Below are 70,609 nucleotides of genomic sequence, written 5' to 3'. Positions count from 1 at the left end.
AGTTCCCTGACCATAGAGTCTCCTCCTAGTGTGGCATCCTTTTCCCTCTGTTAACCGGAAGTCCGGTTCCCCCACCATAGAGTCTCCTCCTAGTGTGGCATCCTTTTCCCTCTGTTAACCGGAAGTCCGGTTCCCCCCACCATAGAGTCTCCTCCTAGTGTGGCATCCTTTTCCCTCTGTTAACCGGAAGTCCGGTTCCCCCATCATAGAGTCTCCTCCTAGTGTGGCATCCTTTTCCCTCTGCTAACCGGAAGTCTGGTTCCCCCATCATAGAGTCTCCTCCTAGTGTGGCATCCTTTTCTCTCTGCTAACTGGAAGTCTGGTACCCCACCATAGAGTTTCCTCCTAGCATGGTGTCCTTTTTTCCTCTACCTGTCCTAACCGAAAGCCCTATCAATTGTGGAGCCAACCGGTGACAGGGAGGGAGCTGCAGCAGAGAAATGAAAGAGCCACATGCAGCTCCAGAGCCGCAGGTTGCCAACCTCTGTCCCGGACCAATCGGTGACACCTCACACACTCATTCTCCACTGAGCAGATTGCTTTCGACACATCCTAAGATCTGCCGCAGCCTACTCAAAGGTTACACCTCCTTCAAGTCAGGTTAAAGGCTCTTGATGGTTTCATGGACACGTCCCTCTGGTTTTCTTGGCAGTTGGTACACAAGTGGTTTGCCTCTGCCATCCTCTATTTTCTTCCTTTCTTCCAAATCTCTTCTATAGCTCCTGGAGATCTCCTACCTGGGTACTGTCCAAGCTCAACCCTGTTGTAGTACAAACAAGGTTGGCTAGAGTGCCAATTTTGTTTCATGGTCAAAATAACGCATGAAACATCCGTGTAGATCAGGGGTGTCAAACTCAAGGCCCACAGACCAGATCCAGCTCCCAGGGTGCTCAGATCTGGCCCACAGGGTGCTCTGACCTAGGGTTCCCAAGCAGCACGAAGCCGAGTCCGAGTCCCGATAAACCCCTTTTATTTAATTTACAGGGAATTCCTCTCCAACGACGTCTTCCCTCTCCCACAGTCTTTCAAGATAGCTCACAATTGCTGACATTTATCAGGCTTGGAGAGTGGCCAGGCGGAGATCTTTCAGATGCAATAATGCAGGAATGAACTAATTGTCTCCTGCAAACTCCACTCCCCTTTCGCTCCTCTTTTATTCTCTCTTGGAGGGGCCATTCACCATCCGCTTGTGCCATTACTCCCAAGTAGACCCTAGTTCCTTAGCTGCTTTCGTCTGGCTACTCTGCACATGCGCACACTGGGAACAGGCTCCAGCTGTTCCTCTGCCCCACTGATCTCCAACTCCAAAGGCAGCTGATAACTGGCATACAGCTCTGGCCCCCTCTCTGCCTCCGACATAGAGCCCTCATCAGAGCCTTCCCCAAACTCCAGGACTGGCCCAGGTTCCTCCCCAACCTCCCCACTGTCCGACTCTGCCAGGTGCCAGCTCCACTGGCCCCTGGTGTGGCACAACATTGTTATTTAGCAGCTTATCTCACCAGAAGGCCACAACACAGGGCCGGCAAAGGATTGGCTCGTAGTGCCTCTGCCAGCGAACATGGACCTCGGGGAGAGGGGAGGCAGCTGGCAAAGGGCTGCGGGAGTCTGTCGCAGCCCAAAACAGGGCCCCTGAGCTCCATGCGTTGCACAGTAACAACCAACAATCCATTTTGCTTGGCAATCCAGGCGGTTTCAACCACCTTACGAAATCTACTCCATTTCTGGGTACGGTTGAGGATTACTTTCCCCGCAAGGCCGCCGCCGAAAAATCAAAATTGTAGGTGGTATCTTGCATGCCCATTGTCCATACTTCTGCCACTGGCCCAGTTCACTTCTTCATGGAATGGGACAACTGGCCACAGCCAAATCGGTGCCGCCAACTCAGGCCGGCCAACTTTCTGCAGCACAACTCGCCTTGGGACAATTTGACAATTCTATTTAATTATTTCAAGTGAATTAAATCTATATATTTTAATTTTGGCCATTCCCATTTCGCTCTGTCCCTCCTTTGGCTTCGCTCCTTTCTTTAATGATTCTATTCCAAACTTTCTTTGACATTAGTGTTATTCTCGCCCCGCGCCACACTGTCCTACGATGAGTTGACTTTGGCAGGTTGGCCGTGGCCAGTTGGCCGTGGCGCGTTGTCCTAGAGCCACGGGTTTAATACCACCGCAGCTGACCTGCTGATTTCTTCGCAGAATTCATACGGATGCATTGCACCTCTAACCCGGATTGGTGGATGCCTTCCGAAGAACAGATCAACAAAGTTTTTAGCGATGCCGTGGGACACGCCCGCCAAGGACGGGCAGTGGGGACATTCCTGCACAACGGGAACTCATACTACGATGGGATTGACCAACATAGTTGCCACGAGGATCTCTTCGGCAGAGGTATCCATGACGGCTCCGGAGACTGACGGCGGGAAGGAAGGGCGATCCGCACGGGGGGACGCCAGCGAAAGACGAGAGTTTGGGTGTTCGGTGTTCTGTTTTGATGTGAATTAAGGACCCAAAGCATGTTGAAAATTGAGTTTTGTCCAAGGGCGGTGCGTAAACGTTGACCCCTGCAGCCAGATGTGCTGGTCTGCCGTTCCCATCAGTGTGGTTCGGAGATCGGCTCCTACAGGTTCGGACCGGTTCGGCTGAACCGGTTGTGATTTCCCGGCCTGAGTCGCCGGAACCAGCCTCGACCCAGGTCCGCCACGCCTCTGAACCAGTTCTCCGGTCGGCGTGTTTCCCCCCCCATTTTTAAGACCTATTTATGGGCAATTGCGCAGGCGCATGGAGCAAAAATTGTGCGCGCACCGAAGCGGCAGCAATACCCGCCGCAACCCACCCCTGGTGTGGTTGTATTGTCATTTGTGCCAGATTGTTAAAAGCCTTGTTGAAATGCTCGTCCTGCAAGCAAAGAAGGGAATACAGCTAATCTTCGATTTGCCATTCATTTAGTGACCGAAGTAACGACGACACTGGGGAAAAGCGGGCCGTAGGACCGTTTTTCATGCCACCAAACTTTGCACCATCCCCATGGTCACGTGATCAGATGCTCGTCTTTACGGCGATGGCAGGCCTCATATTTATGACTGCAAGCATCACAAATAGGAGGCCGTTGCCAATTTGGATGGCGGGAAGCTTTTGGGGGTGGGTACTGCAACGGTCGTAAGTGTGAAAAATGGCCCTAAAGACCCTTTTTTTCCCAGTGCCATTGTAACCTCGGAATGGTCACTAAGCGAATGGTTGTAAATGGAAGGCAACCTGTATGAATATTTCTCTGTAACTGAGAAATATCCAAAACAGCAGCATGGATCTCATTCGCTTTGTTTGGAGAGTTGCCCGTAATCCATATTTGTGTTTATGTTTTGTTTTTTTTGAGAAGGCGCTTAAATTATTCTCCCATTCTGATAGGCCAGCATTAGCCAATCAAAGCCAGGTTAAAAGAAAGCATTTTCTCTCATTTCATCAGATGCAATCATGATTTTACTTTTAACCAACCCTTTCTCACCTCTTTTTCTTTCTTCTGTCTTTCTTTCTTTTTCTTTCCCTCCTTCCTTCCTATTTTCTTTCTTTCTTTCTTTCCTTTCTTTCTTTATCTCTTTCATTTTCTGCCTTTCTTTTTTACTTCCTTTCTCTTTCATTTCTTTCTTCTTTCCTCCTTTTTTCTTTCCTTCCTTCCTTTCTATTTTTTTCCTTTTTTCTTTTCTTTACTTCCTTCCTTTCTCTTTCCTTCCTTTCTTCTTTCTTGCCTTTCTTTTTCTTTTCTTTCTTTCCTTCCTTTCTCTTTCCTTTTTTCTTTTTCTTTCCTTCTTTCCTTCCTTCCTTTCCTTTTTTCTTTTTATTTTCTCTTTTTCCTTCCTTCTTTTCTCTTTCTGTTTCCTTTCTTCTTTCCTTCTTTTCTTTCTTTCCTTTCTATCTCTTTCCTTTCTTTTTCTTTCTTTACTTCCTTCCTTTCTCTTTCCTTTCTTTCTTCTTTCTTTCCTTTCTTTTTTATGTTCTTTCCTTCCTTCCTTTCTATTTTTCCTTTTTTCTTTTTTTTCTTTCCTTCCTTCCTCTTTCCTTTTCTTTTTTCCTTCCTTCCTTTTCTCTTTCTGTTTCTTCTTTCCATCTTTTCTTTCTTCTTTCTTTCCTTTCTATCTCTTTCCTTTCTTCTTTTTTCTTTTCTTTCTTTTCCTTCCTTTCTCTTTCCTTCCTTTCTTTCTTTCCTTTTTTATTTTATTTCCTTCCTTTCTTTTTCCTTCCTTTCTTTTTTCTTTTGTTTCTTTTGTTTCTTTCCTTTCTTTCTCTTTCCTTTTTTCTTTCTTTCTTTCTTTCTTTCCACAATCATCCTATTTGGATTCTTAATTTCTTAAATCTGTGACATTGCAGTGATGGGTGCTAAATATGGATGAATAAGATGACGTTTAAACTACGTAAGACTGACGGTCTGAAAAACTTAGTCCTACCACAGATGCTTTGAAGGAGCACATTTGGAAATGCTTCTTAATCCAGTTCGAGCATTGCGTTTTAGTTAGAGCTAGCTCTATTCAGTTGCTCACCCACCCTTACGGGATTATGGGTTCATTAACTGATGATGATGACTTAAACATCATCTTTATGAATTAAAGTTAAAAAAAGGCAGTCAAAACATCCCCAAGGAAGGCCATTCTGAATTTAACATTTGAAACATTAAACTGCAAGTCCCAAGGGTGCTTTATTTCTTTTCAAAAGGCAATTGAACTTCGTTTTTCCTTGAAGTTATATCTTTTTTTTTTTTTTAAATCTGTTTCTTTTAAGACAGTTACTTTAAGATTTGGCGTTTTTGTTTTTTTTTGTTGTTCTTTTAAATTGGAAGAGCATGATCCCAAAAGGAAGATATTTTTTGCAGTGCAATCCTCCTGTTGAATAATATAATCTTACTCCTAAAGGAACGGAAATGGTATAAGGCGTCCTGCTTGAGCAGGGGGTTGGACTAGAGGACCTCCAAGGTCCCTTCCAGCTCTGTTCTGATTGAAAAGAGAGGTTAGGGTTAAGGTCGGGAGCCTGATTGATTGCAAGGCCATGCTCAACTCATTTTCATTTCAATTCAATTGGAATAGAAAGAGCTTAATTATTTTTTTTTTAATCCTCGGCGCCATCAAACATTATTTGGAACAAATGTCCATTTTTGGCATCTTCCTATAATTTGAGGATTTCACACACACCCCAACATCTGTTCCTATATCTAATCTGCTAATCTGATCAGTAGAATTTCAAAGCCACCGGAAACTCCCGTGTATATTTAATAATAATAATAATGTCTATTCTTCCCAAATTGTAGCAAGTCTGTTCTAGCTGTTTCGTGTTATGTGTATGTGTGACAAAATTACCTCAAAATGCCACATCCCTCTCTTACGGCGTGGCCTCTTTAGTGGTGTACCCTTCCTGTGATGAGGCTTGTCCATCCCTTTGGTGAATACGTTGTCTGATAGGACGCATGCGTCCGCATTGCTCCGCTGTATAATGTCATTGTATGAACCATTTTTGTGTAACCTGCGTGCGATTCCCGTGTTGGTGTGTAGTGTGAAGAAAGTACCCGCCGTTCGAATTCAGCACATCAAAGCTTCGTAGAGAAAGACCTCACTAAAAGCAATACCAAATGAGATTTCCTAACGCCATCGCTCAAACGCGGCTCTTTTCCTTCGATCCGTCTTCTCGGTTCCAACGATCTGAGGTAATATTCAGCCGGTTCGGGCTGGTTCGCCCTAACCGGTCGCAGCAAGTGGGCCTGGCCACCCGCCTTGGCTCCCAAACGTCCGATGTGGCCTTGTTTTGGACACCACATGCGTGTGTGCACTCTGCCTGCACGAGCCCGGGTGCGTGCGTGCACACATTTGCGAACCTGTGGCAAACTTATGTCAATGCCACCGCTGCCGACGATGCGTTCTAAAGTACAATGGGGATAGAGCACCTTGTATCTACAGCAAGATGTCCAACCTTGGCCACTTTAGGAGCTGTTGACTTCAACTCCCAGAATTCCCCAGCCAGAAATGGTTTGGAATTCTGGGAGTTGAAGTCCACAGCTCATAAAATAGCCAAGGTTAGATATTTTGGGTCTATAGATTCTAGACTTGCACCAACCATTACTGTGTTTCCCCGAAAATAAGACAGGGTCTTATTTTCTTTTTTTACACACACACACACCGAAATAAGCGCCTGGCCTTATTTTGGGGGAGCTCTTATTATTTTTGAGGTGCAGGAGGCGGCGAGCGTCATCACCTCACGGCTGCTGCTGTGTTGCAGTATTTTCGGGGAGGGCTTATTTTTAGGGGGAGGGCTTATTTTTAGCGCATGCACTCAACAGCCCGATTGGGCTTATTATCCGGGGAGGTCTTATTTTCAGGGAAACAGGGTATAAACAAGTTGAAGGGACTAAAGGTTATTTCTAGGCACCACAGATAAGGAAAGGTAAAACTGACCATTACGTCGGAGTTCTTATCTACTATCATGCCTCCATCTTGGTTTGAGCAAAGTGGCAGAAAAAATTAGGTCCTTTTTCGTCTCTTCCTGGAAATGGGAGATACTTTCCAGTATGGAAGATGGGTTTTCTAATATTGTCAAGTATGGCATTAGGGAGACAATACTAGAGTAAACTTTTACATCCTCATTGGAATTCTGGTATTATAGAAGCTATAAAGTTTGAACAAAATAGCCGCGTTATGTATTTTACATTGCATATAAAATTGCTAAATGATGGTGGTGGCCTAGAGGTGGCGCTCTCGTCTCACAATCAGGAGACGGTGAGTTCGATCCTAGGGAGAGGCAGATATTTCTCTCTCTGGGCGCAATGAGAATAGCTCTGCTGAACAAAACTCCGCATTGGCAACAGGTACAGCAGTCGGCCAGGAAAACACTCTGCTAGCTCCATTCAGTTGCCCAGACTCCACCCCTGCAAGGGATTATGGGGGTCTTTGAAAGAAGATGATAAAATTGCTAAATGCTGAAGAGCTACTATGAGAAAAAGAGAAAAAAACATGGAATCTCATGAAATAGAACAAAGCTTATCTGGGTTCCCAAATGTTTGACACTTTTGGCTTTGTTGCAGTAAAAATGAAATGCTTTTCAGTACAAACATTGTATATAGACAATATATTGTATACATTGTCTATATACAATACAATAAAATAAAATGAATACCGTTTCAAAACTTGGTAGTGAAAAGCCATTGGTGTTTGCATCTGGCAATCCGCTTATTTTAGCTCTCTACAAACACAGTACCAGAGACTGACCTAATGGTTAACGCTTAAAAATATGAATTGTTCTTTCGTAGTTTCCCCCAACATTCTTTGGGCTAGGTTGCCATACGGTTGGTTTGTCTGGTGTAAAGTCTCTGCTACACCAAGGTGTAAACTCCTGTTTGCTTCCCAAAGCTACAGGTTTTAGAGGGCATATGAATTGGAAGGGAGGGAGGGAAGGAAAGGGAAAGGAATGGAAGGAAAGGAAAGAAAAAATCGGGAAGGGAAGAAAAGAAAGGGAAGGGAAGGAAGAAAAGAGGAAGGAAGGAAAAGGAAGGGAGGGAAGGAAAGAAAAAATAGGGAAGGGAAGGAAGGAAAGGAAGAGGAAGGGGAGAGAAGGAAAAATGGGAAGGAAAGGAAGGAAAGAAAAGAGAAAGGAAAGAAAAAATAGGGAAGAGAAGGGATGAAAGGGAAGGAAGAAAAGAGGAAGGGAAGGAAGGAAAGGGAAAGAAAGAAAAAATAGGGAAGGGAAGGAAGGAAAGGAAGAAAAGAGGAAGGGAAGAGAAGAAAAAATAGGAAGGGAAGGGAAGGAAGGAAAGAAAAGAGAAAGGAAAGAAAAATAGGGAAGAAAAGGGATGAAAGGGAAGGAAGAATAGAGGAAGGGAAGAGAAAGAAAAATAGGAAGGGAAGGAAGGAAAGAAAAGAGAAAGGAAAGAAAAAATAGGGAAGAGAGGGAAAGAAAGGGAAGGAAGAAAAGAGGAAGGGAAGAGAAAGAAAAATAGGAAGGGAAGGGAAGGAAGGAAAGAAAAGAGAAAGGAAAGAAAAAATAGGGAAGAGAAGGGAAGGAAGGGGAGGAAGAAAAGAGGAATAGAAGGAAAAATAGGAAGGGAAGGGAAGATAGGAAAGGAAGGGAAGGGGAAAGAACCAAAGGAAGGGAGGGAGGAAAAGGAAAAGGAAAGGAAAAGGAAAAGGAAAGGAAGGGACAGAAAAGGAAGGGAAGTGAGAGAAAGGAAAAGGAAAAGAAAGGAAAAGAAGAGAAAGGAATGGAAGGAAAAGGAAAGGAAAAGAAAGGAAGGGACAGAAAAGGAAGGGAAGGGAAGTGAGAGAAAGGAAAAGGAAAAGAAAGGGAAAGGAAAAGAAAGGAAAGGAAGGGTAAGGGGGTGAATCTTGTCACTTTCAGGACTTGGGGCTGGCTGGGGGAAGTCTGGAAGTTAGAAAATCCTCCCAGTCCCAAGGCCTGGAGCCCCCGTGGCCGAGGGTCTCCTTCCCTCCTGGCCTTGGGAGAAGAGCTGGGCAGAGGCCTCGGCCGAAGGGGGTCCCCCTGGGGGAGCCCCTCGCTTCTCCTCGTGTCTTTCGGTGTCCCCGATAGTTCAAGTTTGAACCTTTTACCTCAAAGGGGCAAAGAGAGGCAGCCGATCTCTCTCTCTCTCTCTCCTTGGGTAACTCCCAAGGCATTTGCAATCAGTTCCCTAAAGCACAAAGTACAGGCAGTCCTCGATTTACGACACTTCGCTTAGTGACCATTTCAAAAGTTGCAACCGCACTGAAGTGACTGACGACCACTTCTCACACTTAACGACCATGGCAGCGTGTGTCCCCACCCTCCCCCCCAGGCTCATCGGGTGATTTACATTCGGATCCTTGACAGCTGACTCACAGTTACGACGGTTGCAGCGTCCCAGGATCACGGGATTCCCACTTTTCCGACGAGTAAAGTCGATGGAGGGAGGGGGGGTGGGAAGCCAGATTCACTTAACAATTGTCGTTTATCACCTGCAGAGATTCACTTAACAACAACGGCGAGAAAAGTCGTAAAACGGGGCAAAACTCAACTCAGCCCATTTCTCACTCGGCAACGGTAAATTTTGGGGCTCGGTTGTGGTTGTAAGTTGAGGACTGTCTGTCTAAATCCCAAAGAGGATTTAAATCCCCCGAGAACCCTGGTTTAATGGCAGGATCTCAATGGATCAGCGACCGACTGCAATGGAATCTAGTCTATGGTTTCAGTGTCCTTTTAGGAAGAAATCCACTGCCTTACTCACTCTTGATCACAAAATCTTCCTCACTTTTTTTGTAGCTGTAATCGTTGCGATGCACACACCAGTGCCAACGTGACTTCCTTCCATTTTTCTAGGGGGGAAAATATATATATTTGTGGCTAGCCTAGAATTCATCTCTTCCGATATTTTTCTATTGTTTACCAAGTGTACGTCGATTATATTAAGAATTTTGTCTGGTGTTAAATAAGGAACCGGTATATCACAAACTTAGGGATAGAAACACACACACACACAAAAAGAAACCACTTGATGCTGTACAAAGTGAGCAATGTAATAGAGCCTAGTTGTGTTTGGGTGAAAATCTCTATATAGCATATGTGAATTGTTTTTTTTTTAAATGACACCAAGCGAAATCTTTTTTTCCCCCCCCGGGAAGTAAACATTTTTTTAGAAAAACACAATGCTATTTTTTAATCCTAAAGAGATTTTTTTTGTTACTAGGATTTAATACTTTGGGTGGTGGTGGTGAAGTATATATGCTTTCAATCCATTTGTTCTGCTGCATAACGATGCACAATAAATAAATAAAAAGTTTAACACTTGCCGGTCTGGTATGCTTGCTTACGAATTGTGTGTCTTGTGAGTCCTTGTAAGGTGTTACACTGAACTTTGATTAAGCAAGGAATACCAGACCCCCATGCTTGGAAAATAACACAACTGGGGGACGAATGGGTGGGCTGGGAGAGGAGGCTAACCACACCGCATGTCCGAAAAAGATGGGTGCAACAACTTGCCTCTGGAAGTTGTGAATGCTCCAACACTGGAAGTTTTTTTGGATAACCATTTGTCTGAAACGGTTATCGGGTTTCCTGCCTAAGCAGGGGGTTGGACTAGAAGACCTCCAAGGTCCCTTCCAATTCTATTCTATTCCAGTAACGCCAGTAACGGAAATTCATTCTGTTCTATTCCTTCTATATTCCCTTCCCTTTATTCTGTTCTCTTCTTTCAATGTTCTATTCTATTCCTCCCTCCTCCTCCTCCTCCCTTTTCTATTCCATTCCTTATTCTATTATATTGTTCTACTCTTTCCACTCTATTCTATTCCTTATTCTGTTCTCTTCTTTCCATATTCTATTCTAACTCTACTGATCAAATCTGGCCTTGCACTTGCTTGTCCTTTAAAAAAATTTTTTTTTAATTTATTTATTTTCAAAACATATATTGTAGAAAGTATATCAGCTGGTTACAAAAAGCTTTTGTGCCTCTCTTCCACCGTCATCAAATATAGTTCATATTAATTCAAATATCTTAAATATTTACTATATTAACATCATCATACCTCTACTTTTATTTGACTAGAGTTATTTAAACATCCTTCATCTTTAAGTATACCAAGATTCAATACATAACCACATGCTGGCATTTCATTTACTTATTTGTAAAATCCTCCATTAAGTCCTCATATCCTGTTTTAGCTAAACATCCAAAAGGACTTGCTTGTCCTTATAATTTTGTGGATCCCTTGGCAAGTACATAGATCAGGGATTTATTTTATTTTCCTGGATATAATGCCTAACATTACTCTCAAAATCAAGCCTCGTGTCCTGCAGAAAATCCATGGAAGATTAAACTGCGAGGCAGAGATGATTGAGACAACAGACTTGGCTAAGTTGGAAGGGACCTTGGAGGTCTTCTAGTCCAACCCCCTGCCTAGGCAGGGAACCCTACACCATTTCAGACAAAGGGTTATCCAACATCTTAAAAACTTCCAGTGTTGGAGCATTCACAACTTCTGGAGGCAACTTCTCTTCCATTGATTCACTGTTCTCACTGTCAGGATGTTTCTCCTCAGTTCTAAGTTGCTTCTCTCCTTCCTGAATATCTCCATGGGCCGGCCACACGGGGGGAAAGTCTAAATTTCTGTGGCATCAACCAAAGTTTAAAAGAAGGACGCTTAAAGAGTTGTGTGGGAACCCGGCTTCAGCTGGAAATTTCCCGCACGAAGACCGAAAACAAGGAGAGACGCCTTTGGTTCTAAATGTACAGAACAAGGTTTATCGGTAGACGCTAATTACATTATGTACAGCCGTTTTCCTGAAACTTAAAAAAATAAAATGAAATAAAATAGCATCATTACACATTCCATCATGCATAGAAAGATCAAAACGCTACTAACGCAGGAAGTGATTATTATTATTTTTCTTTTTTCCATACTACAAACCGACCCGGCACATTTTTGGGTTCGCCACACATAATTTTGTGCCACGGGTTTTTAAACAGGGTTCAAAATTCATGTCTGCGTATTCAAACGTACTTGCCGTCAAACACCCCCCCCCACCCCTACTTTTCCGAATTATAGTTTTAAAGATCTTTGCTTCGGGCCAAAAACTTTTCCAAATGGGTGCTCCCAATACGTTGATAAAGTGCATACAGAGATTGAAGCGTCTTTTGCAAGCTTGCCATCGGGGCTTGGATGACAGGGAGGTGCCCCAGATGTTGTTATTGTGCATTTTTGTGTTATTGTGCACGGCTACGGCCCTCTGATTGCGGTTTCCTTCTGGGAGTTAAGTTTCGTGGCTCCGATGCTGCAGGCAAGATACCCACCTCGCCATGATAAGGTGGCTGGATCGTATCTCAAGTCTCACACTAGTGGGAATAGCAATAGCAATAGCAGTTAGACTTATATACCACTTCATAGGGCTTTCAGCCCTCTCTAAGCGGTTTACAGAGTCAGCATATCGCCCCCAACAACAATCCGGGTCCTCATTTCACCCACCTCGGAAGGATGGAAGGCTGAGTCAACCCTGAGCCGGTGAGATTTGAACAGCCGAACTGCAGAACTGCAGTCAGCTGAAGTAGCCTGCAGTGGTGCATTTAACCACTGCGCCACCTCGGCTCTTGGGAATGGATGTGTAAACTGCCATCTCTATGCGTTTCGCTTCAGAGCACATGTGCCAAAGGCGTTTTTCCTTTTTTTTTTTTTCCAAGAGGCAACTGGACTCTTTCTTGGAAGGCGTTTCGCTTCTCATTCCGAGGAGCTTCTTCAGCTCCGACTGGACGGTGGGGAATGGAAGGATTTCTACTCCTTGCAGACAACTGGTTGTTTGCATCCTTTGAGAGAGCCGCTGAGGCCACCTGGAGGTTTGTCTGCCTCCTCAGGGTCACCTGAGTGGTGCGAATGGGTGTGAAGGCTTCTTGGAACTGCCGAAAAGGACTTGTGTTGTGGACTCCACGCTTATTTGCACCGCTCAGGTGACCCTGAGGAGGCAGACAAACCTCCAGGAGGCCTCAATGACCCTTTCAAAGGATGCAAATGACCAGCTGTCTGCAAGGAGGATCAATCCTTCCATTCCCCACCATCCAGTCAGAGCTGAAGAAGCTTCTTGGATGAGAAGCAAAAGATAAAATCTGACACAGCCCATGACCTGCGGACACAGATAAACCTCCAAGTGGCCTCAACAACCCTCTAAAAGACCAATAAGATCGCACAGGATGGGCCTTCTCCGGGTGCCTTCAGTAGGACAATGCCGGCTGGCGGCGCCTAGGAGTAGGGCCTTCTCTGTTGCCGCTCCAGCCCTATGGAATGAGCTGCCCCCTGAGATCCGGGCCCTACCCACTCTTCATGGCCTTTCGCAAAGCCATTAAAACCTGGCTTTTCCAGCAGGCCTTCTGATCGGGTGTTTGTTGCGTTCTTTTTTTAACTTTGTGTGTCCTATTGTTTTTAAGTTCTTTTAATTTCTTTTTATTCTGTAAGCCGCCCGGAGTCCTTCGGGATTGGGCGGCATGGAAACCTAATAAATTCAATTCAAATGACCAGCTGTCTGCAAGGAATATAAATCCTTCCATTCCCCATTGTCCAGTCAGAGCTGAAGAAGCTTCTTGGAGGAGAAGCGAAAGGTTTTAAAGAAAAACCAGAAAGTCCAGTTGCCTCTTGGGGAAAAAAAAGGGTTTCCTGCCTAGACAGGGGGTTGGACTAGAAGACCTCCAAGGTCCCTTCCAACTCTGCTATCGTGTTGTATCGTATTGTAAAACTCCTTTGGGATAACCATGACCTGGATGGAGGACTGAGAATCTCCACATACATCCTGACTTTCTATTTATAGAGGGGGGGGGGGGGAAATCCTTTCAAAGCCAATTAGCGCATGATCTGCCCCAGCTTAAGCATTAGCGGTTTGGATCTCAACATTCTTCCAAGCTGCCCCAGCGCACCCACATGTAATGCCCAGGCATCCCTTCTCTCCTCCTTCTTCAGAGGGGGAACCTAAACAGCTGCTACATTGGTCAGTAACGTCCTGATTATTCCCCGGGGAAGAGAAATTTCCTGCCCTCGGCCTCCATCTGCCATTGATTGCAAACTCAACCAATTCTCAATACATTCAACGTTCTGGATGGGAGCCAAACCGTTCCTTAAGGTGCGGTTTGGGGTCATCTTAGTACGATTTTAATTTAAAAAAATCAAAATCAAACGTATTTTAAGTTATCAGGAATTACTTTTAAGATGCGACCGTGTTTCCCCGAAAATAAGACAGGGTCTTAATTTCTTTTGATTCTCGAAATAAGCGAAATTGGCCTTATTTTCAGGGAGGGCTTATTATTTTTGAGGTGCAGGAGGCGGTGAGCGTGGTCACCTCATGGCTGCTGCTGTGTTGAAATATTTTTGGGGAGGGCTTATTTTCGGGAGGAGAGCTTATTTTAGCACATGTGCTCAAAGGCCCAGTTGGGCTTATTATCGGGGAGGTCTTATTTTCGGGGAAACGGGGTACTCAAACAAATACATTGGTTTGAGAAGAGCAGTGAGGAGCTAGCATTCATGACCCACTTTCCAAGAGAAAAACTTCCCTCCAGATGTGCTCCATTACAATTCTCACACTTGTCTGGGAAAGCCTTGAAGTCCACCGTGCTTGGAGGACAAGGGACAAGCCTGAACATCTGGAAAGTTCCTCCCGATGTTCCTTCTGGCGTCTCCCGCCAAAACATTAATAACATCCATCGTTGCACAAAGGAAAACAACACAATGGAGATTTTTAGAACAAAGCCAAATGATAACAAGCGATTTTCCGGGTTTGGCCTTTTGATTGCGCAAAGTCAACAGCTGGAAGATGAGATTAAAAACCTTCCAAATCTTTAGCCCACCCGTTTAATTATCTCACGGGCTGGTATCTTAAGCACCGCTTGGGTACCACGATTCCAAAACCTGCTGCTTTTATGTACACGGTTAGGAGGGGGAAATCTCCCAAAATTTGTCCAACTCTTGTGGTTCAAAGCTAGAGAGTTTGCTAGGAGTAAGCTACAAGGTCGTAACACTGAGCCAGAGGTTGGAAGTGATCATCTCAAACCATCTACAGGGAGAACTAAAATGGGGAATCCTGCAGACACCAAAATTCAGAGAAGGAAAAACTAAAAGGAAAAGAAATAGCAGATAAAAGACTACAAAACTAGAATTCCTCAAATTGAGCCTAGGAGAAACGCAGTCTTCAAACGGGGATGATTCTGCAAAACCAGATTAAAAATACTTGAAAGAGGGCTGTAAAATATATAGGGTGCATTTCTCTCTCCCACCCCCTCCCCCACCCCGAAACAGACATGTAAAATAACTTATTTAAAGTGTCTAGTTGCAAATGTTCTACGGATCCACGTCAAAAGGCAGTAAAAGCAGCTCTAAGTAGCCGGTTTTAAAGAAAGCCGATCGCCGATGGAGGTTAAAATCGGCATGAAAATCAGGGAACTTGAAATGGTTGGAGATCTCCGAAGTTGTAGCGGGTGGCTCCGTCCTCCAAGAAGCTGATCCCCACCCCCACCCCCCCAAAAAAAGAGATCTGAAGAAATGGATTCCATACGAAGACTACAATATTTCCAAATCGACATGCCGTACTTCAGGATTCAGTTTCTGAAATGGAATTAATTGTGTTTACTTGGCTTAAAAAGAAGATGGCACATTATTAGTACTGAAGTTTTCAACACACACACACACACACACAACAGTTACACTTACAACAGTTCACTTAATGACCGAAAAAAGTGACTTATGACCGTTTTTCACAATTACGCCCTTCCCAGCATCCCCCTTTGTCAGGTGATTAAAATTCAGATGTTTGGCAACCGACTCACATATATGACGGGTTGCAAGTTCTCGGGATCACGTGATCCCCTTTTGCGACCTTCTCACAAGCAAAGTCAAGGGGGAAGCCAGATTCACTTAACAACCGGGTGACTTAGCCTATCAGCTGCAGGGATTCACTTAACAACTGAGGCAGAAAAGGTGTTTAAATTTGGGGCAAAAGTCACTTAACAAATGTCTCACTTAACAGAGAAATTTGGGCTCAATTGTAGTCATGTCGAGGACTACCTGTGTGTGTGTGTGTGTGTGTGTGTGTGTGTGTGTGTGTGTGTGTGTGTAGAGAGAAAGAGAGGGAGAGAGAGAGAATACACACATACACACACTTTTTATTATTCATCCCTTCATCTTCCTCCAAGGATTTCGCGGGAGCGCACATAATCCATGCCCAATTTATGCTATACAAGTCCTCAACTTACAACAACAACCAAGGCCAAAATTTCTGTTGCTAAGCGAGACAACTGTTAAGTGAGTTTAACCCCCCCCTTTTTTTGACCCCTTGCCACAGCTGCTAAGTGAATCCCTGCAGCTGTTGAAGTTCGTAATCCCAGTTGTTAAGTGAATCTGGCTGGGACAGAATAGCAATAGCAATAGCAGTTAGACTTATATACCGCTTCATGGGGCTTTCAGCCCTCTCTAAGCGGTTTACAGAGTCAGCATATTGCCCCCAACAACAATCCGGGTCCTCATTTCACCCACCTCGGAAGGATGGAAGGCTGAGTCAACCTTGAGCCGGTGAGATTTGAACAGCCGAACTGCAGAACTGCAGTCAGCTGAAGTAGCCTGCAGTGCTGCATTTAACCACTGCGCCACCTCGGCTCTTGCTAGTGAAGCCCCCACTGTAGCTCTGGGGATCAAAGGCAGGGGGTGGAGATGAACAGCTGTGGCAAGAGAACTATTTATCTCCCTGCCGGATGGACTTGTTAGCCTGTGGTGAGAGAGCCTCAGCCCTCAGATGGGAGAGTCAACAGCCCCAGGTCTGGAGGTGGCTGAGTCCAGTGCCTGACGCGCAGATGCACAGAAGGCAGAGGAGAGGAGAGCAGTGGAAATCTATGGGCCGGTCCTTGGGACAGAAGAGCCACCGCTGCTAGCGAAGCCCCACCCTAGCTCTGGGGATGAAAGGCAGGGGGCGGAGATGAACAGACGTGGCAGAGGAGAGGAGAGCAGTGGAAATCTATGGGCCGGTCCTTGGGACAGAAGAGCCACCGCTGCTAGTGAAGCCCCACCCTAGCTCTGGGGATCAAAGGCAGGGGGCGGAGATGAATAGATGTGGCAGAGGAGAGGAGAGCAGTGGAAATCTATGGGCCGGTCCTTGGGACAGAAGAACCACCACTGCTAGTGAAGCCCCACCCTAGCTCTGGGGATTAAAGGCAGGGGGCGGAGATGAATAGATGTGGCAGAGGAGAGGAGAGCAGTGGAAATCTATGGGCCGGTCCTTGGGACAGAAGAGCCACCGCTGCTAGTGAAGCCCCACCCTAGCTCTGGGGATCAAAGGCAGGGGGCGGAGATGAATAGATGTGGCAGAGGAGAGGAGAGCAGTGGAAATCTATGGGCCGGTCCTTGGGACAGAAAAACCACCACTGCTAGCGAAGCCCCACCCTAGCTCTGGGGATCAAAGGCAGGGGGCGGAGATGAATAGATGTAGCAGAGGAGAGCAGTGGAAATCTATGGGCCGGTCCTTGGGACAGAAGAACCACCACTGCTAGTGAAGCCCCACCCTAGCTCTGGGGATTAAAGGCAGGGGGCGGAGATGAATAGATGTGGCAGAGGAGAGGAGAGCAGTGGAAATCTATGGGCCGGTCCTTGGGACAGAAGAGCCACCACTGCTAGCGAAGCCCCACCCTAGCTCTGGGAATCAAAGGCAGGGGGCAGAGATGAATAGATGTGGCAGAGGAGAGGAGAGCAGTGGAAATCTATGGGCTGGTCCTTGGGACAGAAGAGCCACCACTGCTAGCGAAGCCCCACCCTAGCTCTGGGAATCAAAGGCAGGGGGCAGAGATGAATAGATGTGGCAGAGGAGAGGAGAGCAGTGGAAATCTATGGGCTGGTCCTTGGGACAGAAGAGCCACCACTGCTAGCGAAGCCCCACCCTAGCTCTGGGAATCAAAGGCAGGGGGCAGAGATGAATAGATGTGGCAGAGGAGAGGAGAGCAGTGGAAATCTATGGGCTGGTCCTTGGGACAGAAGAGCCACTGCTGCTAGCGAAGCCCCACCCTAGCTCTGGGGATGAAAGGCAGGGGGCGGAGATGAGTAGATGAGGCAAACAACTATTCATCTCCCTGCCAGTTAGCCACTGTTAAGTCTGCGGTGAGAGAGAAACTTTGCCGGGGCTGCCGGCGCTCCTAATAAAGGAATTTTTGAGTTCCCTTCAGAGGGTTTGCGGTGTTTGGGGAGCTGGGTCAGAAGAGCCATATCCTTTGTGCTGTGTTGCAGGAATTACGCAAGGCAATTGTCCTCTGGGGTCAAGGCAAAGCAAACTAGTTCAAAGCTGAACACCAGTTAAAGGAAATGGAACACAAATGTTTGCCTTCTTTCTTCTCCCAAAAGACGCTTGCTGTCTTCTTAGAGCCCCAGAGGCATGTTCCCCAGTCCAACGTGACTATCACATTTAACGTTTTATTCACTTGTACGACTCTTTGACCGGCTAGCTGCTTACCTTGAGGTCTTTTTCAAGCCGGTCCACTTCTGCTCCCAAGGTGTCAATGATGTTTTCCCCGTGTTTAAGCATAAACGCCTCTAAATCTTCAAGAGTTTTCACCTGCTGGATCTCCTGCCATCAAATTAAAAACATAAAAGGGAGGGAAGGAAGGAAGGAAGAATAAAGAAGGAAGGAAGGAAAGAAAGAAAGAAAGAAAAAAGAGGGAAGAAAGGAAAGAAAAAAGAGGGAAGAAAGGAGATAAAGAAGGAAAGAAAGAATGAAAGAAACAAAGAAAGGAGGGAGGGAGGGAGGAAAGAAAAAATAAAGAAAGGAGGGAAGAAAGAAAAGAAAGGAAGGAAAGAAAGAAGGAAAGAAAAAAGAGGGAAGAAAGGAAAGAAAGGAAGGAAAGAATGAAAGAAACAAAGAAAGGAGGGAGGGAAAAAGGAAGGAGGGAAAGAAAGAAAAAAGAAAAGGAGGGAAGAAAGGAAGGAAAGAAAGAAACAAAGAAAGGAAGGAGGGAAAAATGAAGGAGGGAAAGAAAGAAAAAAGAAAAGGAGGGAAGAAAGGAAAGAAGGAAGGAAAGAAGAAAGAAGGAAAGAAAGAGAAACAAAGAAAGGAGGAAGGGAGGGAGGAAGGAAAAAAGAAAGGAGGAAAGAAAGAAAAGAAAGAAGGAAGGAAAGAAAGAAAAAAGAGGGAAGAAAGGAAAGGAAAGAAAGAAGGAAAGAAACAAAGAAAGGAAGGAGGGAGGAAGGAAGGAGGGAAGGAAAAATTATCTTCTGACAAAGATCTTTTTCATTTCTTCGCTCTTTAAGTTACCTCCCAGGCTTTCTCTCACCTGAGCTTACCAAAGTGATATTTTAAAAAACTGACATGATAGTAGGCTGGCGTGGCTACGTACAAATCGGGGGGGGGGGGGGGGGCAGGGGGGATGCCATTGAGAGGCTTAATCTGCAGAATTAACATTTGGAAGCCCAGGTATTCCCCCCCCCCCCCCGTGCTGAGCAAAGTGCCAAGATACAGTAACTGCACCTGAAGGAGACCAAGTTTTGTGGGAAGCCAGGCGTGGCCTTAACGTACTTGTAGCAGTTGCTCAATGTCTTGTTTTTCCAGGTAGGAGCGAGTGACCACCCGCCCATCGAAGTCCACCTCTGCTTTGAATCTCACTTTGTTCATCCCCATATCTGTAGCTTTGACGTCATGGATCGCTCTAAATAGGAGGAAGCGGGAAAAAACAACAATAATCGGCCATTAGGAGTTTTTAACTCCAAAAAAATTGGAAAACATTGGCAGGAGGAGATTTCTCCCGTCTTCCTCTTCAAAGTTCCCTTCCGTGAAGCCCTTGATAGCAGTAGCAATAGCAGTTAGACTTATATACCGCTTCGTAGGGCTTTCCGCCCTCTCTAAGCGGTTTACAGAGTCAGCATATCGCCCCCAACAACAATCCGGGTCCTCATTTTACCCACCTCGGAAGGATGGAAGGCTGAGTCAACCTTGAGCCGGTGAGATTTGAACCGCTGAACTGCAGATAGCAGTCAGCTAAAGTGGCCTGCAGTACTGCACCCTAACCACTGCGCCACCTCGGCTCCTCCTTGATGCTCTCTGGGCTAGGTGGTTTTCTTGCAGATGTTTCGCGACCCAGCTAGGTAACGTCATCCGTATTTGTATTTGTATTTTATTATTTGTATGCCGCCCTTCTCCGGGAGGACTCAGGGCGGCGAACAATTCAAGGGGGGGAAAAAAGGGGGAACATAAAAGACAAAATACAAATAATAAAAGTAGACAACAGTTGCACAACCATACATGTCGAGAGGGGAGGGAACTCATCACCCCCAGGCCTGCCGGCAAAGCCAGGTTTTGACAGCTTTCCGGAAGGCCTGGAGAGAGGCGAGGGTCCGAATCCTTGCGGGGAGTTCGTTCCAGAGGGCCGGAGCTGCCACAGAGAAGGCCCTTCCCCCGGGTAATAGCCAGGCGGCATTGGCTGGTAGATGGCACCCGGAGGAGGCCGACCCTGTGAGATCTAATGGGTCTGTGGGAGGTAATCCGTGCTAGGAAGGAGTGGGATTTGCCAAATAAAAAAGGAAATACTTCCTCGCCAAGAATCAACACCCAGATGAGCTTAATAACAAAATTAATGCTAGACCAATAGCAATAGCAATAGCAGTTAGACTTATATACCGCTTCATAGGGCTTTCAGCCCCCTCTAAGCGGTTTACAGAGTCAGCATATCGCCCCCACAGTCTGGGTCCTCATTTCACCCACCTCGGAAGGATGGAAGGCTGAGTCAACCTTGAGCCGGTGAGATTAGAACCGCTGAACTGCAGATAACAGTCAGCTGAAGTGGCCTGCAGTACTGCACCCTAACCACTGCGCCACCTCGGCTCTCTGGTTGGACCAGCAATTGAGAAGTAAACAATGCCTCAATTAAAGGAACTACCAAATCAAACAAATAATAAATAATAGCCTAATCCAGGAACCATCCCATACACACTGACTGACTGGGCAAGCCACCTTGTACATAAACAAAGAGCAAATCCTACTCCCTTCTAGCACTGATGATGTGACCTAGTTGGGTCTTGAAACGCCTGCGAGAAAACAGATCGGCTCAGAGAGCACCAAGGATCCCCCCACACACACCGATCAACCCTGGGGGAGGAAAGATTTTCTTAGTAATCTCCCTTCCACATTTCCAACGCCCTGCTCCAATCTTCTATTTCTGGTCGATTATAGCCAATTGGGGCCACGCAGGTCTCTTACCGCACAACAGCATCACATTCCAATAACTCGGTCAACTTCTGAAGACGGTCGGGCTGGATGGATCTGCCCAGGAGGGCTTCTGTGTTAGTGTAGATGAGGAATGCCGAGACAACTCCCAGCAGAGTTCCCACGCCCAGAGAGCCCAGGCTGTCATAGTAGGGGTTGCCTAGAAGAAGAAGAAGAAGAAGAAGAAGGGGGAAAAAGTCATCCGATGAATATCACAAGTGGACACGTTCTCTTTTCGCATCCTTCTGTTGGGAGATGCAAGCGACGGCATCTCGGGTTCTTCCTTAAAATAAAATAAAAAAGAGCCTATCCAGGGTGGGGAAGTGACACCGGCTTAAAGAGTGTGCCGTTTTAAGGAGGAATGCGTTGATTTATTATTTATTAAATCCCTCACATCCCTGACACTAACTGTTTTCAGTTTCTCCCCTCGAGATGCTGCTGTAGGGAATTGCACGCAAAAACAGCCAGGCAAACAAACACAAGGCCCTCCTGCCCATAAAATCACTCTGTTATACAACACATTCTCACAACACTGTCTTATGACCTGACATATCAAACCACCTTTGCCTGAAGTGGTGCAGGGTTTCCTGCCTAAGCAGGGGGCTGGACTAGAAGACCTCCAAGGTCCCTTCCAACTCTGTTATTCTATTCTATTCTATGCTATGCTTTTATTTCTATTCTATTATTTCTATTTCTATTCCCTATTCTATTCCCTATTTCTTTTCTATTCCCTATTTGATTCTAATTCTATTCTATTCATTCCCTATTCTATTCTTTCTTTTTCTATTCTATTTCTATTCTATTCTTTCTATTTCTATTCTATTCACTATTTCTTTTCTATGCCCTATTTGATTCTAATTCTATTCTATTCATCCCCTATTCTATTCTATTATTTCTATTTCTATTCCTTATTCTATTCCCTATTTGATTCTAATTCTATTCTATTCATTCCCTATTCTATTCTTTCTTTTTCTATTCTATTCTTTCTATTTCTATTCTATTCCCTATTTCTTTTCTATTCCCTATTTGATTCTAATTCTATTCTATTCATTCCCTATTCTATTCTATTATTTCTATTCCCTATTTCTTTTCTATTTTCTATTTCTTTTTTTCTTTTCTATTCTATATTCACCTAGTAGGACTGTATTACTTATTATCCTCCTATTACTTATGTCCTTAGATTCTCACAACTATAATTTCTTGTTGTATCTCATGATTTATGCGGATTGCTCTTGTTTAGTGTCCTATCGTGATTTATGCTGATTGCTTGTTCAGTATCCTATGACGATCAGTGACTGTTGCATCTAATAATTTATGGTGATTGCATTTTATGATTATGATCATGATTTATCATTTTGTTGCTTGTATGTACATCAAGGGCTTCTGCACTGGAGACACATTCCTTGTGTGTGTGTGTGTGTGTGTGTGTGTCTACAAACACACATGGCCAATAAAGAATTCAATATTCTATTTATTCAGCTGTCTGACTAGACTGGATTAAGCAAAGGGTGGGGTGGGGGGAATCCGCTTTGTGACGCTCGAAACACTACTGAGAATGTGGGTGGATTTATCACGCATATGTAAATTCTGGATTTACTAATTTAAAAAGGGTTGTTAATTATTTGGGAGACGATAATCATATTTGTGACTGCTGCAAAGAAGATCAGAAGTAAGTTCTTCTAAATATTTGTCTTTTTCTTTCTTCTGTTTTCTTCTTTCCTGGATTTCCAGTGTTTCTCATCACCCCTTTTTTAATACCTTTTTCTTTCTTTTAATATTTTCCTTATGTTTCTGTAGCTTTTAATCCTGTATAAACTCTTTCTCACTAAATCTATATATTAAAAAACAGCTCTGTGTGTGTGTGTGTGTGTGTTCCAGCATAACTCTGTAATGCCTCGAGCAATTTCAACCAAACTTGGTACACAGATGACTTACTCTCTGGAAACAAATACTGTGGTGGTAACACACCCCTAACACCCCTTGGGGTGTGTGTTCTGTTAATATACAGCCTGTTGTGCCTTAAAATGGCTTCTACTGTACTGTTGTAAAATGAATTCTACTGTGCAGCGCAGTGGAGTTGCCATGGGAATGGCTTCACAGTACTTCCACAAGGGGGCTCTCTCTGGTAAGAGGGAAAATCCAACATTAGAAATTAAGTTTGGTCAATTTCCCCCTATAAATAAACACCGGGAAACACCAGGATTATCGGCTGGTATAAAACAGAAAGTATAATTGATTCTGCTAACTTTAGAAAATTATTCCCGCTTTATTACCATATAAGAAAATCCCGCCTGGCTTTTGCCTATTGCTCTTCACATAACACAAGGGCTCTCACCTGTTAGGGAAGTCAGCCCCATACAGGTAGCAGCTAGCGTCACGCCAAGAACTGCCGCCGTGTCTTCTAACAGCACAACGTTTGTGCTGGGATCACACGCCAGAATAACTGAACATTGAAAAGAAATTAGCACACCGATACAATTCGAGAGAGATGATATACAAATAGATTTTAACTGTCATCATAATCCTTTCCTTCTTTGGGATACAGCTAGTCCTCGACCACAATTGAGCCCAAATTTTTTGTTCCTTATTGAAACTTATTTGTGAAGCTGAGTTCTGGCCCCGTTTTTACGACCTTTCTTGCCACCGTTGTTAAGTGAATCCCTGCAGCTGATAAAATTAGCAAGGCAGGTGTTCAGTGAATCGGGACTCTCCCGTTGAAACTGCTCGTTGGAAGGTTACAAAAGGGGGTGACGTGAGCAACGGTCGTAAGTATGAAGCAACTGCCAAGCATCTGAATTTTGATCACAGAGGCAGGGGGATGTTACAAAGGTTGTAACTGCGGGAAATGGCCCTTAGTCGCAATTTGGACAGTTACTAAATAAACCATTGTAACTTGAGGACTACCTGTACCTAAATTATTAAGTTATTATAAAGGGAAAGGTTCCTCTTGCACATACGTGCTAGTCGTTCCCAACTCTAGGGGGCGGCACTCATCTCCGTTTCAAAGCTGAAGAGCCAGCGCTGTCAGAAGACGTCTCCGTGGTCATGTGACCTGCACGACTCAACGCCAAAGGCGCACGGAACGCCGTTCCCTTCTCACCAAAGGTGGTTCCTATTTGTCTACTTGCATTTTTTACGTGCTTTCGAACTGCTAGGTTGGCAGAAGCTGGGACAAGCCACGGGAGCTCACTCCTAGGGATTCGAACCACCGAACTGCCAACCTTTCTGATCGACAAGCTCAGCGTCTTAGCCCCTGAGCCATCACGTCCCTCTAAGAGTTATTAAAGGGCATTTTAAAAAAAAGAATGTGGCTGAGCCAATTCCTGGGTATTAAAATCTACCTACCATACTGATAGAAGGTAAGTCCTTTGCTTCGAGCGCTCCTTCGGATTTCGTTGATGGCTACCAGGAGAGTAGCTGCAACAGGATCAACATAATTATTTCATTAAACAAGACAATGGGAAAAACCGTCTCCCAGTCCCACCCATGCAGCTCTTTTAATTTTTGGGTAAAAGAATCTAGAAAAGCTATCACTTGAAAATGAGACGGGAACCGTGAAACAATTTCAATATTGTGTTTGCATCGTAAGCCGCCCAGAGTTGCTGGGATCAGTGAGATGGGAGGCGTAAAAGTTTAACAAATAAAAGAAAAGCGAAGAATTCTAAGGATTTTCCTCAGTATTGGTTTTCCCTCTGGTGGCACTTAAAGATTTGGGATTTCTCTAAGCGGCCAATTCCATTTTGGCTTCCCGAATGATTTCCCTCACAGCTTAAAACCTGGGGGGGGGGGGGGAAGGGGGTCAGTTCAGATGATCTCACAAGCCAGAACCAACTGAACATAAAATCCGGGATGGCAAAGCTTTGGGGCCCTGAGAGATACTGAAATTCTTGAGCTTTCATGGACTTCCTTCACGCCTTCAGCTCTTTCTTTTCTAGAAATCCACTGGGGTCTCTTTCTGGCCAACTGATAATTAACCAGGATCCAATCTGAGTTGGTCACCAGAGATTTCGTCTTTCAAGGATTTCTGCCGGAGCTCATTTTCAGGGAATGGTCTGGTCGCCAACGGAGCTGGCAGCAGAGTCGGACAGTGAGGTGGTTGGGGAGGAGCATGGGACAGTCGTGGAGGCTGGGGGAGGCTCAGACAAGGGTTGGAGGCAGAGAGGGGGCCAGGACCATCTGGCAGTTCTCAGCTGCCTTGGGAGCTAGACAGCAGTGAGTCGGAAAAACAGCTGGAGCCTGTTCCCAGCGTGCGCATGCGCAGAGCTGCCAGAAGAAAAGAACAGCTCAGAAATCAGGGTCGACTTGGGAGTAAAGCCACAGGTGGAAGGGGATTGGCCCCTCCCATAGGACATAAAAGGAAGACCGAAAGGGGAGGGGGCTTTTGCAGGAAACAATTTGTTTGTTCGTTCCAGGAGTGTGAAGATCGGTCCGTGAATCCCAGAGACTCTGTGCCCAGCCTTTCCTTGCACAGCACCTCATTTGGGAAAATATTTACATGGCAGCTTTCCAAGCTAGATAAGGTCTGTGGTCATAAATCCACCTTTGAAAGACTGTTTGCCAGGCATTGGCTGAAGGTGAATGGGAGGAATTCACATTTGTTTAATAAAAGGGGGTTTGTTGGGACCAGGACTCTGCCTCGGGCTTTTTGGGGAAGCCTCGGTCAGAACAGGAATTTCTCTCTTAGCAAAGGGCTGTTTGAGGTGTGGTATTTATACCGTGCCTTTTGTGTGTGTTTATTTTTAAATTGCTAATTAGGGTGGCGATAGTTGGCAATTAAGTCAATAATCAACCAGCTTGCGGGAAAAGTGATCATGTAAGAGATAACTGGAATATAGTCCGATACTGTGTAATCTTTTTAATATTGGTTTTTTTAAAAAAAAATCGTAGGTATTACACAACAGTATTCTGACAGGTTAGAATGCTCACATCCGTAAAGGACTTAATTCGTCTAAAAAACTATTGCATGCTTGTAAGGTTCGACATTTTTGTCTGTTACGTAACGTACCTCCTTCCGACACCAAAGAGCCTGCTAAAATACAGTAAGCCTGAAAGGAACAGATAGGAGAAAGAAAAAGAGAAATTAATTTAGAATAATAATAATAATAATAATAATAATAATAATAATAATAATAATAATAATAATAGGAAGAAGAAGAAGAACAACAACAACAACAGGAACAATACAACAATAATTAAAATAATAACAATAATCTGAAATAAGCCATACCAATAACTATCTGTATCTTGATATGAGATCAAATCCTTTCTAAATATTTTTGCATTGTGGTCAGTAAGCTTCAGTCACCTAAACTTTAGATTTGAGATACTTGAGAGACCGCCTACTGCCAATTACCTCCACTAGACCGATAAGATCGCATAGATTAGGCCTCCTCCGAATTCCATCAGCCAGCCAGTGTAGACTGGCAACTACCCGGAGGACAGCCTTCTCGGTGGCTGCTCCGACCCTCTGGAACGAACTCCCCATGGAGATTCAGACCCTCACCACCCTCCAGTCCTTCCGCACCGCCCTTAAAATCTGGCTGTCCCGGCTGGCCTGGGGTTAACGATTCTAACCCCACTCGAATTGTATGACTGTTGTGTTCTTAAATGATGTAGTGTCTCCATGTTGTAAATTGTTTGTCTTCCCCCCCCCCTTTTGAACTGTGAGCCGCCCTGAGTCCCCCCAGGGAAAAGGGCGGCATACAAATAAAGTGAAAATGAAATGAAATGAAAGATGTCTTTAGATTTTAAAGAGACACTCTGCTCTCCATCTTAAAATAATAATTATTCCCCCAAATAGTGTAATAGAGCATGAAAGTTTTCCTCGTTCTATGGTGGCTTGATTTGGACTGCAAATGAATGAATGAATGAATGTGTTTGTTCATCGGCTTGTCTGCCTATCCTATCATCTCTCATTATCATTTGAATGTCTGTCTGTCTGTCCATCCATCCATATCGTATCCTCATTATCATTTGGATGTGTGTGTCCGTCTAATCTATCTATCATCTATTTCTCTATCATCTACCTGTCATCTATCTATGTGTCTGTTGTCTGTCTACTGTGTCTACTCTATCTATGTGTCTTTTGTCTGTCTACTGTGTTTTCCCCAAAAATAAGACAGGGTCTTATTTTCTTTTGACGGTTCTCCATAGACATCCAGCTAAAACAATGTTTCAAGGCAAACGTACCCAAAGAAGGGATTCCATCGGCTGAGGATTGAGTAACCCTATAATCCCGTGATACCACGAGAGACCGGCCCCCATCATGAAAATGCCAACGCCGCTAATCAGGGAGGCGATGTAGCGCATGTTTGTGAAGCCATACCTGGAAGGAGAGGAGAAGGGAAACCATCACTGTGATTAGCAAAGGGAAAACGGAAATGTCAGAGTGCGGAAGGCAGCACAAGTGATAAACGAGTTTGGAAATAAATTGGGAGTGAATGAGGGGTACCCTGTCAAAATCCAATTCAGATGAAATGCAATAATAAAAAAAGCAATAGCATTTAACTCGCCAAGCTTTTTACAGAGTCGGCCTCTTGCGCTCCACAAACAATCCGGGTCCTCGTTTTAACGACCTCAGAAGGATGGAAGGCTGAGTCGACCTTGAGCCGGTCAGGTTCGAACTGCTGGCAGTGGGCAGAGACAGCCTGCAATTCTGCATTGTAACCAATGTGCCACCGCAGCTCATATGCATTTTGCTCCTTATTAATGCAATTTTACACCCGGCAATTTCCCTAATCCTGTTTTCTCTTAAATCAGGATGAGGGTGAGGGTGAGAAGGAGGAGGAGGAAGAGGAGGAAGAAGAGGAAGAAGAAGGGGAGGGGGAGGAGAAGGAAGGAGAAGGAGAAGAAGAGAAGAAAAAGGAGAGGGGAGGAGGAGAAGAAGAGGAGGAAGAAGAAGGAGGAGGGGAGGAGAACAGGAAGAAGAAGAGGAATAAGAAGAAGAGGAGAAGGAAGAGGAAGAAGAAGAGAAGGAGGAAGAAGAGGAAGGAGGAGGAGGAGGAGAAGAAGAAATAATTTCAATTCTCATCCAAGGATTAGTTCCACCCCCATTTGCACTCTGATACAGGGGACCCTGAAGGCACAGATAAACCCCCAAGTTCCTCAAAAGCTGTCAGGGAGAATGCTAACTGCAAAGAAATACGATCCTTCCAAAATCCCCCCCTTCCAAATCATCCTTCCATCCTGCCCTCCCCATCCTGCAAGAACCGATGAAGCTTCTTTTGGACGAGAAGCGAAATGTCTCCTTCTTCTACCTCAACTATGACCAGATGACTAAAGATCTCCACAGACATTTTTAAAAAGTAACTATGATTGTAAGGAGAACAATCATAAGGAGAAGTGGGTGCTGGCCACATATTGATATTTCTCAACTTCTGACGGCTTTAAGACATGTGGCCTTTAGCTGAGGTCTATGGGGCTGAAAGCTGTCAAGAATAAGAAATTATGCCAGGGATTGTCTTAAAGCACCAAGAACTCTCAACTTTATTCCCCCAAACTGTTAAATTGCAGTATTTTTGGAGTATAAGACGCCCCCCCCAAAAAGAGGGTGAAAATTTGAGTGTGCCTTATATACTGACTGTAGCTCCGCCAGCCCCCACCCTTTGGCCTCTGCCTCCCAGTAATTTGCCTCCTTGCAGCAAACAGCAAACGGCCTATTTCAGCTTCAGCACAGCCTGATTAGCACAAGCAGCTGATTGTCGGTTGGATCGGCCTCCCGACCATCAGCTGTTTCAGACTTCAGGGATTGCCATAGCCTATTGCCGACTCGGGGTGCCCCATTTTCGTCCTCTGCGCACCCCATTTTCCACCCATTCCGATCCCCGCCGCCCGGAATAGGTGGAAAATGGGGTCTGCAGAGGCCAAAAATGGGACGCCGAGGCCGAAAATAGGGTGCGCCAAGGCGGCAATAGGCAATGGTAATCCCTGCAGCCTGAAACAGCTGATCGTCGGGAGGCCGGTCCAACCAACAATCAGCTGCTTGTGCTAATCAGGCTGTGCTGAAGCTGAAACTGAAACAGGCTGTTTGCTGCAAGGAGGCAAATTGCTGGGAGGCAGAATTTTTTTTTCTTGTTTTCCTACCCAAAAGCTAGGTGCGTCTTATACTTCGGAGCATCTTATACTTCGGAAAATACGGTTATTTCACTGAATCTGAGCTTCGGCTAAAATGTCCAAAACAGAAGAAAAGATATGGGCAATTGTTGTTGTTGTTTTTTTCTTTCGAACAAAACAGAAAATTTCAAAACAAGAGGAAAAAGAAAAGGGTTCAAAATCCTTACGGGTGGCTTTCGTCAGGTATCCTCACCGACTGGCTGATCCCCAACGCGAGCAAGCCCTGTATGTGGGGGGGAGGAAAGGGGGGGGGAGAGACCCCCATGTGATTCAGCATCTTGAATTTCAGTTCGTCGCCAACAAAAACGGGACAATTCGATTATTTAATTTTAGGTTTCACCATGCATTAAAGTCTTATCAATTTTTTTTCAATCGTGGAAATGCTTTAATAACTTTAATAATTTAGGTACAGGTAGTCCTCAACTTACAACATTTCATTTAGTCACCGTTCAAAGTTACAACAGGACTGAAAAAAAAGTGACTTGCGGCCGTTTTTCACAGTTACGGCCTTTGCAGCATCCCAATGGTCGTGGTTTCAGAATTCAGACGATTGGCAACGGGTTCATACTTATGGCTGTTGCTATGTCCCAAGGTCACAAGATCCGCTTTTGCGACCTTCAGACAAGCAAAGTCGATGGGGAACCCAGATTCACTTAACAACCGGGTTACTGATGTATCAACGGCAAATACGGTACCTGTGTATCACAGGAGATAGAATAGAGCTGCGGTCGAAAAGTACAATTTTATCTTTGGCGGATCCTCGCAAAGGATCCCTCCGTGTTTATCAACGTATAAAGGTGCCTCCCACATTGGAGGGCAGGCCATGCTGAGCTCGGCTGGCGTTAAAACGAAACACCCAGAAACCCTGATCGTCGTGATGATGATGATGAGGGTCCCTTAAGTGGGACGTGATGAAACATCTGCAGGGAAAACCCGCCAAGCCGAGACTCCCGCGTTCAACCCTGAGCTGCAGGTAATCCCCTTCTGTGGTGTTGTGAAGTCCAACGCGACAGCAAATCAACCGCACGCTGCATCGCGTCAACTCCATGAGGAGCACCGAACGGCAAACCTGGCTACTTACTTGATTGCAAGTATCTGCTAAGGAATGTATGGCTTCGGAGAACATGCTGGCAGAGCCCGTATACACCCAGGCAAGGAGTTTGAAGAAAAAATTCAAGCCGTTTCTGTGGGAGGGGGAAGAGACACTATCGTCACAAGGAGGTAACGACAGACTCACAATTTATTTATTTTGGCTGGGAGACTCCACAAAGTTTAAATACGCAATGCCACCCTTTGTTGTGACCTGGGCTTCCCCAGCAGCACGAAGCCGAGTCCTCGTCCCGATAAACCCCTTTTATTTAATTTAGAGTGAATTCCCCTCCAGCAAAGTCTTTCTTCTCCCACAGTCTTTCAAGAGAGTTTACAATTACCGGCCTTTCTCGGGCTTGGAGAGCGGCCAGGCCGAGATCTTTCAGAGGCCGGAATAGTTGGCAAGAATGCAGGGATGAACTGATTGTCTCCTGCAAACTCCACTCCCGCTTTTATTCCCTCTGGGAGGGGCCATTCACCGTCCACCTGTGGCCTTCCTCCCAAGTCGACCCCTGTTCTTTAGCTGTTCCCTTCGTCTGGCAACTCTGCGCATGCGCACACAGGGAATAGGCTGTTCATCTGCTTCATTGATGTCTGCCTCCAAAGGCAGATGATAACTATCAGATAGCCTTGGCCCCCACTCTGCCTCCGACACAGAGCCCTCTTCTGAGCCTTCCCCAGACTCCAGAACTGGCCCATGTTCCTTCCCAACCTCCTCACTGTCCGAATCTACTGCAAGCTCCATTGATGTACTACAACACCTTTGCTCTTGGATTGACAAATGATTAATGAAATTAGCAAGCTCCCTAAGATATTCACAAAGCCAGGCATTGGGGGGAGGAGGAAGACAAGTGTGGGAACTACCAAAATGTCGAAGTCTCCAGGGCACAGGAGAAAGCCTCCGAGTCACAGGAATTCAAAATAGACGGCAGCTTTCACCTTCCCACTACTGTTCAAATCCCCTTCTGTTTCCCTTTCAAATTATCCATGTTTGGCACATGTGGTTTGCACCAACCGGATCTGGGCAGCATTGTGACCACGTGTGGGAAACAGCAAAAGTGCAGGTGAGAAGGGAAAACAAAATAGACTAGCCAGCAATTGTTCCTGCTTTCCAAAAAGCCTTGTTTTGAGAAGCTGGAAATCCTCCATCTTCCCTGGGACTTTCTCTGATTTGTAAGGCGGATTTAATTTGGATCAAATCCTGAAAGCATTGTCTTAAATAACAACCTGTAAACAATGCAATAATGGTCCAATAATTTGCAGGGGGGGAATATTTTAATTAGGATAGCGCTGGAAGGGACCTTGGAGGTCTTCTAGTCCAACCCCCTGCTCAAGCAGGAGACTCTGGCCTATACCATTTCAGACAGGAGACTGTCCAGTGTTTGGTGCTTTCTGGTCCTTTTATTTACATAAAAATTGCCTTAAGCTCTTACCACTTGCTTCCAGAAGTTGTGGGTGCCGCAACACTGGAGGTTTTTAGGAAGAGATTGGACTGAAAGGGTGTAGGGCCTGAGCAGAGGGTTGGACTAGAAGACCTCCAAGGTCCCTCCCAACTGCCATTCCACAGTTTAATATTCCGACTCAGCCAACCTTTTAAGCTTTCCTTTCTAAACTAAAATTCTCATTTCCGATGCAGCAATATATGACAACACAAGAAGACAGCATTGAGCTGCGTCAGATTAAGCCTTGCAGCGTCTATGTTCAAGAGGCGTGCACACCTGAAGGAGGAAAAGGGAAAAAAGAAAACTTACATGCAAATAGCGACCATCACCACTTTTCCGGGTCCGCTCAGAAATACAGCTGAGGCACGGGAACGTGGCTGAATTAAAGACAGAAGCATGCAGTTTAAGACAAGCTACACGCTTCCCTGTATGTGTTTCATAAACAATGCAACGGCTTTACAAATACAATGTCGGGTTAAAGCAAGAGTGTATGATCAAGCGTGCGTTGATTAGCGCTTAGAACCATGATGGAGAACCTATGGCACTCGTGCCACGGAGGGCACTTTGAGCCATAATTGCTGGCACGCCGGCCGTGCGCATAAGAAAAAGGTTCACCATCACTGGCTTAGAATAAAATCAGTCAGATCTATACCTGAAAATAATAGTTCTGGAGGGGGGGGGAAGCAGCCACCGACACTGAGTAGTTTTTTTTTTTACGAGAAATAAGATTTTCTACTCAAAGGGATCCCGGCAACTCAACCAAGCAATGGGCCATTTTTCACAAAAACGGAGGCGTTTCTATAGCAGTTAGCAGTTAGACTTATATACCGCTTCATAGGGCTTCCAGCCCTCTCTAAGCGGTTTACAGAGTCAGCATATCGCCCCCAACAACAATCCGGGTCCTCATTTCACCCACCTCGGAAGGATGGAAGGCTGAGTCAACCTTGAGCCGGTGAGATTTGAACCGCTGAACTGCAGATAACAGTCAGCTGAAGTGGCCTGCAGTACTGCACCCTAACCACTGCGCCACCTCGGTTTCTGCATTCCCCAGCCCTGCTGAAACCTGCAGAGTGCTCCTGGGGGCCGGGGAGAACAAGAACTTTTTTTTTCTTACTTCCCTCTTCTAAATCTTGGTACGTCTTATACACCGGTGCATCTTACAGTCCGAAAAATATGGTACATCAACAATTGCCCTTAAAAAATAGGCCATGCATAGGCTTTTACAACCAATGTTAAAAAATATCTTCACCTTGGTTTCTCCTTGGAAATTTCGGTATTCTCTCAACAACTTCTGGCTTCTAAATAATTCTGTAAAAAGAACAGAGGAAGATGGATGAAATAATAATCTTGATAGCAGTAACAACTGTCAAGAAAACTGGAAATCAAAGTATTTATTGATCTGAAAAGTGACTGCTATCGGACTAGTCAATAATGACCTAATATCATCTCAAACCCAAATCAACCCAGCCTCCTCCTCCTCTTCTTTTAATGATGCCATAATCCCTTGTTTACTGACCGGATGCCCTTCCCTGTCACCAGTGTGGAGTTTTGTTCGGCAGATATATTCTCATTGTGCCCAGAGAGATAAATATCTGTCTCTACCTGGGACTGAACTCACAGCCTCCTGATTATAAGGCAAGAGGCTCCACCTCTAGGCCACCGCACCCCTCATTAACCCAGCCTCCCCTTGCGTCTCATTAAATCTACTTCCAGAAGATTATAGGGGCTAATAGAAATTGACTCTGAAAGACTGTATGATTAAATGGGCTCAAAAGTTGAAGAACCAATAATGTTGGATACATGGGAGAAGATAATGGGTGAGAAACGTAAAATTTACACAGGCCCAAAACCTGAGAGAAGATCATAGGAGCCACAGACAAAAACGCAATTGAATTAAATACGCCACTGGCTCTCCCGAAGCAGTCAAAATTGCGAAGTGCTTCCGGAAGCGTGCTTTACACTTACTTTCCATGTATTCCCTTTCGGCCTCTATGCGTCTTTTCCTCTCTCGAGCGAGAGCTTCAGGGCTTCCCCAGACTTCTATAGACCTGTTTTACAAAGCGGGGAGGGGGGGGGGAAGACAAGAGATCTGAAGACAAGACAACGCTTTTGACTATGAAAAAAGGGGGTGAATATGGGGCGTGCCCTCTGGAAGGTGGAATGTAGATGGGTGTAGGACATTTCGCCTGAGCTAACAAAATGGGATGTTAACCAGTGGTGGGACGCTGCCAGTTTAACCACCAAGTTTGGTGAGCTCATGCTTCGCGCGAGGGCTTCGCGCGGAAAACGAAGCATTTATAGCAATAGCAATAGCAGTAGACTTATATACCGCTTCATAGGCCTTTCAGGCCTCTCTAAGCGGTTTACAGAGAGTCAGCATATTGCCCCCAACAATCTGGGTCCTCATTTCACCCACCTCGGAAGGATGGAAGGCTGAGTCAACCCTGAGCCGGTGGGATTTGAACCGCTGACCTGCTGATCTAGCAGTAGCCTGCAGTGCTGCATTTAACCACTGCGCCACCTTGGCTCTTAGATGCTCAGCTGCTTACCTTCCAAGTAAGTCAGCAACGGTAAGTAAAGCAGCTGAGGGGGGGGGGGAGGGAATCAGCTGTGCGGCGTGATTGAGATGGGCTAGAAAGCAGGAAATAAAGAACAGGACAGAGTAGGGGCGGGTAGGCGGGGCCAGCTGATTGTGGGAGCTAAACAGTGCACTCAAACCGGTCCAAATCGGCTGTGTACCACCTCTGATATTAACCAGGCTAAGCTAAGGAAAGGAGGGGGAGGAGCCTGCTGATTCTGAAAGAGGTTTTTACTCTTCCTGAATCAAGCTCGCATGAGGATTCAAGCAGCCTTCCTCCAACGTGCTGCTACGCAGATGACTTGAATGGTAGGTTGCAATTTCTCTGGATCACAGCAGATTTAACACAATTAAACCTTCCACATTTCCCCTTTTAATATCTTCATCAACACAGCAAGGATCGATGAGAAAGGAGGCACAATTTGTTGTGTCACAGCATGAGCCGCGCTGTCTCTTTTAAGCGCGCCATGTTTGAAAAAAAAAAAAGAGAAATACGAAAAGCGTTGCTTATGTCGTTTACTCGAAATGTTCTGGCAATGCTTTTATTCCCTACTATTTTTAAGATTCTTCTCTAATCTGGTGATTGGTTAGATGGTAGGAAAAACAGCAGGGTAGATAAAAATCGATGATTTTATTAAAAAATGGGATTATTTATTTAAATTGGATTTATTTTTATCAAGCTTATTTTAATTAATAAAATGCTTTTGGAGTAAAGGTAGTTTTCTGTTTAAGATACATATAATAATTTAGCTAATTCAGCATGAAATGGAGCTTCGTTATGTAGCATAAGGCTGTATATTCTGCAGTATTTACATTTTTGATAAAACCTTTGCAATGAATCCAAGAGATAACATGCACTGCATTGATGCATTCACACAATTTCACAGTAACCGTGAGATAAATCATAAAAGAAAGTTGAGGAATATTCCTTCATCCCATTGCTTTGCAAATCTAGGTACACTACAAACTGTATGATTGTTTGAAGAGAAATGCATCTGTACCACCAGGCTCTAAGTGGGAGGAGGAAGGGCAAGCAGTGAAAACGAAAGTGAAACTTTCTAAGCAGCCCATAAATATAATATTAAAGAGCACCTGTCATTTCATATCCATCATGGCGGCGCCTGTTAGCGGGATCCACTCACCTGCTGCCCGCCATATCCCTCACCTTGGTGTGTGACTGCGGCATCACCATCTGTCCCGTTAAAGTGACTGGGACTGTCGGTGAGTCAACAGTGGGTCAGAGGAGGAGCCACTGCGGGAGAGAGATGACAGTTGCTCTTTAAAAATTATGATTGAAGAATAGCGCTCGCACAATGTTGGAAAAGTGACACCATGCTGAACAGACTGCTTGATAATCCAAAAGATTTTTGATTGTGCAGAGATGGATGAACTCACATTGGAGTTAAGGGACAAGGAAGACCCAGAATAGTATGCAGTTTGGGAAAACTGGTATCAATGGATAAATAATAGGAACATGAAATGTATAGCTTAGAAATATAGATGTATAGATACAGGAATAATTAGGAATGTATAAAAATGCATTTGAATAACAAATGATTATGTTAGTACTGTCAAAAAGGATTGCAACTTATACAAAACTATTTTAAAAAGTATTTGTATTTTAAAGTTTATAATTTTCAATAAAGGTTTGATTTTTTTAAAAAAAATTATGATTGAAATCGAGTTGATTGAAATCAAGCCTTTTTACTCGTGATTTAGATCCAGCCTGGAAAACACACATTAAGCATTGCCCATTCCCCCTAAGCCACAAGTGAGGGGAAAAAATTAACCAACACCCTGGATTCTAAACTCTGGTTTTATTGCCTGAAGAAACCACAACTAAACGAGGGTCAAAACTGACAGGAGTTAGAACAGTTTACCAGTTAATGAGCAAATTGTGTGAACTCCACAGGAAAGCGTTAGAAATTAAAATCTCTACTTAAGATAACCTTTTCAAAGATGCTCTTACTTAGCTTCCACTTCCGATCTCAAAAAGACAGTGAAAGCTTCCGTGTCGTTGTGAGGGCTTCGCCGCTTGATTTTCCTAAGCTGGTCAAGATCACTGTTGAAGGAGACAGGGGGAAAAAAATAAAGAATCTTGAAAGAAGAAGAGCGAAGATTATAAAGACGATCCAAGCTCACCCTCTGGAAGGGGCACCCATTTTACAGGATCCCAGCTGTGGCAAGCAGGTTACTATTAAATAACAAACACGTTATTTATATTTATAATTTTATTGTATGTTATCCTATAACTATTGTATTTGACCTGCCAATTACCTCCCTAAGACCTATCAGATCACACAGATTAGGCCTCCTCCGAGTCCCATCCGCCAGTCAGTGTCGACTGGCAACTACGCGGAGGAGAGCCTTTTCAGTAGTAGCTCCGACCCTTTGGAACAATCTCCCCGTGGAGATTCGTACCCTCACCACCCGCCAGACCTTCCGCACAGCCCTCAAGACCTGGCTATCCCGTCAGGCCTGGGGATAAAGACTGTAATCTGTCCCCACCCGAATGATGAATGTTGTGTTTTATTTTTACTTGCACTGTTTTCATGTTTATTGTTTTTTTGTCTTGTATCCCCCTCCCTATAAATTGTAAGCCGCCCTGAGTCCCCTCAGGGAAAAGGGCGGCCTATAAATAATAAACGAAACGAAACGAAACGAAACCTGACTCTTATTTTAAATTGGTCGTATAAGATTTTATTGGCGATATGTGTTTGAACCTTGTGCTTTTGATATGGCCTATGGCTCTGATGGCGAACCTATGGGATGCGTGCCACAGGTGCCACACGGAGCCATTTGTAAGGGCACGCGAGACGTTGCCCTGTCAGCTCCTTTCTTTTGAGGCCGTTTTCCTTGAAGCCTCCAGAGCGCGAAAAACCAGCCCGACAGGCAAACCGGACGTTCGGGAATGGACTTCCGGTTTGCCCATAGGGCCAGTTTTTCCCACTCCGGAGGCTTCAGTGAAGCTCCTCCCCCCTATGCGGGGGCCGAGGTTTTCGCCCACCCCAGGCTCCTAAAAAGTCAATAAAGCTATCATACTACTACCAACAAAAATGGACTGGAGCTTTGCAAAGTATTTTTTTGCTTGCAATCCTAAAATGAAAAGAGTGGTACCTCGGTACTCATCGTTAATTGGTCCTGGGAGGCACGACAAGTACCAAACTAATTTTCCCCACAAGGAATAATAGGATGAGTCACAACGCAGCCGAAATCGCCAAGTTCCAGCTGGTGCATTGAGTAGCAATAGCATTTAAACCTATATACCGCTTCGCAGTGCTTCTACAGCCCTCTCTAAGCGGTTTACAGAGTCGGCCTCTTGCCCCCAACAATCTGGGTCCTCATTTTATGGGTCCTCGGAAGGACGGAAGGCTGAGTCGACCTTGAGCCTGGTGAGATTTGAACTGCCAAATTGCAGGCAACCAGGATTCAGCAGAAGTAGCCTGCAGCACTGCACTCTAACCACTGTGCCACCGTGGCTCTAAGTACCAAACAAACAATGAGTACGGGGACAAAATGTTTGTGTGAAAATGCGTTGAGTGCCAAATTCAATGAGTTTCGAAACAGTTGAGTACCAAGATGCCACAGAATTTGGTGCCTCTTGTTGGCAGCATTTTTCACCACCCACTTGTAACTTGTAAAGTTGTAGAGTAACTTTGAAAAACAATTATGTCGTTCAAACTTAACATCTGAGAGATGAACGTACCTGGACTTAAGGCAAAATTCACTTATTGCTCTCACGCCAGTGATGAAGTTATTCTTGGTGTACTTTGGTCCATAGTCTCTTTTTTTAAGCACAGCTTTCACTTGAAAAGAGAAGTGGGGGGAGAGATTTACACGCAGAGGTTGGGAGCTTATAAGATACAAGTCAGAAGCCGACTTACAACAGTTCGTTTAGTGAACATTCGGAGTTACAACAGCACTGAAAAAGGTGATTTATGACCATTGTTCACACTTATCATTGTTGCAGCATCTCTATGGCCATGGGATTTACATTCAGATGCTTGACAACTGACTCACATTTATGACGGTTGCAGTATTCCCGGAGTCACATGATCCTCCTTTGCGACAAGCCAATTCAATGGGGAAACCAGATTCACTTAACAACTGTTGTTACTAATTTAAGAACTGCAGTGATTCACTTAATAAATGCCTTGAGAAAAAGTTATAAAATGGGGCAAAGCTCACTTAACGAATGTTTCACTTAGCAAAAGAAATTTTGGGCTCAATTATGGTTGGGTGTCAAGGACTCCTTGTGCTAATGTAACACATTTTCACCTACTGGATTAAGCCCACCAGCACTTATTCTAATTCATCATAGGGATTAGATGTGATCTGGTTGTAAAACTTGAAAAGTGAATGACAAAACCAAAAGGAGTTTCTCAGTCAGTAGAGCAGTGAGAATGATACTTTATTACCAACCAAGAATGGACTTATTTAAAAATTAAATTGGATTTGTAGTCCGAATACCCTTGTAGGTAAATACAGATTATTGTCTTTGGTAGCTTTATCAAAAAGGGATTCTAAAACCATCTTAAACATCTAGGCATGCCCACAGAAGGACATCAATTACCTTTGACTTGAATTGGTTGCTGTGGGAAAGGAATTTGATTGATAGCGTCTCGGGCTGGAAAAATAAAAGACATAGCCATATTGCTGTGTTTGTGTTGTAAGAATAAAACAGAAAGATATTAGGACAGCATTATTTGGCAAATGGAATGGACATTGGAAGAAAGCAATTTCAAATTTTCTACATAAATCTTCCAGGGATTTGTTTCAGGCATGAAATCCTATTATCTTTGCTACCAGTTTGGAACTGGGGAGCCCGCACTTCTGCACATGCGCAGAACCTTCAACGCATACGCAGAGCATCTGTGGTGACATCTGAGTGGGTGGAGCCTCTTGCCAGCGCCGCTACCAGCTCGCCCGAACTGGGGCGAACTGGCAGAATAAAACCTCTGATTTATTTCCCTCCTGTGCTACTCCACAATTCAAATTTTAATCGGTTCACTTGACCACCAAAAACGTCCTTTATATTGTAAGGACACAACAAAAGAAACACCCGTGTCTTGTGGATAGATTGTGGTATTTTGTCTTAAATGTCAGAAAGAAAGGAAGTGAGAATTCTTTTAGCTCTGAAATATTCTTTTGCATTCTAGGGCACAATTCACTCCAAGTTAAAAACTACACAATACCACTGATTTTACGAAGAGTAAAATGTATCACAGATACATGATCATACATCTTTAATTAGCAGCCTGAAGTATTGAGTTATGACCTCAGTAACAAAGTTACTATGTGGTTGCTTTATTTCCTGGACAGCAACCATATATCCGCTACCGGTAAATTGAAATTAATTCCACTAAATTAAAGACATTAGAATTCGCCTTCTGAATGGAGGACCTTGGCAAGAAAGTATCTTTCTGTTAATAACAAGCATGCTTGACTCATGGCATGAATTAGTTTTTAGAAAAACACAACTCCTTGATTTTAAGACAAGAATTTCTCCTCGAACTTGGGAGAAAAAGGCAACAAAATCAGAATAATCTTTTCAATTAAATAAGATGCACAGAACAGACCTAAACGTACACATTTTTATTTGTTCCAATACACAGTGGAAACTTGTTGAGCCTCCTTGAAAATAGAGTTGTTCCCAATAGAACTTTTTAAAAAGCTAAACGTTAGCTATAAAGGTGTTTTCTGTTCTTATCTCTGCAGCATTAAAATTACAATCACACAGTTATTTTATGATATGGGAATTAGAGAATAAAAATGGAAGATGGAAATAAAAGGAGATTAAAGAAGAGTAGAAAATATGTTAAGATAGAGATGTTAATATAATAATTGTTAGTATGGGGAGGATTATTATGCTTAATGTTATTATTACATTTTCATTATAAGATAAATTAAGAGGGGGAAATGAACAGGTTTACTATGTTCAACTGTTTAATAGTCTATAATTCTAAGATTAGAGAATCAATGAATAATGTTGTAAACTTAAAAAACTTTAAAAAATACAGTCACATGTTTTCAATGGGGAAGCCAGAGCTAGAAGTCAAATACAATTCCTTTCATGTTTCCCAGTAGTATTTTCCCCCTGTAAAATGAACAGGGGGGGTTGAGAAATTAACATGTAAACTCTGATCAGGAAAAAGAGTCACGTAACAACATGTCTTAACGGAGTATTGGTCATTTCAAGGAGGGTTACGCATCTTCTCTGTACATATATCTAAAAGGTCTAACAAAAATGTATTGCTCAAAAGAAAGTAAGTCTCACTTATTTAACTAAAGGATAGTCAATCTCAGAGAGTGAAGTCCAAAATATATTGTACGGGTGGTCCTCGAGTTACAAAAGTTCATTCAGTGACCGTTCAAAGTTACGACGGCATGGAATAAAGCGACGTTATGACCGCTTTTCACACTTATCACCACTGCAGCATCCCGACGGTCACAGGTTTTACACCTGAATGCTTGACCACTGGTTAATATTTATGACGGTTGTAGTGTCCCGGGGGTCACGCATTCCCCTTGCATAACATTCCGACAAGCAAAATCAATGGAGAAGCCAGATTCACTTAACAACCAGGTTGCTAACTGAACAACTGCAGTGATTCACTTAGCAACTGTAGCAAGGAAGGTCGTAAAAGGGGGCAAAATTCACTTAGCAAACGTCTCGATTAGCAGTAGACATTTTTGGGTTGAATTGTGGTCATTAAGTTGAAGCTTACCTATATTTCAAAGTATTGAAATATCATAGGTAAATCAAAAGGGGTGGAGACCATTTAAGGGGAGCAGGATCGGTGCCTTCTCCTATCATTTTCAGATGATTCAAAGTCGCGACCTGTTTTAAACCTGGTTAATTCTAATCACTTCATTACAGCATTGCTATCAAATAAATCTCTGGAGTGAAGAGGAACAGCTATAAGGTAAAGGTTCCCCTCACACATGTGTGCTAGTCGTTCCCGACAAGGGGATGGTGCTCATCTCCGTTTCTAGGGGGTGCTGCTCATCTCCATTTCAAAGCCGAAGAGCCAGCGCTGTCCGAAGACGTCTCCGTGGTCATGTGGCTGGCATGTCTCAACGCCAAAGGCGCATAGAACGCTATTACCTTCCCACCAAAGGTGGTTCCCGTTTTTCTACTTGCATTTTTATGTACTTTCAAACTGCCAGGTTGGCAGAATCTGGGACAATTAATGGGAGCTCACTCCATTAGGCGGTACTAGGGATCCAAACCACCGAACTGCCGACCTTTCTGATCGACAAGCTAAGCATCTTAGCCACTGAGCCACCACGTATAGGAAGTACCTATACTGACCCCATAAACACAGGTCGTGAACGGGATGAACCTACCAGACGCTGTTTTCTGCGCGCTGCCTTCTGAGGCCGAAGAACTGGCATCTTGAGTTCTTGTGCTGTTTTTCTGATCGTTGGAGGAGCAAGCTCTGACTTGACTGGCGGGATGAGGGAGAGGCCTACCTGGCAGAATGGCCAGGAGTCTCCCAGGTTTAATGGGTACTTGCCAGCCTGATGGAAACATGAAAGTAGATGATTGTTTTAGAAGGTGTTCTTCTGACCTTTGGTCAATACTAAAAACCAGGTGAGAAGATATCACACAGTTATGATTATTGAAATGTTTGCTAGATGGGCTTTGGAAAGGACAATAGGAAGGTTGCAGAGAACAGGTCAAAGTTGGCAAAGGGAAAAGGATATTCAAGTGAGACAGAACTTTCCCCAAATGGAACAATGGTTATCACTAAACCTGATACAGCACAAAGAAAATAGCAGTCCCGTGCAAAAGAAATTTTTAAAAAGCCAAGAGGTACCAGATAACAGAGTTTTTCATCTCACACGTGATTATGAAACGGTAAATGTTAGTATTGCTGAACCGTTTTATGTCAAATTAAAATATTTCTCCAATACGAAGTTTATTTACTTCACATCCCCCAAATTCCACTCATCAGGAACAATGACTTTATTATGCTAATGGGATGCAGTAAAGTTAGCTTCTGCTTTAAATAGAATAATTTAAGGCTACAGAGAAAGATTTGCAAAATAATAAATAAGACAAGATTATCCAACAACCAGACAGAGATGTATTTAAACAGAGTGAGCCTTTTTTTTTTTCCTTTCAAGCTACTGACACACACAAAATGGCCTGAACTTGATATAAAAAAATAAAGATAAAGGTTCCCCTCACACTAATCCTTCCAGACTCTAGGGAGCGGTGCTCATCTCCATTTCAAAGCCGAAGAGCCAGCGCTGTCCAAAGACGTCTCCGTGGTCATGTGGCCGGCATGACTCAACACCGAAGGCGCATGGAACGCTGTTACCTTCCCACCAAAGGTGGTCCCTATTTTTCTACTGGCATTTTTTACATGCCTTTAAACTGCTAAGTTGGCAGAAGTTGGGACAAGTAATGGGAATGCACTCCGTTACGTGATGCTAGGGATTTGAACTGCCAAACTGGCGACCTTTCTGATTGACCAGTGTCTTAGCCACTTGAGCCATCGCGTTGAACTTGATATATTTACAAGCTAAAATAAATCTATGCAAGCAGCTAACAGCTGAATTCCCATGCAATATTAGGCTTGATTTTCATTTAATACATACAAGCCTGGTTGGGGAAATCTGGGAGTTGGAAGTCCCCCAAGCGTTGAAATTGCCAAAGTTTGACACCTCTGATCAAAAAAATTATACTCTCGACACAGAAGTAATATTAGAATGATACCAAGTGCCACATTTAGACTTCTGCTGAACGAATGCTAACAAAGGAGAACAACCTTGCAAGCAATTATACTTCAGCTCTCCTTCCACAGCTCTGGAGCTGTGGATCTTGTCCACATATTGGTTTATATTGAATTGCTAAGGAAAGTCTGCTAATGAACGAGGCCAACGCCAGAAAAAAGCCTCTCGCCCAAACGTTTTAGCCCGTGTCTCGCTTAGCAACATGCAGTGGGCCTCCATGATGGTCATAAGTCGAGGACTGCCTGTATTAATACACCCCTCCTCCATAAAAACCACCCCTCCCTCCCTGGACGGCCAAGAGGGCCCCTGGCAGCTCCTTCCAGGCCGGCCGGAGCTCCCCTCAGAGCCCAGGAAGCCTCGCCGGCCGCACTCACCGGGGCAGACCGGCGGGCACCGGGCCCCCCGACGCAGCAGCAGCAGCCGCAGCTGGCAAAAGGAACGCCATCCCTTCCGCTGAGCGGCCAGAGCCGGCAGCATCCTCCTTCCGCGCTCGGGCTACGGGCGAAAGGAGAAGGAGGCCGGCGAGGAAATCGCCTCATGGGTGACTCTTCGCCCGGCCGGCTCTCCACAGACAAGGGGCCGCCATTTTTGGGGAGCCGGAAACCGGATGTGAGGGGGGAAGGAAAAGAAAACCCGTGCCGCTCTGTCTTCCTCTTCTCTATGGTCCGCCTTGCGGGGCGCTACAACGCCAATAGAGGGAGAAAGGCAAGCGTTTTTCCCCCTCCCCTACGTCATTTCCTGTTCAGGCGTAACCATTTTCCCCTGGGTTCATTTCTTCTCTTCGCCCCCCCCCATCTGAAATGGGACAGTCCATTTTAACCAGCACTCCCCTTGAGAGCGAAAACCAAGTTAATCTTGGTTAGTTTGTGTTCCTAGAACGAAGTAGGGCTGTGGACTGGACAGGGAAAGTGGGGGGTGGTAGAAGACAAGTCAAGGAAGCTTTCAAGAAGAGACTGGACTGCCCTCTATCAGAAATGGCATAGGGTCTCCTGCTTGGGCTGGACTAGATGACCTCCAAGCTCCCTTCCAACTTCTTCTATTATTGTTCTGTTATTCGGAATTTGTGGGAGCTCCATCCCTGGAAGCTTTCAAGAAGATACCGGAGTGCCCTCTGTCAGAAATGGGGTAGGGTGTTTGTGCGTGGGGGTTGGACTAGATGACCTCCAAGCTCCCTTCCAACAGACTAACAGTCTATTATCATTCTGTTATTCAGAAGTTGTGGGAGATTCATCCCTGGAGGCTTTGAAGAAGAGACTGGACTGCCCTCTGTCAGAAATTGCTTAGGATCTCCTCCTTGAGAATGGGGGTTGGACTAGATGACCTCCAAGGTCGCTTCCGACACTGTTATTCTGTAAGGATCTCCTGCTTAAGCAGGGGGAGCTTCATTTCAAGCCTCTTGCCCCCAACAATCTGGGTCCTCATTTTACCCACCCTCCGAAGGACGGAAGGCTGAGTCAACCTTCAGCCTGGTGAGATTCGAACTGCCAAACTGCTGGCAGCCGGGGACCAGCAGAATCCTGCAGTACTAATCACTCTAACCCACCATAGCTCTTTTTGTTGTAGTTGTGACATATCTTACAGAGGGCGAATTACGTGTTCTGTTCCACAAGGGGGAAGCATTTGAGATAGAAAATGCAAGCAAGATGCAAATCCAAGCATCTCTGACTTTGAATTAGTCGATATTCAGATCTGACGGAATACCTCAACCAACGTAGTTTAACGCATTTCAGGATTTTCATCTTGTTGTAAAGGTGGAAGCTCGGTGGAACTTAGAATTCGTCCTGTGGCTTCATACACCAATGGCTCTTGGAACGCAACCCCTAAACATGTGTTAAGAACGAATGCGAATTGAAGAGGCAATGTAGCTGACTATTAAAAATAAGGTCTTATACGAAGGCTCAGGAAACAAACAGAACTTGCCCTCAAGGGCTGTAGCAAAAACGGCATTCATCTGAACCACTCAAATGAGGACGCAGATATACCGTATTTTTCAGAGTATAAGACGCACCTTTTCCCCCCATTAAAAGGTGAAAATTTGGGTGCGTCTTATACACTGAATGTAGCCCCACCCACCCACCGTCCCCCACCCTTTGGCCTCTGCCTCCCTGCAATTTATCTCCTTGCAGCAAACGGGGGAAATGGGGCTTGCAGAGGCTGGAATAGGCTGTGGCAATCCCTGCAGCCTGAAACAGCTGATGATCGGGAGGCCCAAACTGAAAATGAAAGTGAAACTTGCTGTTTGCTGCAGGAGGCATCCTGCAGCGCTGGCAGCAGAGTCGGACAGTGAGGAGGTTGGGGAGGGACATGGGCCAGTCCCGGACCACGAGTGATGCCGCAGTGGTCTTAAAAGTGTTGAAAAATGTTCGTAGGTCACCTTTTTCATTCCCCTTGTTAACTTTGAATGAAACGTTGAACGAAAGGGATTGCTGTAAGGCGAGGGCTGGCTGTAATCTGATGTGACTGCAGCTCCTGTGAATGCAAGACAGGATTGCAATTGGATTTACACACACACACACAAACACACACAAACTCATCCCAAAAGCAGAGATGCAACCATCTAGAAGGGAGCAATTTTTATTGGTGATGAAATAAATACCTCATATACAAATACCTGATATCCAGCACGCCCGGAAACCAGAAACAGTGTTTTTGGCCTGGAAAATGGCCTGTTTTCAAGCCATATTTGGGCCATTTTTAGGCTAATTTGGGGGAATTTTCAACGAACGGCCTGAAAAGAGGCTGAAAAATGGCCTGAAAACAGGCCCCCAAACGGCCAAAACCAGGCCATTTTTGGCCCCAAAACAGATGAAAAACAGCCACAAAACGGCCTGAAAACAGCCCCCAAAATGCTCCCAAAACAGACATGGGCATGCTGGCCAGCTAGTTTCCGGCGTGTGCATATGCACACGCATTCTGATTTGGGCACTTGGTGCCAAAAAGGTTCACCATCACTGATGAAAGAGGGGCACAATCAATTACAAGGGGAGGGAGGGGGAGAAGCGTCTTGCCCAATCCTGCAGAAAGCCCTGGGTATTTCCAATTTTCAGAACCATCAAATTCATTATTATTATTATTATTATTACTTTTTGCTGATTTAAGCAACCCTCCAAACCAGTGTGGATTTCAGCATTCTTTTCACAGGTACCGGCACGGATAATTCGCCGTTGTGATCCAATTTGTAAATCAGCGGGGGCCACTAAATTGCAGCGTTAAAAAGAGAGAGAGAGAGAGGGAAAAAAGCAATTGAGGCTACTTTTTTTCCCCCTTTCGTGTCAGCAGGCTGCCACGATTACGCTTATTAGATTTCTTTGAAAGGTTTTCACATTTTTCTCAAATATGCAGGAGGATTATTTCCCCTTAGAGGCTGGCATTAGCATTTTGCGCTCTGGTCTTCGAAGACAGGGGGGGGGGGGGGGGGAATGATGAATTTTTCAATCCTCCCTCCCTTAATTTATGCTCCCAGCCCATGGGATCTTGAGAGGCAGCAACAATCTGCTACCTAAAATTGATTCTGTTACCAAGGGCAAAAAGACCATCCTCTCTCTACGCCATTTAAACAAAAAAAAGGTGTAATATATGCCAGCAAAACTAGTCTAACTGCAAAATGCTAAACTAAAACAAGATGTACAGGGACAGTATAGGTGGTACCTGGCTCAATAGCAGTAACTGTGAGAGGGATCTTGGAGTCCTAGTGGACAACCATTTAAATAGGAGCCAGCCGTGTGCAGCAGCTGCCAAAAAGGCCAACACAGTTCTAGGCTGCATCAACAGAGGGAGAGAATCAAGATCCCATGAAGTGTTAATACCACTTTATAAGGCCTTGGGAAGGCCACACTTGGAATATTTGCATCCAGTTTTGGTCGCCACGATGTAGAAAAGATGTGGAGACTCTAGAAAGAGTGCAGAGAAGAGCAACGAAGAGGATTAGGGGACTGGAGACTAAAACATGGAAGAACAGTTGCAGGAACTGGGCATGGCTAGTTTAATGAACAGAAGGACTAAGGGAGACATGATAGCATTGTCCCAATATCTCAGGGGTTGCCCCAAAGAAGAGGAAGTCAAGCTATTCTCCAAAGCACCTGAGGGTAGGGCAAAAAGCAATGGGTGGAAATTAATCAAGGAGAGAAGCAACTTAGAACTGAGGAGAAATTTCCTGACAGTTAGAACAATTAACCAGTGGAACAGAAGTTGCCTCCAGAAGTTGTGAATGCCCCAACACTGGAAGTCTTTAAGAAGATGTTGGATAGCCATTTGTCTGAAGTGGTGTAGGGTTTCCTGCTTAAGCAGAGGGTTGGACTAGAAGACCTCCAAGGCCCCTTTCAATTCTGTTATTCTATATTTTATCTAACTTTCAAGGAAAAAAAGGGATAAATGCCCCAGGCTTTGGGCTGCAGGATAGCTTGAAAACCAGGAGAGAGTGCATGGAGTTAAAATATTCAGATTATTTCTGGAGACAGTTAAAGAACCACCCTTTTATGTCTCTTTCCCCTGGTGGCTTTTCAAGGGCAAAACTAATGCTTTATAATTCCCCCACGCCCAAGGCTAATCCATCCATTTTGACCTTCACAGCTCAGCGATGCTGGCTCCACACCGGTGCTAATGTAGCCATCAACCACCGCTCCTCAAAAGCCATTTTCAAATGTGCCTTTTTCAGCACCCCTATGTAATAAAAGGAATGAGAATTCCAAGATCTTTCAGAAGCAAATCTGCAAAGTGCTATCGATAAAGCTTAGTCCTTGCGTTCCCACACAGACACACACACACCACTAACAGCTAGCAAAAGAATGAGAGAGGGCCAAAGATCTAACTGGCACCTCAGAGTCCTTTAATCTTTTTAATCATCATCTTTTAATTACCCCATAATCCATTGATGGGTGGAGTCTGGGCAACTGAATGGAGCTAGCAGTGTTTACTGGCCAGATGCCCTTCCCTGTTGCCAATGTGGAGTTTTCTTCAGCAGAGATATTCTCATTGTGCCGAGAGAGAAAAATATCTGCCTCCACCTAGGATCGAACTCACAGCCTCCTCATTGTGAGGTGGTATCTCCACCCCTAGGCCACCACACCACACCAGCCGTGGGATTCTGGGAGTTGAAGTCCACACCTCTTAAAGTTGCCACCATTGAGGTGCCACTGGTAATCTGCTGTTGTTCTCAATGGTGCATATACAGACACACACACACACAATCATCATTGCCACAAACCGTGAGATGTTTCTAGGTATGGCTATGCACAGCTGTGTAAGGGAGAAATCCTTCAGTTCTCCACATCCCTTGTTCCTTAGTTGTTCCCTTCTCCGGGCAGTTCTGCGCATGCGCACATCGGGAAGAGGCTCCAGCTGTTTTTCTGCCCCACTGATTTCCGAAGGCAGCTGATAACTGTCGGACGGGCCTGGCCCCATCTCTGCCTCTGACGCAGAGCCCTCCTCAGAGCCTTCCCCAGACTCCAGGACTGGCCCAGGTTCCTCCCCAACTTCCTCATTGTCTGGGTCTGCCACCAGCTCCACTGGCGGGCCACAACAGCAGGGATGAAACATACTCATGTGCCTCCCCAGTTCCTTTCAGTGGCCAGACAGTGGCTGCCAACACAAGCAGACCCATAAACTAAACGGAGAGGTGCATTTTGTATTTTAAAGACTATTTCTGCCTCTTTCTTACAGGAAAGTCTTTCCTGGCCGCTTGTAAATGCATTCTGATGCTTCCGTGCAATATCTGTAGATTGGACTTCAATCGTGTTTTAGGGATCTCCCCGAGAAGCTGAACTGCAGCAGTCCAGCTGAGCGATGCTTAGGGCACAAACACCAGGAGTTTCGAGGGGGGGATAAACACAACATCCATCTTTATTTATTCCAAGGTGTCACAGATTGGCATTTTAAGAATCCCAGTTTCAGAAGCGAGCCGAAGTCAAGAGGGCATTCGGGTAGCGGAAAAGGAATATTGCACCGAGAAAAAATAAAATAAAATAAAGATATCGCTGGAGAGAGGGCGACGGGTTTCCAGTCCAAAAGCATTTGAAAACAAATCAGAAAGACTAACACCGTTTAAATGTTTAGCCCGATTGTTCGTGTTCAGAACTGATTGGGGCTTGAGTGGGATGATTTAATGGACTTGCATTTATTCCCCGCAGGAATACTGACCCGAAAGTACCGCGTAGGAAGGTGTTTCGAATGCGAAGCCCAAGGAGTGCCAAAACCGTAGCTCGTTAGGCACAATCCGGACCGTGCAGCCTTGGTTGGCATCTTGGTTTCTTGCTTTGAAGAAACATTTCGCCTTGGGGGTGAATGAGACGCACGACACAGAAAACCGTATTGTACGACACAGATAAGATGCTCACCTATAAATGAAATTTTGCCCAGAGTGAGAGACGCTCATCGTCCGCAAAACACAGAAAAACATCGGCTCGAGGAAAGAAAAACAAGACTTTAAAACAAAAAAACAAAAATAAAACAACCCATATAGATTAGATACACTCCACAAAAACAGATTCTTGGCAGGAACCACTTCTATACAACCTTGACAGAGATCCTGAATTTATATAAATCACCAGCAGAAATTCCAGCTGCTCAAAATGTTCGTTAGAGAGGAAGAGAGACAGAGAGAGAGAAAGAGAGAGAGAGAGAGAGATGCACGTGGGGTTTCCAGCCTGGGCTACGCCATCGTGGGGGCCAGTCTGGTTATAAAAGAAATGCTGCTGGCGCAGAGCCTTCGCAGGAACAGGGGGCACGAAGGTTTCATGATGACATGCTCAACCACAATCCTCAGTTCCGTGAAGAGAGTCCTGAAAAGAGAAATAGATTTTCAAGCTGGAGGCTTGTTCATGCCGTTTGCAACCATTATCGCTTTTCAACTGTCCAACGTAGGGGGAGAGGGAAGGGTGAGGAGGAAGGCAAGTTCCAGGCTTCAAGGAGGAGAGCTGTGAGAGCCAAGGACACATCTGCAGGGGGTCAGCCGAAAACAGAGGCTCTTTCTCATAACAATACAAGGACGCTCCATTGGACAATCTGACCTGCACTCATAGGAGGGAGGGGGAATTCTCGGTTGTAACAATGTGGGTTTGCGCGGGAATTAACTGGGGCTGGTTTTGCCTTCAATAGTGCTGAAATAATGTACTCAATAAAGTTTTGCACTGAGAGGTTGGCAGATCTCGAATGCGCTTGCTTTAGTTGGGATCGTCTGCCGGGACGTTAAAAAAAAATATTTTCAAGTTCATGTCAAACAGCAGCTGTTTTTTTCCCCTCTCAAATGTAACCTACGAAACTCAAGAGAACACAGCTGCGATCCCATCTCTGCTACGGCTAGACCTCGACTTACAACAGCCCACTTAGTATTTGTGGTGACTTGCAAAAAACGAGTAAAACAGCAAACAAAATTCTTAAAAGATACAAAATCGGCTAACGGCAGCAACATAAAATCTCCTAGAAATATTGCAAAGTCCGGAAGCTACACAAGCCGTACTCGACAACTATTGCTCTTAAGAAATTCAGCAATAATGTGCAAAAGTAGAAAATACACCGCAAATTTCATCTTATCGACAGGGGGTATATATTTCTGTTAGCTCTGGGGCTGCATGTGGCTCTTTCATCCCTCTGCTGTGGCTCCGTCGCCAGTCAGCTCCACAAGTGATAGGGCGATCTTCAATTCTAAAATACGTGAGGAGCAACTTGTGCAAAGTTTTGTGATTTTCAGAGGTTCAAAAGGCATCCCTTTCGGTGCTTTTGTTCAGCAACACAATTGTTGATCTGGAAGTCCCCAAACCCAGTTAACTGAGAAATGGAGCAGAAGATTAAACTTCGGATCTTAAAAGACATAAAGCCTATCACTTGGACCTGGATTTTCTTCCCACAATTTGTAAAACACTCCGGCACAGACAAGGGGAAAGCGTTTTGTAAAAAAACAAATAAAAAATAAATGGAATTACAGCTATGAGAGAGAAAGAAGCTCTCTGCTTAAGCATTCCCACAGTAATTTTACACACGAGTAATCTTTCCTGGCCTCTTACCGGCAGTAAGGATTTCTGCGAGAAGAGTAACGGAGGGTTAGAAATCTGTAGTAAATGAAAGGCTGCAACAAGCTTCCTTGGCCGCTGAAAAGGACAAGAGAGATAAATGCGGTGGGTTAAAAAAAGAACAGTTTATTTTCTTAATCAAAATAGGATTTATAATATTACTAGCAGATAACCAGGCATCGCCCTGGTGTTTATAGACGTCGAAGCGTTTGTCTGACAGGGAGCCATTGAGGGAGCGGGGGGGGGGGCTTTCTTCTCCCTACTCCCATGCCCATCATCCCTGCCCTCTCCCTTCCCATGCGCTCCTTTTTCCTGCCCTGTCTACGATCCCGGCACTTTGCCCCAAATCCATCAGGCGCTTCCCCGTTGGCCCACTGGAGGGCGAAAGTCACGGCTGGCTTTCCAGAGGAAGCTGCGAAGGAACTGACGTCACAAACAATTGACGCTCTAGGATGCCACACTCCTTAACAACTCAGGCATTCCAGAGTTATGCTGGAACACACACACACACACACTCAAACCCCAGGGGTGTCTTACCGCAACGACCCCCTCCCCCCAGTATTTGTTTCCAGAGGGTAAATCATCTGTGTGCCAAGTTTGGTTGAAATTGCTTAAAGCGCTCCAGAGTTATGCTGCAACATATGCATACATCCTTTATATATTTATTTATATATATGTGTGTGTGTGTGTGTGTTGCATTTGTGCTGATAAATAAATAAAGGGAGACTAGTATAGATCTATTTCAAGCTATTTAGCTCTCATCAGCTAGCCGTACCCTCACTGGGATTTGAACCTGTGCTGTATTACATATTAAGCAGTTGTGTTAACCACTAAGCCACAAGGTTCTCCTCCTTTATCAGCTGAGCCAGGGAAATAGGTATGTATTTAGTGCCACAACCCCTGGTATGCCCAAATAAGGGTTTGGCTAGCTGATGAGAGCTAAATAGCTTGAAATAGATCTATACTAGTCTCCCTTTATTTATTTATCAGCACAAATGCAACACAAATGTAACAAAGGCAACAGTAAAAATATTGGGTTTCTGTCTGGATGGTCTCTTGTGACGAGCCGATAGACAGAGATAGGAAGCAGTCTGCTTCCTCCCATATTTGGGCATACCAGGGGTTGTAACACTAAATAGATATATATGTGTGTGTGTGTATGTAAATATAGATATAAATTAGATACAGTATAGTATAGTACAGTACAGTACTAGTTTTGAATAGTATAGTTAGCATAGAATAAAATAAAATAAATAATAGATAAAGAAATGGGGTCCTCGACTTGCAACCATTCGTTGAGTGGCCGTTTGAAGTCTCAGCGGTGCTGAAAAAAGTAATTTATGACCATTTTTCACTTGCGACCTTTCCAGCATCCCCATGGTCACGCGATCAAAATTTGGGACGCTGAGAAACTGGCATGTACTTAGGACGGTTGCAATGTCCCACGGCCACGTGATCCCCTTCTGCTACCTTCTGACAAGTAAAATGAACAGGGAAGACAGATTCACTCAACAACCGTGTTACTAACCTCTAACAGCTGCAGCGATTCACTTAACAACAATGACAGGAAAGGTCGTAAAAGGGGGCAAAACTCACTTCACAACTGTCTCACTTAGCATCTACCTGTATCAGACGGGGGGATGGGGAGGGAAATTCTGGGCCCAGTTGTGGGTCGTAAGCCGAGGACTACCTATATGCCACATTTTGAATGAATTCATCTTATAGGTCGATATTTTGTTTGTCGATATGCACCCAAATAGATTTATAGATCATGACGTTAACATGCTTCACTTGCCAAAAATAGTGGCAATATTTTAAAAAAAAGAGACCAAGAAAGTATGAAGAGATGGCAAAACGATATAAGAGAAGAGGAACTGCCTGTCCAGTTTCACTCGTGAACAGACCCTGCTGTGTTCAAGGCAGATGTTTTCCAAGCAGTCTTGTCTGAAAGCAATTCCCTTATTTAAAAATAAGCCTCAATGAGTTTAATTGGGCTTATTTCCAAGAAACTGTGCCTAGGGTAGCCCCCGGCAATATGGTGCCATATGTTAGCCTGGCTATAAATGCATTATCCACCACCAGCCCCACATAATTGGCCTTAATTGTGACAAACGAATATTCTGAAGCTCCCCCCCAAAAAATAATCCCACCCCCAAATCGAAAAGAGAGTTGGCTGCTCCTCATCAAAGTTTTGTCCCAGTATAAGAAATATCTTTTATCGTCTGAATCCTGTTTAAGATCCCAACGTGATAAAAGAATTGTATTTTTGTATTTGTATTTTATTATTTGTATGCCGCCCTTCTCCGGGAGCACTCAGGGCAGCGAACAATTCAAGGGGGAAAAAGGGGAACACATTTTATGCCACCCTTTCCAATATTTTAAAGCGATTTATAACACCAATAACCTATCTTGTCTCTTGCAGTCCTTATGGTGAGAACTGCAAGCAACATGATATTCATTCACAACAATATTAGTTATCCATTATTAGTAAGTCCAGGTAGTCCTCAACTTATTGACAACAATATTTCAAACTTATAACGGCCTCAGAAAAAGTGACATGACTCACCCTGGGAAGTTACAATCTGTTGTGGCCCATGTTCCTCCCCAACCTCATTGTCCGAATCTGCTGCAAGCTCCGCAGACCACAACATACATACGTACATACATACATACACGTGTGTGTTTAAGTGACACCCAGCTATTTACAATAGCAATAGCAATAGCAGTTAGACTTATATACCACTTCATAGGGCTTTCATCCCTCTCCAAGTGGTTTTACAGAGTCAGCATATCGCCCCCACAATCTGGGTCCTCATTTTACCCACCTCGGAAGGATGGAAGGCTGAGTCAACCTTGAGCCGGTGAGATTTGAACCGCTGAACTACAACTAGCAGTCGGCTGCAGTACTGCACTCTAACCACTGCGCCACCTCGGCTCTTATTCTGTATACAGATCTACCTCTGCTAAATGCCCGCAGACCTATTGTTAACTTAAACAACAGTTAATACATTATATAATTTATATCCTGCTTTTCCTAAAGTCTTCTGGAAAGCAGTTAAGATACAGCATTGAGATACTGCAGGAATTTTTTAAAAAAGAAAATAGATTCTTGGGACAAAATTCAGTTTTGGTTTAGTTGATCTTAGGACTTTGTTATTGACGTGAAAATCAAATCCACCTAATAATTAAATCAACACGGGTCTTCCAATCGGTTTCTACAGAAGAGAAGAGAATAAACTTCACTGTCACTTTGAATGTACACCAATCGGCATGCACTGAAGTGAAATTTCATTGCATGCAGCTCTCAAAAGGTCTCCACCTCTAATCTAAACATAAACATGGCAAGATAAATAAAATAGAATAATAAGTATGCATGTACCCACAGGCTGTCTGGAAATAATTCCAGAGCAGACATTCGGCAGTTCAGCTCTGGGGTTGTTTTAAAGGTCTCATGGCAATCAAAAACCTGAATAAATCACTACCCTGAGCCTTCATCTTCACCCAGTAAATCAAGTTTCTTGGAGAGAGAGGAAACACTGCATTCCAAACCTCAGGTGCAGTTGAGATAGCTTGAAAATATATATATATAGATCAGTGTTTCTCAACCTTGGCAACTTGAAGATGTCTGGACTTCCAACTCCCAGAATTCCCCAGCCAGCATTCGCTGGCTGGGGAATTCTGGGAGTTGGAAGTCCAGACATCTTCAAGTTGCCAAGGTTGAGAAACACTGATATAGATGAAGGAGTACAAAGGACCACATACCTGAAAAGCATAAACACAGTAGCTGGCATCAAGAAGATTTCGTTGCAGGCAATAAATTTCAAGATGTTTTGCTGATTAGCATTCAATTTGTCTAACAGATTTCTGAGAAAAGGAAGGCTATTTGAGCCCCGCGCCTTTAAAAAAAAAGGGAGAAAAACAAATAAGCAAATGTCCCTGAAAAATAACTTATGCTCCGGCTTATGCTAATTTGCCAATGAAAAAACAGAAACTCTGTAGATATTTTCCAACTCTTTAATATTTATAAACCCTGAAAGCCACTCATTTAATCCTCTGAGGCCTGAACCAGCTTTTGCAAACATGCTGATCCTTGGAAACCTAAAGAGATAACTCTGAATGCCACTAAAAAAAAAAATTGAAAGCGTGTTTCGTAGCCCCAAGAGGACAAAAATATCATCAGCGTGTGTGTTAGTAGTATCTCACAACTGCTTTATCCATTCCATGCGAGCATATAGTCCTCGATTTACGACAACTGAACCCAGTATTTGCTTGCTAAGTGAAAACATTTCTTACCAACTTTTTTGGTTCCCATGCCAAAAGCAGGGGAAGCGTGTGTGTGTGTGTGTGTGTGTGTTGCATAGCACTATGGGTATGACACACCCACGCATGACCCCCCCCCTTTGCTCCCCCCCACTTTTGGCACAGGAGTCAGAAAATACCATATTAGACAAATGGTTATTCAATCTCTTCTTAAAACCCTCCAGTGTTGGAGCGTTCACAACTTCTGGAGGCAAGTTGTTCCACTGGTTAATTGTTTTCACTGTCAGGAAATTTCTCCTCAGTTCTAAGTTGCTTCTCTTCTTGATTAGTTTCCACCCATTGCTTTTTGTCCTGCCTTCAGGTGCCTTTGGGAGAATAGCTTGACTCCCTCTTCTTTGGGGCAGCCCCTGAGATATTGGCACACTGCTATCATGTCTCCCCTGGTCCTTCTTTTCATTAAACAAGACATGCCCAGTTCCTGCAACCGTTCTTAATATCTTTTATCCTCCAGTCCCCTAATCCTCTTTCTTGCTCTTCTCTGCACTCTTTCCGGAGTCTCCACATCTTTTCTACATTGTGGTGACCAAAACTGGATGCCGTATTCCAAGTGTGGCCTTACCAAGGCCTTATAAAGTGGCATTAACATTTCACGTGATCTTGATTCTCTCCCTCTGTTGATGCAGCCTAGAACTGTGTTGGCTTTTTTGGCAGCTGCTGCACACGGTTATACACTACAGAGTTGAAGAAGCTTCTTGGATGAGAAGCGAAACATCTTCAAAGAAAAACCAAGAAAGTCCATTTGCCTCTTGGGGGGGGGGGGACACCTTTGGGACAACTGTGACCTGGATGACTGAGAACCTCTGCAGACATTCCCAAGGCTGAGCAAAATTGCTCTGTAACCACCAGACCAGATCAGAAAAACAGATTTTAGATGTCAACACCATACTTACATCAAGGACTTTCTTCGTGTAGGTCACAGCATGAAGCAACGAAAACAGCAGGACGGGGAAAATGCTCACTGAAGCCAAAGTTAAGGGCACAACGTTATAGTTAAGAGTTGACAAGTTTTTAAAATCCTGGAATCGGAGAAAGGTCATATTGGTACGGAAAGAATATTGTCCATGCGGTTGCCAGGATTCAGGTGAGCCTTGAGGAAGATTTTACTTTATAACTGATAGTTTAAAACCCTGCCCCTCACTCTTAGGAGAAATCTGAACCAAATAGACTTTAAAGAAGAGATGGCTAATTGGACAGATAATGTCTGTGTGTGTCAGCATAATTCTGGAATGCCTAGAGCAATACAATAGCAGAGTTGGAAGGAACCTTGGAGGTCTTCTAGTCCAACCCCCTGCCTAGGCAGGAAACCCTATACCGTTTCAGACAAATGGTCATCCAACATCTTCTTAAAAACCTCCAGTGTTGGAGCATTCACAACTTCTGGAAGCAAGCTGCTCCACTGATTAATTGTTCTCACTGTCAGGAAATTTCTCCTCAATTCTAAGTTACTTCTCTCCTTGATTAGTTTCCACCCGTTAAGTATGAACCGGTTGCCAAGCGCCCGAATTTTGATCACATGACCATGGGGATGCTACAGTGATCATTAAGCGTAAAAAAACGGTCATAAGTCACCGTTTTCAGTGCTGTTGTCACTAAATGAATGGCTGTAAGTCGAGGACCACCTGTATATTATTATAAACCCTATCTTGATTAAGAAAATAAACTGCTGGGTTTTTTTAACCGACCATCCTTGTTTCTTTTGTCCTTTTCAGTGGGAAAAAGAAAGCTTGCTCCAGCCTTTCGTTTACTACAGATTTTTTACACTCCCGTTACTCTTCTCACAGAAATCCTTACTAACCGGTCAGAAGTCTGTGAAGATTATTCATGCGTGAAATCAGTGACTTCTCTTCTTCTTCTTATTTTTTCAATGTTCCTATGAAATCCCACAGCTCCCTTGGCTCAAGATAGGGTTTAATCTAGTTTAATTTGAATTCATTGAATGTAACCCTTTAAATTGTCTTTCAGCTCTGTTCAGCCCTGCAACGAATGAGCAGATCCAACTTTTAGGCTCCCCAGACATTTAAAAAAAAAAAAAAATTCCCTTCTTAAAAAAGGATACTTGTGACGGGGTAAGAATTAACGAAGATGAGGGAATAGAGAAGGTAGTGGCAACTGTCTTCCAACAAGGCTTGGGATAGGAACGCCCGGCTTAGCTGGAAATGTGGCAGCCGTTGGTGGAGACGCAGGGCGCTGGTGAGCGCATTCGCCAACAAAGCCCTCTGGTAAAAGCTCGCTGCTTCGTGCAACCTGGGAATTATCCAAGGAGAAAGTTACCATACAAACCAGCTACTCCTCCCAAGTCATCCTCCCACGAGCATTGAATTGCATCACCGACACTGCGGTGCTGAAATCTGCCCTGCTCAACTGGCACATCCAGGCAGTACATTATTCCTCCCATGAAAAGACAAACGGCTCTATACTCTTGTGAAGCTTTGTGGCGTTCCGGCACATTAAAAGAATAAAATAAGTGTTAAGATAGGTTAGCAATGTTTTATGAGTTTCAAATGACCCTATTGTGTGTGTGTGATGTTGGGGCTCAGTGGCTAAGACGCCGAGCTTGTCGATCAGAAAAGGTCGGCAGTTCGCCGGTTCGAATCCCTAGCGCCGCGTAATGGAGGGAGCTCCCATTACTTGTCCCAGCTTCTGCCGACCTAGCAGTTTGAAAACATGTAAAAAATGCAAGTAGAAAAATAGGGGGGAAGGGAACAGCGTTCCATGCGCCTTCGGCATTTAGTCATGCCGGCCACGTGACCACGGAGACGTCTTCGGACAGTGCTGGCTCCTTGGCTTTGAAATGGAGATGAGCACTGCCCCCTAGAGTCAGGAACGACTAGCACATATGTGCGAGGGGAACCTTTATCTTTACCTATTGCATGCACAAAAATGGAAGGACACTTTGATTCCTACCATGGATGAGTGAAGGTTGCAGAAGTTCGCTGAAACTGACTATTTTGATTAAAGAATATAAATAACTTTTTGTTTCCACGCGAATACCGCTTCTGAATTTTGTGCTTGAAGTGGAAAAGAATGAAAATGTGACTGGGTTTTACCGATCAGACTGATAGATCTTTATAGAAACAGCGTTTCATATTATTATGAAAAAGCAAAAGGCATATGATTTGATGTTATCAATGCCTTATTTAACTGTAACAGAGAGAGATGGAAATCAATGCTTCTTTTTTCTTTATCTTCCTCACTTCCCTTTCCCCTGTCCACCCTACTGCTTTTCAATTTATTTGTATTTGGTATTTTATAATACTCTATAACTAAATAAAAATGTTAATGGAAAGAAAGAGAGTATTAAATGGGGAGAAATGTTGAAATCTGAAAGTTTTGCCTCCGCTGACTCACACTGATTTGGTTATGTCTCCATTATTGTCCAGGCCAAATAACAAGGCTAAAATCAAAAAGCAGCAATTGAGCACAATTCAAAGCATATTCTATTGATCAACTGGCAAATTAAATCCAGTACGTGATCTTCACCACTGAAATCAATGAAACTTCAAACTGCTAATCCCTGACTGGACATCTCTTATGCAACTAGACACAATGTATTTGCCTCCATTCAAGACAATATAACATAAAACATTTTAAAAATTATTGATACTTTCTTTTGAGTCCCAAAAATTGATACTATGCTATCCTAAAAAATTTTTATGGTGTTGTGTCCCTAAAACTGTTACTATGCAATCTAAATTTATACAGTGTTGTGTCCCTACAATTTATACTATGCAACCTAAATTTATACAGTGTTGTGTCCCTAAAATTGACACTATGCAACCTAAATATATACGGTGTTTGGTCCCCAAAATTTATATTATGCAACCTAAATTTATACAGTGATCTGTCCCTAAAAAAAATTATACGGTGTTGTGTCCCTAAAATTGATACCATGCAACCTAAATTTATACTGTTGTGTCCCTAAAATTGATACTATGCAACCTAATTTTATAAAATGGATACTACGCAACCTAAACTTATATGGTGTTGTGTCCCTAAAATTTATACTATGCTACCTAAGGACCAGGAGCACCTTGATTTTTAAAGAAAATATTATACATACCCTAGAAGAGGAAGGACAAATAAAGCTGAACAATAAATTGTGAATATCCGAAAAAGCCACATTGCCGTGTCCAACTTGTTACTCATCAGAAATTGCTGGAACAAAAGAAAAAAGTTCATGCAGGGAAGTGTCAAGCCTGACATTAAATCCACAAATATTCAGCGGTTGCATAGAGACAGCAGGCAATTCCATTTTTTTTACAGGCAGTCCTCGACTTACGACCGTTTCTTTAGCAACCCTTTGAAGTTACAACGTCACTGTCTTAAGACCATTTTTCACACTTATGACCGTCGCCTGTGGTCATACAATTAAAATTTGGATGCTTGCCAGCTGACTCATATATATGACGGTTATCACTCGATTCCCTTTTGCAAACCTTCTGATAAGCAAAGTCGGACGGGGAAGCCAGGTTCACTTAAGGACCGGGTTACTCACATAACATCGGCAATGATTCACTTAGCAACCACAGCGAGGAAGGCCGCAAAATCGGGCAAAACTCACTTAGCCACGGTCTTTACCAATTGAAATCTGGGACTCAACTGTAGTTGTAAGTCGAGGATTATCTGTATGGAGGGTGGGGGTGGGAATCAGTGATCTTCCCTTAGTACTTATACACGGTGGCTAAATTATGGGATGGGAGGCCACAAGGAAATCCACGGGTCGCTTTATTAATCAGAGGACGGGAGGCCACGCGGAAATCTCCCGGTTGCTTTAATTAATCCAGGGATGGGAGACAATGTGAAAATCCACAGTTCTGTTAATCCTGGGATGGGAGGCCACGAGGAAACCCACGGATCGCTTTATTAATCGGAGGACGGGAGGCCACGCGGAAATCCCCACTTCCCACGCGAGGCCCAGCGGCTGCTCTCCCCCGCCTGCCAGAGAGGAGGGGAAATGGACACACGACAGCCTCCCCCCCCCCACATCTCCCATCTCCAACCCCCCCACGCGCCGCGGACGATGGGTCCTGTAGTCCGGAGCGGCCCTACACGGGTGGGAGGGGTGGGGGGGAAGGGAGCTCGGGCGGCTTCTTACCACCGCTCCGCCGCCGGCGCCGCCTTGCATGGGCCCGTTCTGCGTCGTGTCCGCCATGGCCGACGACGCCCGGCTTGGCTGGCTCGACGAAGGAGGGGGAGAAGCTGGAAGGCCGAACCGCGAGGGAAGCCGGAGCGACGCTGAGGCGCAGGCGCGTGACCCCCGACCCCCCGCCGAGGGAAGGAGGGAGGTAGAAGAAAAAAAAAGACGCCGCAGTCTGGCCGGCTTGACGCCTCGTAGCGCGCATGCGTCCCTCCCCGCCCGTTTCCGCTTCAACCCGGCTGCCGGCGGGAGGCATGCCGGGCGATGTAGTTTCCTCGGCGTCTTTTCTGTCGTTGGGCGGGGCTAAATCCCTGCTGATCTGATTCCGATGTGGTTTTGCAGATTCCTTTCACGTGTCTTTTTTTTCCCCTCTTTTGGTTTCCCGCTCCCCCCCCCCGCATATAAAATTAATGTTTGGGTTAATTAATCAATCCAAATTAATTAATTGATTAATTCATTCATTACATCTGAACTCCAAAAAAATGACTTTATTTGATTCAATGACTCAATGAATCACGCAGGTCCTCTTCCAATCTCACCACCCTGCCATACTCGTTAATGCACAATTAAACAAACGCAGGCCAGTCCTCGACTTACGACGACCACAGCTGAGCCCAGAATGTCGCAAAAGGGCACCTTTGTGCATTGAGTTTTGCCCCGTTTTACGACCTCCCGTGCCGACGTTATTAAGTGAGTCACTGGAGTGGTTCAATTAGTAATAATCTATCTACACACAAATGTCTAGGCATGTGTACATATATGCATGAATTGTATTTGGCTCTAGGTGGACTTGCAACTCCATTGACCAGGAAGATGTCCATGTTTCTTGAGCCGGCATGTGCATGCCCACTGCCCAGCTGGTCTTTGTATGCACCGGCACACCAGAATCCCGAAGACCAGCTGGCTGGCGCACACATGCCTGGTTTTTTGGGGGCGGCTTTGGCCATTTTCTGGCTGGTTGTTTTGGTCCAAAAACGGCCTGGAAAACAGCCTGGAAACAGCCCAAAAAACCTAGACTATTTGGGGTTCGTTTTTCAGCCTGGTTTCAATCCATTTCCCAGCTATTTTTCAGGCCAAAACGTGGACTGAAAACAATCTGAAAAACAGCCTGGTTTGGGGGCATTTTCAGGCCGTTTTCCAGTGCGCTGTTGTCCACGAAGACCAGCTGACCATGCACGCCGGAAAGCAGAAGAACCTCTGGCAACGGAGCATGTGCCCACAGAGAGGGCTCTGCGTGCCACCTCTGGCACACATCCCAGAGGTTCTCCATCACGGCTGTATACATAATATCCCATGTAAACAATATAAGGTTAAGCAAGTCCTCCTAAGGTTTTTTATTTCTTCCACTTCCTCCCACTGCGACTTTCTCAGGAGTAAACCTTGAATTGAAAGGGGTTTATTTCCAAACTAATAAAACTTGGATGGCCTTTTTAACAAAAATAATAATAAAGGAAACCAACTGGCGCAGAGAGAAATAATTTTGAATTCAACAAATCTTACTTCAGAGCAGTAAGATTTGCTTGAGGTTCTCCAGCGGAGACAGGATCATTAATTTGTGAAGGAGCCATAAATATTAAACATAATTTCCCGGTTTGTATGAGACGTTTCAACCAACAGCCTATTGACTTGGAAATAAACCTCTTCCAGCTCGGTTGCATTGATTTTAAAATGGATTTAATAAAGGAAAAAGGTGGGGTTTTTTTTAAAAAAATGCTATTTAAAAAATCACCATTTTACATCTGCATGATAGGAACTGTATCCGTTGTATTTTTGGTGTGTTTGAAAAAAAAGGGGGGGCTTTAATTCACTCGAGATTTTAAAAAAAAAATTGATTTGACACGCACAAGATTTAATGATATTATTTTTTGCCCCAGATTTGTTTTGATTGAAATAAGGATTCCCCCACCTCACTCGGGTTTTTTAATCGGATCTCCCATATAACTGTCTGTTTTGGCTCTGCAACCCAACAAGACAGACGGAGACTTCAGAGGAGAATTAGAACTGCAGAAAAAACAATTACTACCAATCTGCTTTCCATCGAGGACCTGAACACTGCACGAGTCAAAAAGAGGGCTGTGAAAATATCTACAGACCCCTCGCATCCTGGACATCAATTGTTTCAACTCCTACCCTCAAAACGAGGCTGTAGGGTACTTCACACCAGAACAATTAGACACAAGGACAGTTTTTCCCTGAATGCCATCACTCTGCTGATCCAATAATTCTCTCACCACTGTCAATAATTAACTAAGACTGTATTACCATTATTCTTCTCTTCTTTCCTATTTCTATTATTATTATTCTCTTCCCACTTATGACTATAACCATGTTGCTTGCATCTTTATGATTTACATTGTTTTACTTGTTTCCTAGTATAATTTGATGCCTTATTAGACCGATTAGATCCCACAGATTAGGCCTCCTCCGAATTCCATCCGCTGGCCAGTGTCGACTGGCGACTACCCGGAGGAGAGCCTTCTCTGTGGCTGCTCTGACCCTCTGGAACGAACTCCCCGTGGGGATTCGCACCCTCACCACCCTCCAGGCCTTCCGCAAAGCCCTTAAAACCTGGCTGTTCCGACAGGCCTGGGGCTAAAGAACCGTGCCCCTATCTCGAATGGTATGATTGTTGCGCTTTTAAATTATGTATTGTTGTGCTGTTTGTCAAATTGTTTGTATCCCCCCCCTTCCCTTGTTTTGAGTTGTGAGCCGCCCTGAGTCCCCCTCGGGGGGAAAAGGGCGGCATACAAATGAAATAAACAGTTAAACAGTTATTAGTAACCAATAACTGTCACTAAATGTTGTATCTTATGATTCTTGATGAATGTATTCTGTTTTATTTTTCTTTATGGACACCGAGAGCATCTGCACCAAAGACAAATTCCTTGTGTGTCCAGTCACACTTGGCCAATAAAGAATTCTATTCTACTCTACTCTACCCTACTCTATTCTAATCTAATCCAATCTATTCTATTCTATTCTTTTAAAAAATGTCCTCTTCTCCATTCCTTCCTCCTGTTTCGAAATGCGCCAATATCTTTTTGCAGAAAATACAGGTTGTCCCCCAACTTACAACAGTTCATTTAGGGTGAGATCAAATCCAGATCAGTCACCTGGACGAGTGATTTACTCTTGGAGAAAATATCTGGTCTCGGTGACTGACCCAAATTCCACCTCAATATCCTTATCCTGGGATATTTACTGTATATTTGTATAGTTCATTTAGTGACTATTCCAAGTTACGTCACTGAAAAAAAATGTTGCAGAATATTCTATTCTATATCACCTTTAAAGGCCCGGCAATAAAGGAGCCTCATTTTTATCGATTTATGGTGGAGATGCTTCAAGACGCCAGCAAATGGAATGATATCTAGGAGATCTCAGTCCCCAAACGCAAGGATCATCAGAATATTTTTTCTCTCTTTCTGCATGAAATAATAATGAAGGCGTTCGATTTTGTCCTCTGCCAGCTCCTGACCCGTTTTAAATGTTTAATTTTTATTTTAAGCCTCGCGTTTGCAAAAACAACAACAACAACACACACACATAATCACAAAAACGCTTGTCGGATTCCCCGGCTTGCAGCCCTCCCTTCGGCCGCTAGGGGGCCCTCCTCCCTTCCCTTCCAGGCTGTAAATTGATCAAGGCGGAAAGCTGGAGGGGAGATAATTAGTTTTATGTATATATAATATTCGATCATGAAAATATTCCTTCGCCTGATCCTAGGATGGGGATCCCGTAATATATGTTAAAACGGTTAATTTTGTTTCTATTATCTCTCTCCGAATTGGGTTTTACCAGTCCTTGCCTTTCCACCCCCCCCCACCCCGCCCCAAATTATTGAAGCATCCACTAAAAAGGCAGGCGGGCTATAAGCCACGTTAAATCTAATTTTTTTCCTGTGCAAAACCTAATTAGCCATTTAAAAAAAGAGAGAGAGAGAGAGAAAGAAAGAAAGGCAAGAAAAAAAGGTTAACGCCAGCGCCTTAGACGGTTTTTGTTTAATAATCCTATTACCGACGGCTCATCATGTATAAAACGGTGCGGTGGATGCACAAAAATGGCCCATTTGTGTGGTTAAGAGACGCCATGGAGAAGCGAGGGAAAGGCGGGCAGGCTGCCGGGGAGCCGCCGTTCGCATCCTTCCAAGCCCGCCGCCGCCCGAGCGTTTCCCACGGACGGTGGAGGTAGGGATCCGAATCGTTCGGGTTTGCGTTTCCCCCTCTCTGAGCCCAGAGCGCCGCTTGTTATGGAGAACGGGGCGGCGAGATGCTTTAAAAACGCGTCGAGTCCCAAAAAACAAATTAGCCCGTTGCTAACAGTCTGCAATCGGGACGCAAGAAATTTCTTGCGCGCTTGGATGTAAGCTTCTCTCGCCTTCTCTTCCCCCCAACCCCCCGGGAGGGAAAGAGGACCACGGACCGAGAGGAGAAGGTCTGAGAGACCCTTCCTCAATGTCTTTCTCACTTTCCCTCTCCCCCTCCCCAACGCCGCCCCCTCCCAGATTACAATCGGACGGAGCGCTCGGGAGAAATGAAGGGCTCAGCTGCCCGCCTTGGCATTTTTAGCGCTTGGGTGAAAGTTTTGTCTTTTGGTGTGTGTGTTTTTTTTTCTCGGGGTCCAGCGAGTGGAGGGGGTCCGACCCCCTGGGATGAGCGCGAATTGAAATGGCGTTGCCTTTCCGAGACATCCCACCAAATCGAGGTGACCCCCATCCGCCTCCTCTTCCTCTTTCCCCCCCTCTCTTTCTCTACACCTGTCCTCATCGTTGAGTCTCTCTCTCTCTCTGTCTTTCTTTCTCTCTCTGTTTCTCTCTTTCTCTTTTTTTCTCTCTCTCTCTTTCTCTCTCTCTCTTTCTTTCTCTCTCTGTCTCTCTTTCTTTCTTTCTTTCTCTCTCTCTGTCTCTGTCTCTCTCTGTTTCTCTCTTTCTCTTTCTGTCTCTCTCTGTCTCTCTCTTTCTCTCTTTCTTTCTCTCTGTGTGTGTCTCTGTCTCTCTCTGTCTCTCTCTCTTTCTCTCTCTTTCTCTCTCTGTCTCTCTCTTTCTTTCTCTCTCTCTCTGTCTTTCTTTCTTTCTCTCTCTCTCTCTGTCTCTCTTTCTCTCTGTGTGTGTCTCTTTCTCTCTCTCTCTCTCTTTCTTTCTTTCTCTCTCTCTCTGACTCTCTTTCTTCCTCTCCCTCTCCCTCCCTCTCCCTCTTTCTCTATATCCATCCATCCATCCATCCATCCATCCATCCATCCATCCATCCATCCATCCATCCATCCATCTATCTATCTATCTATCTATCTATCTATGTGTGTCTTTCATTCTCTCTCTCTCTCTCTCTCTCACACACACACACACACACACACACACACACACACACACAACGCACACAGGCATTCCTAGTCACGCATTGTAACAAGGATAAAATTGCAACAGCAACAAAAAACACCCCCCCCCCCAAATCGAGCTAAAGTTGGGTTTCGCCGTCCGAAGGAAGGAAAGGGAACGGACGGTTTTAAAAAAAGAGGCGCCTTTCTTCGGGTGCATTGCGGGAATAAAGTGGGGTGTGGGTCCCCGCTGAGCCCCTTCTGGTTGGGTTTGATCCGCGGCCAATTTTGGCCAGGCTCAACGAGAACCGGTTCGCCCGAACGAAGCCCCCCGTTTTGCTCAGGCTCCGACGCTCGAACACAGCTCGGGAAGGGGGGGGGGTCAGGTTTCACTTCTTCCCGATTATTTCGGGTTTTCTAAATTAGCTCCGCGCAAAACGCAGCCGGAGTCCCTTCCGCGCGGATCCTAACCAGGGCGCGCGGCTGTGCAATTTTGATTCCCCGTAAAGTCTAGAATTCAACGGGGCGCAGCCTCGTTTCGCCTCCCGCGATTTGTTCCCTCTTTTTAAAACCCAGGTTAGCAAAGGAAAAACGAGCAGGCGCTGGTTCTCAGTGTGTTGTTGTTGCCGTTGTCGTTGTTGTTGTTGTTTTGCCCGGTCGCGCGCGCGTGTGTGTGTGGGGAGTGTGTTAATAATGAGAAGAAGCGGCCGAGAGAGGCGGAAAAGAAAAGCGTGAGAAAAGGAAGAAGAAGAAGAAGGGGGGGGATTACCCGGCTGGGTTCACACAATCCGTGTACCCGGGTAGGGCTGATATACTGTTGAGCGGAATGCTCTGGAAAGCCTGTTAAACTTCTCTGGGATTCCTTCGGGTTCTTCCCACCGGGGTAGCCTCAATGAGAAAAAAAAAACACGGAAATTTGGTTGGTTAATGATCCAGGTTAAAGGTCTCGTGTGAATGCCATCTCTTTCTCTCCCCCCCCATTTTTTAAATTTTTTTATTCTCTTACATACCATTTTAAGTATACATTCACCTATGTTGTTCTTCTTTACATTTGTCATTCTTATACATTTGTTATTCCATTTAATAGGTTATAATCTTCAGTTTGGGTTGCTTAATTTACTATTCCTTCCGGCTCTTGTAACGCCACCTTATTTTCCCTTTCTTTTTTTCCCCTCCCTCCCTTCTCTACTTTCTTCCTTCCTCCTCTCCTTCCCCGTTTCTCCTTCCCTTCCATCTCTTTCTACTGTTCCTTTTCTCCTAAATACCCTACTCGTTTTTTCCGCATTGTGGACGCTTGGGGGGGAAAGGTGGTCAAAGACACACACACACACACACAACACACACAGAGAGAGACAGACAGAGAGAGAGACAGAGACACAGAGACAGAGACAGAGAGAGAGAGAGAGAGAAACAGAGAAACACACACACACAGAGAGAGAGAGAGAGAGAGAGAGAAACAGAGAGACAGAGACGGAGAGAGAGAAAGAGAGAGGGAGAGGGAGACAGAGACAAAGAGAAACAGAGAAACACACACACACACAGAGAGAGAGGGAGGGAGGGAGGGAGGGAGGGAGAGAGAGAGAGAGAGAGAGAGAGAGAGAGAGAGAGAGAGAGAGAGAGAGAGAGAGAGAGAGAGAGAGAGAGAGAGAGAGAGAGAGAATTTAGGACTAACATAAAAAGTCCCCGATCAATTCCCCTCTTCACACGTGTCAAATACTGGGAAAGGAAGACTGGCGCGGCCAGTTTTTCGGGGTAGTTAGTCTTTTAAACCGTTTCTCCCTTCCCCGGCTCCGAAAATGGGGCTCGTCGAAGAGCGGGGGTCGCCGGGCACCGGCTAAAGGATTTTAGGGCGCGCCCGATGCAAATCGGCCGGCCGCCTGCCTCCCCGGGCGAAGGGAAGAACCGGGCGAAGGTCGCCCAACAGAAGCGATGAGGCCAGCGCGGCCTTGAAGCCTTCAACGCTTCGGGCAAACACCGACCTTCCCGGTCTCCCGTTAGCGGTTTCGCTGGGGGCCAAAATGTAGGGTCCCGTCAAGGCACGTGTGATAGCTGCGTGTTTTTTTTTTTGTAAGATAGACAGACAGGCAGGCAGGCAATGAATAGATGGATGGATGGATTTAGATAGTCAGAAATTGGGGAGAGAGAAAATGGAGATGATAGAAGAGAGAGAGAGAGAGAGAGAGAGAGAGAGAGAGAGAGAGAGAGAGAGAGAGAGAAACAGAGAGACAGAGACGGAGAGAGAGAAAGAGAGAGGGAGAGAGAGGGAGAGGGAGACAGAGACAAAGAGAAACAGAGAAACACACAGAGAGAGAGAGAGAGAGGGGGGGGGGAGGGAGGGAGGGAGGGAGGGAGAGAGAGAGAGAGAGAGAGAGAGAGAGAGGGAGAGAGAGAGAGAGAGAGAGGGAGGGAGGATGGATGATATAGATAGGCATTGGAGAGTCGGTCGTAAGTCAATCCGAGAAATTTTTTTGGCAGTCCACGCCAGCCGAGGGTGTTTCTCCCGTGTTTCTCCCGGCTTTGGTTGAAAACCCAGCCGGCAAGACTTCAACTCCCATGGTTCCCAGCCAACAGGGGGGGGGGGAGATGGGAAACTAACTCAGCTTTGGACTTTTGAACTGGCTGCGGTTTATAGGTCTCGCAATCCAGAGTGGCCCGCTCCGAACTGCGCTCCGGGGCTGCTGGAACCGGACCGACGGTCGAGAAACGCGGATCAATCCTTCCATTCCCCACCATTCAGTCAGAGCTGAAGAAGCTTCTTGGATGAGAAGCGAAACGCCCTTCAAAGAAGAAGGAAAAAAACAAACACCTCCAGCGCGTTAGTTAGGCGGATCCTAACTAATTCATCGGGCTAATTCCGAAAGCAGTTTAAGAGCTTCGTTTTAGCGCTTGGCTTCCAAAGCGAAGTCAAATCCCAAAGGTGTTTTTATTTAATTTTTTTTCCATAGGCAACTTGGATTTTTCTCTTTTTAGCTTTGAAAACTTTTCGCTTCTCACCCAAGAAGCTTCTTCAGCTCTGGCTGGATGGGAAGGACTGATACTGAGCCGAAGTGGCGCAGTGGTTAAATGCAGCACTGCAGGCTACTTCAGCTGACTGCAGTTCTGCAGTTCGGCGGTTCAAATCTCACCGGCTCAAAGGTTGACTCAGCCTTCCATCCTTCCGAGGTGGGTAAAATGAGGACCCGGATTGTTGTTGGGGGCGATATGCTGACTCTGTAAACCGCTTAGAGAGGGCTGGAAGCCCTACGAAGCGGTATATAAGTCTAACTGCTATTGCTATACTCCTTGCGGACAGCTGGTCCTTCGCATCCTTTTGGAGGGTCGTTGAGGCCACTTGGAGGTTTCTCTGTGTCCTCGGGGGCCACCTGAGTAGTGCAAACGGTCCCACTAATCTACATTTCCCCCCTGGAAATCCATTCCTACTCCCACCCCATTCCAAGGGTCTTTATCCCAAATTGTACAGCTGAAAGTCTGTAGAGATTCTCAGCCATCCAGGTCCCCGGTTGTCCCAAAGGTGATTTTTTTTTTCCAGGAGGGGACAGGAATTTTTGCTCTTTTTTTCCCCTTTGGAAGACGTTTCGCTTCTTATCCCAGAAGCTTCCTCAGTTCTGACTGAGGAATGGATGGTGGGGAATGGAAGGGTTGAAACGCCTTGCAGGCAGCTGGTCCTTTGCGCCCTTTAAGTGTGAAGTCTCCATAAACATTTTAAATCGAAATAAGGCGGTGGGTGTGAAGGGCGGGTAGCTTCGTCGGGTAGAACAGTGTTTTTCAACCTTGGCAACTTGAAGATGTCCAGACTTCAACTCCCAGAATTCCCCAGCCAGCGAATGCTGGCTGGGGAATTCTGGGAGTTGAAGTCCGGACATCTTCAAGTTGCCAAGGTTGAAAAACACTGGGCTAGAAGACAAAGGGGAGGAAAGAGGTTGTGTGAATGTGGCCAAAACAACAACAACAACAACAACAACAACCCCGGCCCTTTTCCTCGAGCTACGTCTTCTTCCTCCGTTGGGGGTCTACCTGGAGCCCCCCATCGAAATCAACAGGACTCGCCCGCCCAGGGGAAAGAGGGGCAGGCTCGGAAAGGAGAGCCGAGAGCCCCGAAATAAGGTTGGCGTGAGAACCTTTCGCGTTTAAAATGAATAATGGGAACCCCGGGATTCAGCGGGTGTTCAAGCTGAGCGTGCAACGCGTGCAAGCCCCCGAAGTGTGCGCGCGCGGGTGTGCCGGGCGGGGATGAGCGGAGAAGAACAAAGAGAGGCGTTGTGTGCGGGAATTGCTCATTTGTCGATACCAGAATTAGGCAGAGTTAATTAATCTAGGGTCAACGAAGGCCACCTCCTCCTCCTCCTCCTCCTCCTCCTCCTCTTCTTCTTCTTCTTCTTCTTCTTCTTCTTCTGTTCTTCTTCCTCCTCCTCCTCCTCCTCTTCTTCTTCTGTTTTTCTCTTTCTCATCCTCTTCCTCCTCCTCCTTTTTCTGTTCTTCAGTTTGTCTCCTTCTCTTTTTCTCCTTTTCTTCTTCTTCTTCTTCTTCTTCTGTTCTTCTTCCTCCTCCTCCTCCTCTTCTTCTTCTGTTCTTCTCTTTCTCATCCTCTTCCTCCTCCTCCTTTTTCTGTTCTTCAGTTTGTCTCCTTCTCTTTTCTCCTTTTCTTCTTCTTCTTCTTCTTCTTCTTCTTCTTCTTCTTCTGTTCTTCTTCTTCCTCCTCCTCCTCTTCTTCTTCTGTTCTTCTCTTTCTCATCCTCTTCCTCCTCCTTTTTCTGTTCTTCAGTTTGTCTCCTTCTCTTTTTCTCCTTTTCTTCTTCTTCTTCTTCTTCTTCTTCTTCTTCTTCTTCTTCTCCTCCTCCTCCTCCTCCTCCTCCTCCTCCTATTCTATTCTCCCCCTCTTCCTTTTCTTTTTCTTTTTTTTCTCCTCCTCCTCCCCTTCCTATTATTATCATCATTATTATACTTTTTCATTAATGAAAAACTCAGTCAACTGAACATTCAAAAATGCACCACAAATACTATTGACTGGGGCTAATGGTTGATACGGTTTGCTGCCAGCGTCCTAGGTATCAACCAAGGACCTTCTTAAAATATACGATGTTCCGAGCAGCGCAGTTTTTTGCCGTTCCGCTGGTGTTTATGGCAGGAAGCTGCCATTTGTTGATTTATAAAATTCTTGGACATGGTACCAAGTG

At 44.9% G+C, this 70,609-nt stretch overlaps 3 protein-coding genes across 3 annotated transcripts in view; 1 reads left to right on the top strand and 2 right to left on the bottom strand.

The window, feature by feature from the left end:
• Window positions 1–2,427, top strand: part of BEND4 (BEN domain containing 4) — a 36,302-nt gene extending 33,875 nt beyond the window's left edge. The window contains exon 5 of the mRNA XM_087723806.1: window positions 2,199–2,427. Within this exon, the coding sequence (XP_087579932.1) occupies window positions 2,199–2,416 (218 nt within the window). The 3' untranslated portion in view covers window positions 2,417–2,427. The remainder of the gene's footprint in view (window positions 1–2,198) is intronic.
• A 10,859-nt stretch (window positions 2,428–13,286) lies between these two features.
• Window positions 13,287–43,267, bottom strand: SLC30A9 (solute carrier family 30 member 9). Its single transcript, XM_087724844.1, has 18 exons — window positions 43,040–43,267; window positions 41,271–41,444; window positions 38,494–38,547; window positions 37,627–37,726; window positions 35,890–35,982; window positions 33,308–33,390; window positions 32,592–32,650; window positions 31,652–31,719; window positions 29,893–29,995; window positions 28,979–29,034; window positions 26,889–27,024; window positions 25,705–25,744; window positions 24,045–24,116; window positions 23,035–23,142; window positions 20,694–20,859; window positions 19,017–19,146; window positions 17,958–18,071; window positions 13,287–15,073 (listed from the first exon to the last, which is right to left on the bottom strand). The coding sequence occupies exons 1-18, from the start codon at window positions 43,140–43,142 to the stop codon at window positions 15,029–15,031; spliced, it is 1,704 nt and encodes a 567-aa protein (XP_087580970.1). The 5' UTR covers window positions 43,143–43,267; the 3' UTR covers window positions 13,287–15,028.
• A 5,218-nt stretch (window positions 43,268–48,485) lies between these two features.
• On the bottom strand, window positions 48,486–60,235 carry TMEM33 (transmembrane protein 33). The gene is made up of 7 exons (XM_087724843.1): window positions 60,084–60,235; window positions 59,049–59,143; window positions 57,045–57,232; window positions 55,879–55,946; window positions 54,431–54,564; window positions 50,663–50,746; window positions 48,486–49,441 (listed from the first exon to the last, which is right to left on the bottom strand). Exons 1-7 carry the CDS (start codon window positions 60,138–60,140, stop codon window positions 49,312–49,314), a joined length of 756 nt encoding a protein of 251 aa, XP_087580969.1. The 5' UTR covers window positions 60,141–60,235; the 3' UTR covers window positions 48,486–49,311.
• Between the last annotated feature and the right edge of the window lie 10,374 nt (window positions 60,236–70,609).

Source organism: Thamnophis sirtalis, unplaced genomic scaffold, assembly GCF_051295495.1.
Source record: "Thamnophis sirtalis isolate CommonGarterSnake01/CBP01778 unplaced genomic scaffold, rThaSir2_p1.2 scaffold_10, whole genome shotgun sequence".
Taxonomy (NCBI): Eukaryota; Metazoa; Chordata; class Lepidosauria; order Squamata; family Natricidae; genus Thamnophis; species Thamnophis sirtalis.
Note: the sequence above shows the minus strand (reverse complement) of the source record. Positions and strands in the feature narration are given on the sequence as shown.

Coding starts and splice junctions, on each gene's coding strand:
- SLC30A9 (XM_087724844.1), bottom strand. CDS start 43,142: ATGCTGCCGGCTCTGGCCGCTCAGCGGAAGGGATGGCGTTCCTTTTGC. Junction 33,391..35,889: donor AGATCGGAAGTGGAAGCTAA/GTAAGAGCATCT, acceptor TTTGTAAAACAG/GTCTATAGAAGTCTGGGGAA. Junction 15,074..17,957: donor GGCTTGAAAAAGACCTCAAG/GTAAGCAGCTAG, acceptor ATTCCATTTCAG/AAACTGAATCCTGAAGTACG.
- TMEM33 (XM_087724843.1), bottom strand. CDS start 60,140: ATGGCGGACACGACGCAGAACGGGCCCATGCAAGGCGGCGCCGGCGGC. Junction 55,947..57,044: donor TAATTCTTACCCCGTCACAA/GTATCCTTTTTT, acceptor CTTTGGCTTCAG/TGAGCATTTTCCCCGTCCTG. Junction 49,442..50,662: donor CGCAGAAATCCTTACTGCCG/GTAAGAGGCCAG, acceptor TTCTCTTTTCAG/GACTCTCTTCACGGAACTGA.